This window comes from Toxotes jaculatrix, chromosome 21 (genome assembly GCF_017976425.1).
Source record: "Toxotes jaculatrix isolate fToxJac2 chromosome 21, fToxJac2.pri, whole genome shotgun sequence".
In the NCBI taxonomy this organism is placed as follows: Eukaryota; Metazoa; Chordata; class Actinopteri; family Toxotidae; genus Toxotes; species Toxotes jaculatrix.
The window spans coordinates 13,716,476-13,787,979 of record NC_054414.1 but is presented as its reverse complement, the minus strand read 5'-3'; the positions used below and the strand labels follow the sequence as shown (position 1 = coordinate 13,787,979).

The following is a 71,504-nucleotide window of genomic DNA, read 5'->3' as shown; positions in this document are numbered from 1 at the left end:
TTTTTTTGACTTTTTTTGGCCGATTTTGACGCCTTACTATACTATGACGTTTTTTATGACATTTTGAGGTCAAAAATTTTTTTGACTTTTTATGGCCGAAAAAAACGCCTTACTATACTATGACGTTTTTTATGACATTTTGAGGTCAAAAAAAATGTTGACTTTTTTTGGCCGAAAAAAACGCCTTACTATACTATGACGTTTTTTATGACATTTTGAGGTCAAAAAAAATTTTGACTTTTTTTGGCCGAAAAAAACGCCTTACTATACTATGACATTTTTTATGACATTTTGAGGTCAAAAATTTTTTTGACTTTTTTTGGCCGAAAAAAACGCCTTACTATACTATGACGTTTTTTATGACATTTTGAGGTCAAAAAAAATTTGCCTTTTTTTGCCCGAAAAAAACGCCTTACTATACTATGACGTTTTTTATGACATTCTGAGGTCAAAAATTTTTTTGACTTTTTTTGGCCGATTTTGACGCCTTACTATACTATGACGTTTTTTATGACATTTTGAGGTCAAAAATTTTTTTGACTTTTTTTGGCCGAAAAAAACGCCTTACTATACTATGACGTTTTTTATGACATTTTGAGGTCAAAATTTTTTTTGACTTTTTATGGCCGAAAAAAACGCCTTACTATACTATGACGTTTTTTATGACATTTTGAGGTCAAAAAAAATTTTGACTTTTTTTGTCCGATTTTGACGCCTTACTATACTATGACGTTTTTTATGACATTTTGAGGTCAAAAAAAATTTTGACTTTTTTTGTCCGATTTTGACGCCTTACTATACTATGACGTTTTTTATGACATTTTGAGGTAAAAAAAAATTTGCCTTTTTTTTGCCGATTTTGACGCCTTACTATAATATGACGTTTTTTATGACATTTTGAGGTCAAAAAAAATTTTGACTTTTTTTGGCCGAAAAAAACGCCTTACTATACTATGACGTTTTTTATGACATTTTGAGGTCAAAAAAATTTTTGACTTTTTTTGGCCGAAAAAAACGCCTTACTATACTGTTACGTTTTTTTATGACATTTTGAGGTCAAAAAAAATTTTGACTTTTTTTGGCCGAAAAAATCGCCTTACTATACTATGACGTTTTTTATGACACTTTGAGGTCAAAAATTTTTTTGACTTTTTTTGGCCGATTTTGACGCCTGACTATATTATGACGTTTTTTATGACATTTTGAGGTCAAAAATTTTTTTGACTTTTTTTGGCCGAAAAAAACGCCTTACTATACTATGACGTTTTTTATGACATTTTGAGGTCAAAAAACTTTTTGACTTTTTTTGGCCGAAAAAAACGCCTTACTATACTGTTACGTTTTTTATGACATTTTGAGGTCAAAAAAAAATTTGACTTTTTTTGGCCGAAAAAAACGCCTTACTATACTATGACGTTTTTTATGACATTTTGAGGTCAAAAAAAATTTTGACTTTTTTTGGCCGAAAAAAACGCCTTACTATACTATGACATTTTTTATGACATTTTGAGGTCAAAAAAAATTTTGACTTTTTTTGGCCGATTTTGACGCCTTACTATACTATGACGTTTTTTATGACATTTTGAGGTCAAAAAACTTTTTGACTTTTTTTGGCCGAAAAAAACGCCTTACTATACTATGACGTTTTTTATGACATTTTGAGGTAAAAAAAATTTTTGACTTTTTTTGGCCGATTTTGACGCCTTACTATACTATGACGTTTTTTATGACATTTTGAGGTCAAAAATTTTTTTGACTTTTTTTGGCTGAAAAAAACGCCTTACTATACTATGACGTTTTTTATGACATTTTGAGGTCAAAAAAAATTTTGACTTTTTTTGCCCGAAAAAAACGCCTTACTATACTGTTACGTTTTTTATGACATTTTGAGGTCAAAAAAATGTTTGACTTTTTTTGGCCGATTTTGACGCCTTACTATACTATGACGTTTTTTTATGACATTTTGAGGTCAAAAAAAAATTTTGACTTTTTTTGGCCGAAAAAAACGCCTTACTATACTATGACATTTTTTATGACATTTTGAGGTCAAAAATTTTTTTGACTTTTTTTGGCCGAAAAAAACGCCTTACTATACTATGACGTTTTTTATGACATTCTGAGGTCAAAAATTTTTTTGACTTTTTTTGGCCGATTTTGACGCCTTACTATACTATGATGTTTTTTATGACATTTTGAGGTCAAAAATTTTTTTGACTTTTTTTGGCCGAAAAAAACGCCTTACTATACTATGACGTTTTTTATGACATTTTGAGGTCAAAAATTTTTTTGACTTTTTATGGCCGAAAAAAACGCCTTACTATACTATGACGTTTTTTATGACATTTTGAGGTCAAAAAAAATTTGACTTTTTTTGGCCGAAAAAAACGCCTTACTATACTATGACGTTTTTTATGACATTTTGAGGTCAAAAATTTTTTGACTTTTTTTGGCCGAAAAAAACGCCTTACTATACTATGACGTTTTTTATGACATTTTGAGGTCAAAATTTTTTTTGACTTTTTTTGGCCGATTTTGACGCCTTACTAAACTATGACGTTTTTTATGACATTTTGAGGTCAAAAAAAAATTTGACTTTTTTTGGCCGAAAAAAACGCCTTACTATACTATGACGTTTTTTATGACATTTTGAGGTCAAAAAAATTTTTGACTTTTTTTGGCCGAAAAAAACGCCTTACTATACTGTTACGTTTTTTATGACATTTTGAGGTCAAAAAAATGTTTGACTTTTTTTGGCCGAAAAAAACGCCTTACTATACTATGACGTTTTTTATGACATTTTGAGGTCAAAAAAAATTTTGACTTTTTTTGGCCGAAAAAAACGCCTTACTATACTATGACGTTTTTTATGACATTTTGAGGTCAAAAAAAATTTTGACTTTTTTTGGCCGATTTTGACGCCTTACTATACTATGACGTTTTTTATGACATTTTGAGGTCAAAAAACTTTTTGACTTTTTTTGGCCGAAAAAAACGCCTTACTATACTATGACGTTTTTTATGACATTTTGAGGTAAAAAAAATTTTTGACTTTTTTTGGCCGATTTTGACGCCTTACTATACTATGACGTTTTTTATGACATTTTGAGGTCAAAAATTTTTTTGACTTTTTTTGGCTGTAAAAAACGCCTTACTATACTATGACGTTTTTTATGACATTTTGAGGTCAAAAAAAATTTTGACTTTTTTTGCCCGAAAAAAACGCCTTACTATACTGTTACGTTTTTTATGACATTTTGAGGTCAAAAAAATGTTTGACTTTTTTTGGCCGATTTTGACGCCTTACTATACTATGACGTTTTTTTATGACATTTTGAGGTCAAAAAAAATTTTGACTTTTTTTGGCCGAAAAAAACGCCTTACTATACTATGACGTTTTTTATGACATTCTGAGGTCAAAAATTTTTTTGACTTTTTTTGGCCGATTTTGACGCCTTACTATACTATGATGTTTTTTATGACATTTTGAGGTCAAAAATTTTTTTGACTTTTTTTGGCCGATTTTGACGCCTTACTATACTATGACGTTTTTTATGACATTTTGAGGTCAAAAATTTTTTTGACTTTTTATGGCCGAAAAAAACGCCTTACTATACTATGACGTTTTTTATGACATTTTGAGGTCAAAAAAAATTTTGACTTTTTTTGGCCGAAAAAAACGCCTTACTATACTATGACGTTTTTTATGACATTTTGAGGTCAAAAAAAATTTTGACTTTTTTTGGCCGAAAAAAACGCCTTACTATACTATGACATTTTTTATGACATTTTGAGGTCAAAAATTTTTTTGACTTTTTTTGGCCGAAAAAAACGCCTTACTATACTATGACGTTTTTTATGACATTTTGAGGTCAAAAAAAATTTGCCTTTTTTTGCCCGAAAAAAACGCCTTACTATACTATGACGTTTTTTATGACATTCTGAGGTCAAAAATTTTTTTGACTTTTTTTGGCCGATTTTGACGCCTTACTATACTATGACGTTTTTTATGACATTTTGAGGTCAAAAATTTTTTTGACTTTTTTTGGCCGAAAAAAACGCCTTACTATACTATGACGTTTTTTATGACATTTTGAGGTCAAAATTTTTTTTGACTTTTTATGGCCGAAAAAAACGCCTTACTATACTATGACGTTTTTTATGACATTTTGAGGTCAAAAAAAATGTTGACTTTTTTTGTCCGATTTTGACGCCTTACTATACTATGACGTTTTTTATGACATTTTGAGGTCAAAAAAAATTTTGACTTTTTTTGTCCGATTTTGACGCCTTACTATACTATGACGTTTTTTATGACATTTTGAGGTAAAAAAAAATTTGCCTTTTTTTTGCCGATTTTGACGCCTTACTATAATATGACGTTTTTTATGACATTTTGAGGTCAAAAAAAATTTTGACTTTTTTTGGCCGAAAAAAACGCCTTACTATACTATGACGTTTTTTATGACATTTTGAGGTCAAAAAAATTTTTGACTTTTTTTGGCCGAAAAAAACGCCTTACTATACTATGACGTTTTTTATGACATTCTGAGGTCAAAAATTTTTTTGACTTTTTTTGCCCGAAAAAAACGCCATACTATACTGTTACGTTTTCTATGACATTTTGAGGTCAAAAATTTTTTTGACTTTTTTTGCCCGAAAAAAACGCCATACTATACTATGACGTTTTTTATGACATTTTGAGGTCAAAAAAATTTTTGACTTTTTTTGGCCGATTTTGACGCCTTACTATACTATGACGTTTTTTATGACATTCTGAGGTCAAAATTTTTTTTGACTTTTTTTGCCCGAAAAAAACGCCATACTATACTATGACGTTTTTTATGACATTTTGAGGTCAAAAAAATTTTGACTTTTTTTGGCCAATTTTGACGGCTTACTATACTATGACGTTTTTTATGACATTTTGAGGTCAAAAAAAAATTTGACTTTTTTTGGCCGAAAAAAACGCCTTACTATACTATGACGTTTTTTATGACATTTTAAGTTAAAAAAACTTTTTTACTTTTTTTGGCCGAAAAAAACGCCTTACTATACTATGACGTTTTTTATGACATTTTGAGGTCAAAATTTTTTTTGACTTTTTTTGTCCGATTTTGACGCCTTACTAAACTATGACGTTTTTTATGACATTTTGAGGTCAAAAAAAAATTTGACTTTTTTTGGCCGAAAAAAACGCCTTACTATACTGTTACGTTTTTTATGACATTTGGAGGTCAAAAAAATTTTTTGACTTTTTTTGGCCGAAAAAAACGCCTTACTATACTATGACGTTTTTTATGACATTTTTAGGTCAAAAAAAATTTTGACTTTTTTTGGCCGAAAAAAACGCCTTACTATACTATGATGTTTTTTATGACATTTTGAGGTCAAAAAAAAATTTGACTTTTTTTGGCAGATTTTGATGCCTTACTATACTATGACGTTTTTTATGACATTTTGAGGTCAAAAAATTTTTTGACTTTTTTTGGCCGATTTTGACGCCTTACTATACTATGACGTTTTTTATGACATTTTGAGGTCAAAAAATTTTTTGACTTTTTTTGGCCGAAAAAAACGTCTTACTATACTATGACGTTTTTTATGACATTTTGAGGTCAAAATTTTTTTTGACTTTTTTTGGCCGATTTTGACGCCTTATTATACTATGACGTTTTTTATGACATTTTGAGGTCAAAAAAAAAATTTGACTTTTTTTGGCCGATTTTGACGCCTTACTATACTATGACGTTTTTTATGACATTTTGAGGTCAAAATTTTTTTTGACTTTTTTTGGCCGATTTTGACGCCTTACTATACTATGACGTTTTTTATGACATTTTGAGGTCAAAAAAAAATTTGCCTTTTTTTGGCCGAAAAAAACGCCTACTATACTATGACGTTTTTTATGACATTTTGAGGTCAAAAATTTTTTTGACTTTTTTTGGCCGAAAAAAACGCCTTACTATACTATGACGTTTTTTATGACATTTTGAGGTCAAAAATTTTTTTTGACTTTTTATGGCCGAAAAAAACGGCTTACTATACTATGACGTTTTTTATGACATTTTGAGGTCAAAAAAATTTTTGACTTTTTATGGCCGAAAAAAACACCTTACTATACTATGACGTTTTTTATGACATTTTGAAGTCAAAAAAATTTTGACTTTTTTTGGCCGAAAAAAACGCTTTACTATACTATGACGTTTTTTATGACATTTTGAGGTCAAAAAAATTTTTGACTTTTTTTGGCCGAAAAAAACGCCTTACTATACTGTTACGTTTTTTATGACATTTTGAGGTCAAAAAAAATTTTGACTTTTTTTGGCCGAAAAAATCGCCTTACTATACTATGACGTTTTTTATGACACTTTGAGGTCAAAAATTTTTTTGACTTTTTTTGGCCGATTTTGACGCCTGACTATATTATGACGTTTTTATGACATTTTGAGGTCAAAAATTTTTTTGACTTTTTTTGGCCGAAAAAAACGCCTTACTATACTATGACGTTTTTTATGACATTTTGAGGTCAAAAAAAAATTAGACTTTTTTTGGCCGATTTTGACGCCTTACTATACTATGACGTTTTTCATGACATTTTGAGGTCAAAAATTTTTTTGACTTTTTATGGCCGAAAAAAACGCCTTACTATACTATGATGTTTTTTATGACATTTTGAGGTCAAAAAAAAATTTGACTTTTTTTGGCCGAAAAAACGCCTTACTATACTATGACGTTTTTTATGACATTTTGAGGTCAAAAAAAATTTTGACTTTTTTTGGCCGAAAAAAACGTCTTACTATACTATGACGTTTTTTATGACATTTTGAGGTCAAAATTTTTTTTGACTTTTTTTGGCCGATTTTGACGCCTTACTATACTATGATGTTTTTTATGACATTTTGAGGTCAAAAAAAATTTTGACTTTTTTTGGCCGAAAAAAAAACGCCTTACTATACTATGACGTTTTTTATGACATTTTGAGGTCAAAAAAAAATTTGCCTTTTTTTGGCCGAAAAAAACGCCTTACTATACTATGACGTTTTTTATGACATTTTGAGGTCAAAAAAAGATTTGACTTTTTTTGGCCGAAAAAAACGCCTTACTATACTATGACGTTTTTTATGACATTTTGAGGTCAAAAAAAAATTTGACTTTTTTTGGCCGAAAAAACGCCTTACTATACTATGACGTTTTTTATGACATTTTGAGGTCAAAAAAAATTTTGACTTTTTTTGGCCGAAAAAAACGTCTTACTATACTATGACGTTTTTTATGACATTTTGAGGTCAAAATTTTTTTTGACTTTTTTTGGCCGATTTTGACGCCTTACTATACTATGATGTTTTTTATGACATTTTGAGGTCAAAAAAAATTTTGACTTTTTTTGGCCGAAAAAAAACGCCTTACTATACTATGACGTTTTTTATGACATTTTGAGGTCAAAAAAAAATTTGCCTTTTTTTGGCCGAAAAAAACGCCTTACTATACTATGACGTTTTTTATGACATTTTGAGGTCAAAAAAAGATTTGACTTTTTTTGGCCGAAAAAAACGCCTTACTATACTATGACGTTTTTTATGACATTTTGAGGTCAAAAAAATTTGACTTTTTTTGGCCGAAAAAAACGTCTTACTATACTATGACGTTTTTTATGACATTTTGAGGTCAAAAAAAAATTTGACTTTTTTTGGCCGAAAAAAACGCCTTACTATACTATGACGTTTTTTATGACATTTTGAGGTCAAAAAAAATTTTGACTTTTTTTGGCCGAAAAAAACGTCTTACTATACTATGACGTTTTTTATGACATTTTGAGGTCAAAATTTTTTTTGACTTTTTTTGGCCGATTTTGACGCCTTACTATACTATGACGTTTTTTATGACATTTTGAGGTCAAAAAAAATTTTGACTTTTTTTGGCCGATTTTGACGCCTTACTATACTATGACGTTTTTTATGACATTTTGAGGTCAAAAAAAATTTTGACTTTTTTTGGCCGAAAAAATCGCCTGACTATACTATGACGTTTTTTATGACATTTTGAGGTCAAAAAAAATTTTGACTTTTTTTGGCCGAAAAAAACGCCTTACTATACTATGACGTTTTTTATGACATTCTGAGGTCAAAAATTTTTTTGACTTTTTTTGCCCGAAAAAAACGCCATACTATACTGTTACTTTTTCTATGACATTTTGAGGTCAAAATTTTTTTTGACTTTTTTTGTCCGAAAAAAACGCCATACTATACTGTTACGTTTTTTATGACATTTTGAGGTCAAAAAAAATTTTGACTTTTTTTGGCCGATTTTGACGCCTTACTATACTATGACATTTTTTATGACATTTTGAGGTCAAAAAAATTTTTGACTTTTTTTGGCCGATTTTGACGCCTTACTATACTATGACGTTTTTTATGACATTTTGAGGTCAAAATTTTTTTTGACTTTTTTTGGCCGATTTTGACGCCTTACTATACTATGACGTTTTTTATGACATTTTGAGGTCAAAAAAAATTTTGACTTTTTTTGGCCAAAAAAAACGCCTTACTATACTATGACGTTTTTTATGACATTTTGAGGTCAAAAAAATTTTGACTTTTTTTGGCCGATTTTGACGGCTTACTATACTATGACGTTTTTTATGACATTTTGAGGTCAAACAAAATTTTGACTTTTTTTGGCCGAAAAAAACGGCTTACTATACTATGACGTTTTTTATGACATTTTGAGGTCAAAAAAATTTTTGACTTTTTTTGTCCGATTTTGACGCCTTACTATACTATGACGTTTTTTATGACATTTTGAGGTAAAAAAAATTTGCCTTTTTTTGGCCGATTTTGACGCCTTACTATACTATGACGTTTTTTATGACATTTTGAGGTCAAAAATTTTTTTGACTTTTTTTGGCCGAAAAAAACGCCTTACTATACTATGACGTTTTTTATGACATTTTGAGGTCAAAAAAAAATTTGCCTTTTTTTGGCCGAAAAAAACGCCTTACTATACTATGACGTTTTTTATGACATTTTGAGGTAAAATTTTTTTTTGACTTTTTATGGCCGAAAAAAAAACGCCTTACTATACTATGACGTTTTTTATGACATTTTGAGGTCAAAAAAATTTTTGACTTTTTTTGGCCGAAAAAAACGCCTTACTATACTGTTACGTTTTTTTATGACATTTTGAGGTCAAAAAAAATTTTGACTTTTTTTGGCCGAAAAAATCGCCTTACTATACTATGACGTTTTTTATGACACTTTGAGGTCAAAAATTTTTTTGACTTTTTTTGGCCGATTTTGACGCCTGACTATATTATGACGTTTTTTATGACATTTTGAGGTCAAAAATTTTTTTGACTTTTTTTGGCCGAAAAAAACGCCTTACTATACTATGACGTTTTTTATGACATTTTGAGGTCAAAAAAATTTTTGACTTTTTTTGGCCGAAAAAAACGCCTTACTATACTGTTACGTTTTTTTATGACATTTTGAGGTCAAAAAAAATTTTGACTTTTTTTGGCCGAAAAAATCGCCTTACTATACTATGACGTTTTTTATGACACTTTGAGGTCAAAAATTTTTTTGACTTTTTTTGGCCGATTTTGACGCCTGACTATATTATGACGTTTTTTATGACATTTTGAGGTCAAAAATTTTTTTGACTTTTTTTGGCCGAAAAAAACGCCTTACTATACTATGACGTTTTTTATGACATTTTGAGGTCAAAAAACTTTTTGACTTTTTTTGGCCGAAAAAAACGCCTTACTATACTGTTACGTTTTTTATGACATTTTGAGGTCAAAAAAAAATTTGACTTTTTTTGGCCGAAAAAAACGCCTTACTATACTATGACGTTTTTTATGACATTTTGAGGTCAAAAAAAATTTTGACTTTTTTTGGCCGAAAAAAACGCCTTACTATACTATGACATTTTTTATGACATTTTGAGGTCAAAAAAAATTTTGACTTTTTTTGGCCGATTTTGACGCCTTACTATACTATGACGTTTTTTATGACATTTTGAGGTCAAAAAACTTTTTGACTTTTTTTGGCCGAAAAAAACGCCTTACTATACTATGACGTTTTTTATGACATTTTGAGGTAAAAAAATTTTTTGACTTTTTTTGGCCGATTTTGACGCCTTACTATACTATGACGTTTTTTATGACATTTTGAGGTCAAAAATTTTTTTGACTTTTTTTGGCTGAAAAAAACGCCTTACTATACTATGACGTTTTTTATGACATTTTGAGGTCAAAAAAAATTTTGACTTTTTTTGCCCGAAAAAAACGCCTTACTATACTGTTACGTTTTTTATGACATTTTGAGGTCAAAAAAATGTTTGACTTTTTTTGGCCGATTTTGACGCCTTACTATACTATGACGTTTTTTTATGACATTTTGAGGTCAAAAAAAATTTTGACTTTTTTTGGCCGAAAAAAACGCCTTACTATACTATGACATTTTTTATGACATTTTGAGGTCAAAAATTTTTTTGACTTTTTTTGGCCGAAAAAAACGCCTTACTATACTATGACGTTTTTTATGACATTCTGAGGTCAAAAATTTTTTTGACTTTTTTTGGCCGATTTTGACGCCTTACTATACTATGATGTTTTTTATGACATTTTGAGGTCAAAAATTTTTTTGACTTTTTTTGGCCGAAAAAAACGCCTTACTATACTATGACGTTTTTTATGACATTTTGAGGTCAAAAATTTTTTTGACTTTTTATGGCCGAAAAAAACGCCTTACTATACTATGACGTTTTTTATGACATTTTGAGGTCAAAAAAAATTTGACTTTTTTTGGCCGAAAAAAACGCCTTACTATACTATGACGTTTTTTATGACATTTTGAGGTCAAAAATTTTTTGACTTTTTTTGGCCGAAAAAAACGCCTTACTATACTATGACGTTTTTTATGACATTTTGAGGTCAAAATTTTTTTTGACTTTTTTTGGCCGATTTTGACGCCTTACTAAACTATGACGTTTTTTATGACATTTTGAGGTCAAAAAAAAATTTGACTTTTTTTGGCCGAAAAAAACGCCTTACTATACTATGACGTTTTTTATGACATTTTGAGGTCAAAAAAATTTTTGACTTTTTTTGGCCGAAAAAAACGCCTTACTATACTGTTACGTTTTTTATGACATTTTGAGGTCAAAAAAATGTTTGACTTTTTTTGGCCGAAAAAAACGCCTTACTATACTATGACGTTTTTTATGACATTTTGAGGTCAAAAAAAATTTTGACTTTTTTTGCCCGAAAAAAACGCCTTACTATACTGTTACGTTTTTTATGACATTTTGAGGTCAAAAAAATGTTTGACTTTTTTTGGCCGATTTTGACGCCTTACTATACTATGACGTTTTTTTATGACATTTTGAGGTCAAAAAAAATTTTGACTTTTTTTGGCCGAAAAAAACGCCTTACTATACTATGACGTTTTTTATGACATTCTGAGGTCAAAAATTTTTTTGACTTTTTTTGGCCGATTTTGACGCCTTACTATACTATGATGTTTTTTATGACATTTTGAGGTCAAAAATTTTTTTGACTTTTTTTGGCCGATTTTGACGCCTTACTATACTATGACGTTTTTTATGACATTTTGAGGTCAAAAATTTTTTTGACTTTTTATGGCCGAAAAAAACGCCTTACTATACTATGACGTTTTTTATGACATTTTGAGGTCAAAAAAAATTTTGACTTTTTTTGGCCGAAAAAAACGCCTTACTATACTATGACGTTTTTTATGACATTTTGAGGTCAAAAAAAATTTTGACTTTTTTTGGCCGAAAAAAACGCCTTACTATACTATGACATTTTTTATGACATTTTGAGGTCAAAAATTTTTTTGACTTTTTTTGGCCGAAAAAAACGCCTTACTATACTATGACGTTTTTTATGACATTTTGAGGTCAAAAAAAATTTGCCTTTTTTTGCCCGAAAAAAACGCCTTACTATACTATGACGTTTTTTATGACATTCTGAGGTCAAAAATTTTTTTGACTTTTTTTGGCCGATTTTGACGCCTTACTATACTATGACGTTTTTTATGACATTTTGAGGTCAAAAATTTTTTTGACTTTTTTTGGCCGAAAAAAACGCCTTACTATACTATGACGTTTTTTATGACATTTTGAGGTCAAAATTTTTTTTGACTTTTTATGGCCGAAAAAAACGCCTTACTATACTATGACGTTTTTTATGACATTTTGAGGTCAAAAAAAATTTTGACTTTTTTTGGCCGAAAAAAACGCCTTACTATACTATGACGTTTTTTATGACATTTTGAGGTCAAAAAAAATTTTGACTTTTTTTGGCCGAAAAAAACGCCTTACTATACTATGACGTTTTTTATGACATTCTGAGGTCAAAAATTTTTTTGACTTTTTTTGCCCGAAAAAAACGCCATACTATACTATGACGTTTTTTATGACATTTTGAGGTCAAAAAATATTTTGACTTTTTTTGGCCGATTTTGACGCCTTACTATACTATGACGTTTTTTATGACATTTTGAGGTCAAAAAACTTTTTGACTTTTTTTGGCCGAAAAAAACGCCTTACTATACTATGACGTTTTTTATGACATTTTGAGGTAAAAAAAAATTTTGACTTTTTTTGGCCGATTTTGACGCCTTACTATACTATGACGTTTTTTATGACATTTTGAGGTCAAAAAAAATTTTGACTTTTTTTGGCCGATTTTGACGCCTTACTATACTATGACGTTTTTTTATGACATTTTGAGGTCAAAAAAATTTTTGACTTTTTTTGGCCGAAAAAAACGCCTTACTATACTATGACGTTTTTTATGACATTTTGAGGTCAAAATTTTTTTTGACTTTTTATGGCTGAAAAAAACGCCTTACTATACTATGACGTTTTTTATGACATTTTGAGGTCAAAAAAAATTTTGACTTTTTTTGGCCGAAAAAAACGCCTTACTATACTATGACGTTTTTTATGACATTTTGAGGTCAAAAAAAATTTGACTTTTTTTGCCCGAAAAAAACGCCTTACTATACTATGACGTTTTTTATGACATTTTGAGGTCAAAAATTTCTTTGACTTTTTTTGGCCGATTTTGATGCCTTACTATACTATGACGTTTTTTATGACATTTTGAGGTCAAAAATTTCTTTGACTTTTTTTGGCCGATTTTGATGCCTTACTATACTATGACGTTTTTTATGACATTTTGAGGTCAAAAAAAATTTTGACTTTTTTTGCCCGAAAAAAACGCCTTACTATACTATGACGTTTTTTATGACATTTTGAGGTCAAAATTTTTTTTGACTTTTTTTGGCCGATTTTGACGCCTTACTATACTATGACGTTTTTTATGACATTTTGAGGTCAAAAAAATTTTTGACTTTTTTTGGCCGAAAAAAAACGCCTTACTATACTGTTATGTTTTTATGACATTTTGAGGTCAAAAAATTTTTTGCCTTTTTTTGGCCGAAAAAAACGCCTTACTATACTATGACGTTTTTTATGACATTTTGAGGTCAAAAAAAATTTTGACTTTTTTTGCCCGAAAAAAACGCCTTACTATACTGTTACGTTTTTTATGACATTTTGAGGTCAAAAAAAATTTTGACTTTTTTTGGCCGATTTTTACGCCTTACTATACTATGACGTTTTTTATGACATTTTGAGGTCAAAAAATTTTTTAACTATTTTTGGCCGATTTTGACACCTTACTATACTATGACCTTTTTTATGACATTTTGAGGTCAAAAAAATTTTTGACTTTTTTTGGCCGATTTTGACGCCTTACTATACCATGACCATTTTTGTGACATTTTGTGGCTAAAATGTTTTGACTTTTTTTGGCAAATAGGAAATATGTGTATTTTTCATGTAGTTCACACAAGCAGACCAGATGATTACGGAGAAACTGATCAGCATACAAAAGAGAACACAGTGACATGCTCATATTATGCTACACATATTATTGGAGGCATTGGTGCAGTTGAGGTCCTTTTACTTGGAGCCATAAATGTCTGTGTATGTCAGTGTGCCATGTGAGCTATATAATGGAAATACATACATTCTACATAGATGTGTTAACATGGAGTTGTCATGACAAGCTGTGTAGATTTAGGATTTTGTTTAGATCTTACATCATCAATCTATTAGCAGGGCACTGCAGGGAATTGAACCCCACCCTAGTGTACTAGGTGTACCATAACCAGTGCCTTTTGCTTTTTGATGTGATGTAAAGGTAAAGCAAAACCTATATTTCAACAGCACTTCTTAAATATTGTGTTATCAACATATCTAGTTAGAATAAGATATGACATTCGTGGAAATGCTGTTGTAATGTAGGAAAGAAAACCTTACTATGAATGATGTATATGACATATATGTAGGTATTACTGCTATAGAATCAAAGCATGGATTTATGACATATAATCTATAATGTGTTATGTATTTTTGCGTTACATCTGTGGGTAAGTGGTGATGTGCATGATTGTATATGATTTGAAATAGTTCTTAATTAATTAATAAAAGTGTCTTTGAATCTATTTTTTACAGAGAGATCAAAACCTTCTTTTCACACATTTGTTGAGTCTATATCAAGTTGTTGATTTACTGCTGATGTGGTATTCAAAATATTTTACAATGATGAAAGGATGAAAATGAGTCTGGCAAAATATGCAAATTTAAGCACTTTATTAGTTTTTTCCAGTCATATGCAGAGTGCTGTTAGTCATGTGTCAACAGACGAGTGATAACTCCTAATCAGGAAATCTTAATGAGGTTCGAGTGGCACACTTGACATTAATTCCTATCATGAGCCAGCTTCTTTCTTACAGTATGGCCCAGGCAGCTGACACTGGTCTCTGCCAGCTCTGCTCTGCAGAGCACTAGAGCGGAGCTTCTCCTTCAGGCAGTGTTTCTGCTCTCACTGAAAGGGCAGCGTTCTCCAGTGCAGCCAGCCTGTCACTGTTCCTCCATCTCCTGGTCTGGTCCCTTGTGAGTGATGACAGGGTGCCGCTGCCATTTGGGTGTCACTCAGACACCCAGGGTGGCGCTCGCTGTGAGACGTCTGCGGAGGTGTCTGGTGAAATCCAGCTGTGCTCTGGGTAAAGCCTGATTGACAATGGACTTTGGAAGCCAGCCCTGAGAACAAAGTTATCTTTGTTAGAACCTTGAATTGTAATTTGGTCAGTCTTGGTAATCAAAGGAGTTTGAATACTGACTGGCCTCCTACTGTACAAGAAATATGTACTGTTCATGTACCAACAGTTCCCTACAGACAGCATTTCAGTCTTCAGCAAATTAGGATGAACTACATTAGCAGTAATGTTGTACTGAGAACTGAAACAGTTATAATAAAATAAGAAAGATGGACTACCCACTAGATTTTCCCAATCTTGCAGCCATGTCAAACAGTCTTCATCTGTGGATGGAGTTTGCTTTGAGTTGTCACTCACTAGTTTGTCAACTATGAAAAATGAGCAAACTCTATCAGCTGATGAAGACCGTAAGAGCTGATTGACAGCTCTGGCTGTTGAGCAAGTTGAACTTTGTGGAGTGCCACTTTGAGACTATTTTGTCAAACCATTGTTTTGCGGTTTGAACTTTCATGCTCAGGAATAGTAGCAGTTGTAGTGGTGGGAGAAACAGAAAAAGATCAAAATAAAAAATCTGTACACTGCAGAAAATGCCACTTAGGACTTACAAAATACATTAGAACATGCTGTCAAATTAAGTTTTAAGTCAGGTATTTCCTGTCAGTCATATGAAACGCCTAAACACTAGCTGCATTTAGTTCCACAAACCCTGCAGTTTATTTCCTGTAAACCACCAGTTTCTCATTCATCACTTGCCTTGCTGTTGCAGACTGATTGTGCTGTTTACTCCCTCACCACCTCAGCCTGTTCAGCTCTGGTTCCTTATCTCAGTCACCAGGATACTTACATTCTTTTTCTGTAGCTCCCCCCTTATCTCAGAATTGTGCACTCCATATCACAGTGATTTGTGTCTGCTGGGTTCTGTTAATCCTGGGAGGATATGGTGGAAGGTGTTCACTGAGAGCACCTTAAAGAGTGGATCCAGACCTGATCTCTCTACAGATCGGCTAACATATTACTTTACTGAAAATAATGATTTATGTGTGGTATTGTTTTGTTTTTGACTTATTTGATTATTGCACACAGTGGAAAACGGCTAATCTAAGACCCTCACCACTAACCAGATAAAAACCTGGTAGAAGAGGTGGAAAAACCATAAAACAATGTACAGTAATAGGAAAACCAAGAATATTAATTTATTACATAAATACATAAATATTTATTTCAATAAATGAATATGCATACTCTGGAGTCTGCAGATGCTTTTCCTTTTCTTATTTCCTATGTACATTAATTTACCTTAACATCCATATTAAGAAGCCATGTGAAGCGGCTTTTTCTTGTGTCCCCGTCCAGAGCTTGTATGATGATGCAGGTTGGTCCATCCTCAGCTCTGTAAACATGCAAACAAACTCATTAGCTTTTAGTATTCAACCAAGGATTGATTAGATCAGTTTCCGTACTGTATATTTCTAAACTAGAATATCTATCATATTTCTCGTGTTTATCACTGTATAGAAATTAAGTCAAATTTACTGGGCTCTGATGTTATACACATCATTGCTCAAAACACGAGTCTTGTTGACATGTTAGCAGGCTCATGTTAGCATTTAACTCCAAGCACCACTGTGTCTAATAGCCTCAAATAGCTGCTACCATGGCTACAGACTATTGGCCTTGTTTATTGGTAAAACTGCAAAAATGTACTTTGAGCCTCTTGTCAAATGTGACCACTATAAAAACGTGCTTTTCTTTTTCTCTGTCTTCACACCCTTCAAAATCCTCTGACGTCCCTCCAAAAAACAGTTTTATATAATGCGTAAGATATGACTGCAGACGTTTATGGCCATTGATATTCGCTGGTGCTGTGCATGTTACCACAGACTGTCATGACAAATTAAAATGTCTGAGCAAACAATAACTCAGTTTGTTTCTGCAAAGTCAAAGGTGTTTTTCCATTTTGTTCTGACATCTCAGTACCTGGAAGACTGAGATTACCTGACTCAGACATTGTATACGGTGACAGAAAGTTTAATGAAGCTGCTGAATATATTTTAGCACATTATGATTAATGCCCAGCTGAGAAAGAGTTGTTGCCTGGTGTGCAGATGATCCTCCTACCTCACAAAGCCTGCCTGGGGTGGGAACGACTCCAGCTGAATTGCTGCTCCTCCAAGATAAACGCTGGACTTTTGTTTGCAACTATGTCTGACACTCAGGAAATCCCTTTGGCCAATAAGATTTCCTGCTGTCTCGGATGAAACCTCGTGAGTGACAATCGTTTCAGGTCCAACACGCTTCAGAACCTACAATGAGAGACAGGAATATCAAATTCAGTTTTCATAACACCTCTTGCACTGCAGGACTGAATTTCAAGAGACATCCAGCACTGTGAGAATACATTTCTTTCTATACAAATATATAACATGATACCAATGAATTGTGGCTTTAAACAGAAATGTGCAGACAACTAGACTGATCACTAACTTATCATTCTCTAAACCTGAGCCTCTTAAATAGTTTTGGTTTGTGGTATTTTTAAAGGTTATAGTTTCACAGTTGATGAAATATCCAATTATTTATAGCAGCCTCTTGTGAATTGTTGAAAGGTCAGCAGCTCACTTTAATATGCTGTATGCTCGGGTTCCACTGGTGCATCTCCTCCACTCTGACAAACAGGAGGTCATAGAGCTCGTCCACACTGGCCTCCAGGACCGCCTCCAGCCTGAAGACCTTCCTGGCTCCCAGCATCACTTTGCTACAGATCACATCCCCATTGTTCTAGAAAAGAGCAACAAACAAGCAGACGTATATAATTATAACCAAATGCTCCCTTTGAGTCAGCTTATTTCAGAGTGCAGAAACTGAGGACACATGAGCTTTGTAGAAGGCACTTAAATCAATCAGGATAGCACTTTAATCAATTACCTCTGTGATCTCGACCTTCCATCCTTCTTTGTCCTCCAACATACTGAGAGCCTTCCTCATTGCTTCTTGGCCCTGTTGTACATAGAACAGCTGATCTTCTTTCACTGGCAGAGGCTTCACATCTTCTTTTTTGGGTACTGCAAAATGTTCTTCTTGGTTATCTTTAAATAAATACATTCTAAAAAATAATTTAATGAAACCACCAAAATGAATTTTACCATTATAATCAAAACCATGCGTTCTCATGTGGTGTTGGATTTGCCCCCATCGCTGCAGGTGCGTGATCTCCTGGCCTATCACTGCCACAGCTGTGCGCTGAAGTCCTGCATGATTGAGCAATTAAGAGATGCTGCATTTGAATGAAAAGGAATAAAGAGAAAAGTCCTCCTTCAGAGTATTGAGAGTGTTTACCTGCCATACTCCTCAGATGTGGGTAGGAGATTCCACAGCAGAGCTTTACAACTGCAGGCATCATATTGGCTGTCTTGGGCAGTGACAGCAAAGAAACAGAGTGTGACTCTGGTCTTTATATGGCCTGTGAAGGACGCTCCAGTGAGATAAGGGCCAGAGAAGATGATAGGAACTGTTCTGAATTCTGGTTTTGAAGGCCACACTTGACAAGAGGTTCAGTGACTAAAACATTAAACTGGATGCAAGGTAAAGAGCTCTGACTATTTAGTGCATTTGTGTGAATTTTAAATTAGATAGAAGACTAAAATTTCCAAGTTAGTTAGTTACCACATCTATGTAAATAATAATGATCATGGACATAAAGGTTTTGATTTAATTTCTCTCTCTTCTTTATTTGAATAATTGATACCGATTTGTTCACCCATCAGTGAACTGAGCTCCTATTCAGGGATTTAGTGTCTCTTCAACCTGACTTGAATGTGTTTGTGATGGGGAACGAAAAAACGTTATCTACTTTCAGCTGCAGGCTCTCACTTTGGAAGAGATCCATCTTTCTCTCCTCGTATAATATGAGTTGCATTGGTGAGGTCTCTGTGTTGTGTGTGTACATTTCTGTGTGAGAGAAGGAGGGTTACTGTTGTATCTGGAAAATATTTGGAAAAGGGCCCAGTGCCTCCCTCTCCTCTCAATGCTGCCTTGTAGAAGCATTGCTGATAGAGCACCAGAAAACAGCTGCCTCTTATCGCCTGGAGCCAACAGGTGTCCTTGTGAGAAGGATTCATGACGTGAATGCTGAACTTCACCTGCTGACCAGGCCAGCTGACCTCAAACTGCGGTCACGCCACCAGGGATGAGGCATGGCAAGGACTTACTTGCAAATAGCAAGGAGGTGTATATGGCCTCTGGAACCACTAGCATGCACAGCATGAACCCGCTAATTACACGTTTGTAATTAGCTAATTGCACATTGCAAGCACAAAATCTTGGCTCTGGCACCAAATACTGAAATGCATTCGGTCCAAGAGATGCTGGTCAGGTGTCACAGTAATGCATTTCATGGCTTAAAAGATTCACGTCACAGTGAATAAGAGTAAGAGTCTCACTGTGTATCTTGTGACATAACAAATTACTTGCCAGGCAAATCCATTTCATGGCCAAGACAGCTTTTTCATATTGCACTTGTCATACATGTTACATAACAAAAGATTAAAGGAAAGGAAATGAATAAAGTGAAGAAAAGGGACAGAAACATCAAGAAAATAAAATTGTATAACAAGTGACAGCAAAATAATGTAAAGCAGATGTGAAAACAGCATTATGGTTAATTGAAAGCACTGCCAAACAGCTGCGTTTGTAGCATTGATTTTAAAGACCAGTATGTATGATTTAGCAGAATCTGTTGTCACAAAGGGAATATGATATTCACTATTATGTTTTCATTAGTCTATAATCATCTGAAATTAAGAATCATTGTGTTTTCATTAGCTTGGAATGAGTCCTTTGTATCTACATACGAAGTGTGTTTCCTTCTATGTAGACCGCCATGTTTCTACAGTAGAGGAACCCAAACCAAACACTGGCTCAGGGGAGGGGGTATTCAGGTGGATGCAATCTGCAGCCTCACCACTAGATGCCACTAAATCCGACACCCCGATCGTTTAAAGTAACAAGAGCTAAAGCACATCCCAGATCTTTCGGAAAATTCGGTGCAGAAGTGTACAGCATTTTAGCTAAACACATCTTCTCATTGTTTGGAATGCTGAGTAATCCATCATTGTGCATTCTGCTTTAGATATAAACGGGTGAGGATAAATGCCAGGAGCCACACTGCAGTTTCCCTTCAGTTTTCTGTTAGCTTCAAACAAGACACTGAGCTTGACCTTTTTCCATGTTTCTCTAGTTGCACTCTGTTTTTATACGCACATACCATTGGCAGTTATGGTAGTTATGCCTAAATCATCACATAAGCTGAACGTTTTTTTCAGTGATCCTCATTAACATTAATAAGCAAGACACACCTGCCCAAGCATTTTGGGAGAGCAAAGCATAAGTAAGCCACAATGGAACTTAACCATTAATGAGAACACAACATAAGTGGAAAGGTTTAAAGATCACAGTTGGTGCTGCTGTATGTTGAGGCCAAGGACAAGGCAAATGCATGTGAGTAAAACCAATAGGGTGCGGGTTCCTCAGAGATCACCACCATTTAAAAACAGTCTGCTAACTGAATTTCCGTTACTCGTTACTAAAAGTCTGTCTCTCTCATCTTTGTATCTTTAGCACTATTTATTCTTGTGTTTTACTGAAGTATTTTTTTGCCTCAGAAAAATTCAGGAATAAACAGCACTATAGACCCTTCTAAGTGAACACTGCCTCCCTGGGCAGAGGATCTGTCTGTTGACTCCTTCATAATGACACAATGCGTTCACTCAGTCTGGATCTTGCCAAGGTTTTTCTCAGTGTGGGCTCTGTCACAATAGGCAGCCATGAGAAAAGAATGTCTTTACAAAATGTTCTGCCCATCCATAAGGTTGACATACAGGTCAAGTCACCAGCATTCATCCTCTGCGGACCTTGAATGTCATGAATGAATTTAATGGTTATCCATCAAATAGTCGCTCAGATATTTTAGTCTGAGCCTAAGAGGTGGACTGGCCAACACTGCAATTTCTACAGCTTAAAAATACAAAACTTTATTGGCAGAATTCTATATTTAGAACTCAACTGGAAGATATTTACATAATTGTGTTGTTTAAATGCTCCCTAAACCTCATTACCACATATCACAAGCAGTTTAATGAGTGATTTGAAAATTCAGAGCTTGACCTGGTCTTTAGTTTCATGATAAAAGCCCAAGTCCAGGAATTTTTAGGGAACTGATTTCCTCTCATCTGTGTAGAGTTAATGCTTTCGTTTCACCTCTCATGAAAAGAACCTGTGATGAGGATCAAGCTAAACAGTTTTTAAATGGCTCACTGACATTTCTTTCAGCTGTATATAACCTTTGTTCTTAATATGCTGTCAGAACCACATGTTTTTTTTCTCCTTTGAGGATCTCAAGCTTTACCTTTTGTTCTTATTATGTGATGGAAAAATCTAATGGGCTGTGATTATTGCTGACTATTTTTACAAGCTCCCGTTGTTTGTGCTGTGTTCTTGGTCATCATTGTCATTGTTTCAAGATGTTCAAACTGCGCTTTGAAGTGATTAATTCATATCTCTCCATCTCGAATCCTTAGCTGCTCTGAACATGTTTTGCATAGTGAGTCAGAGTGATCCCAGAAGGATTTGGTCCTCAAACGCTGTTCACAGATAAAGAGTTATTTCTTGTTTTTTCTTGTCTTGATGGAGGCATATTAACTCTTCTGCTGGGTGTCTGGGTTTCTTATTTTTAATAAAATATCTTGGGTTCAGTGTTTTTGACAGATCAAACTACACAATTTAAACACTGAACATCATGTGGTTCTCTGATAAATGTAATAGCATTTACCTGTTCTGGAGTGTCCCTCCTGTTAGTTTTATGTGTAGCTTTAATCGCACTGCTGCAGCTGTCTGGCTACAGCAGAATAAATCTTTTTTTGTTGAAGCTTCAAAATGCAGTTTTGCAGTTCTTTTTAATGTGTGCTACATTCTGGCTCCAAAACATTCAACAGTAAAACATCTCAACTTATTAAATATTTAAGTTATTCATTTTCAGTAGAGGATTTAACTTCCTATCTTTGAGGTAACTTGAAAATTGCTGGTCCATCAAGGTGTACAGTACAAAGCTGAAAGTGTTTTTTCCAGGTTTGGGCAGGTTTTTCCAGACTATCACACGTGCACGCAAAATCAGCTCACTTTAGGCCTCGTCCTTTTGCCTGGTGTTTGGTTTTCCATGCCAGTTAAAGAACTTCCCATAGACACCACACCTGTCTTAGTTTTTCCAGGTTCTGCGTTCCTTAAGTAAAAAAAAAAAAAAAAGAAACACAGCTTTGTCAGTTATTTCATATGTGCTAACACATATAAAAGACAGGTGTATTTATATCCCAATCATGCCTCTCCATAGAGGCGTCACAGTTTAGTTATAATATTATCACCAAATTGAACTGATTTCACTGTCTCTCTCACACAGTCACTCAGGAAGCAGCTGTGCACCCAGTCTGACGCAGGTTACTTTGACATCCTCTGTCCTCCATCTCTTCTCTCCATTACCTGCACAGAAATGTTTTTCACACTAGAGGCCCACACGTCTCCTATACAGCACATTCCATATGATGCTTTAAGTGAGCCCTACTCAGTAAGACTGACATCAGTAATGCTGGGAATGTCAAGAATGTTTTGACTTCTGTTTTTGAATTCTATATTATTTGGTCTCCTTAAGGTTTAGTTTTCATGGCCACCCTGCCTGGTTGGCATGTCTGACCTTCCATTAGCACAACTAGGTTCCCACAGCCAGCACTGATATTGCATAACCCCCGTTGCCATTAGAGGTTATGCAGTATTATGTAATTCTCAATGCTTGAATGTGATGAAAGAAAGTGACAGCATTAAACTTATACAAGTCAATAAAAGCATAATAACACACACTGCAGCAGTCCTGAGGGTGGTGCGAGCCTTGGCCACCTGCTGTCTGCCCATGACTAATAGTCTGGTATGAATTGGCAAAGGCAACTTTCAAATTTGTTCCAGACACAAGATTTATGTGTGAAAGAGGGATGAATGTCAGCATCCCAAACTGACTATCACCATCTTCAAAATCTTGTTTTCTCAAGTCATTCGTATCAGAACATCCATTATTGTTTCATGTCAAGGCAGTTCGGGGTATTAATGTATTTCTGTGGCATTTACATTGTTTACAGAGAGCACCCATGTATTCGCACGACAGTCAGAGTCAGCTTTTAAATAACATCGGATACTGTGACATTTAATTCTGTCCACTGCTACATGATTAGGTCAGCCTACTCTTTACCTTGCCTAATTCAATCTGATTTGAAATGTGACACTCTCGTACTATAGGTGAGTTACTGAACTCTTAAATATTTTATCCACAATGGAAGGGCAGGAGAGAGAAGGAGGAATAGTACTGTATTCATACAGAAAGATGCTAATATGGCCATGAATTATTTATGAGTTCCAGCTCAAATAATCAATTTTCTCAGGCCAACCCTATATCTAAGTGATATAAGTACACCCTTGGGCGCCGGAGTCATCAACTCTTTCCAAAGGAAAGACGCTAATCTGGTCTGCCGGAGATGCATGTGCAGTCAGTGGGGGTCACTGACAATAGCACTAGCTGACATCAGAAGTCCCATTCTCTTACTAATCATTGCAAATCCATACATTCCCATTATTTCATCCTTGTTGGATAACGCAACGTCTTTTTTCTTTTTTTTTTATTTGAGATGTAAAATCACATAATGGGGTCAAAGCATGTAACTCTGGAAATAAGTCACTGTGCAATATGTTAAAGAGACATATGGATGAAACATTGGTGTGAGAGGAAAAAATTATGATCTTCAGCTGATATACAATTATGTAATGTCATCAACAGTATCATGTGATGCTATCACATCTACAGTTTATTATGTTAGTGAAATGAAAATGCAAACTAATCTGGTAAACTCGTCTCATTAAACTGGCTTGCGTTTATAAGAATCATCTACAAAGCAAATGCACTGAAGAAAACCTGAGATATACGTACTGTATACCATGGGGGCAATAAACCGGGGATCCAACAATTTCTCATAATAAGGAAACCATACTAGAGTCATCGCCATGATGAAAATCAGGGAGCTCTATACAGTGTCTGTGGGCTGAAGTGGATGATCTTGAAGATGATTCTGAGCTCCTGCGTGGACAGCAAGGACCTCTGCATCTCCAATCCTCTCTGCAAAACAACACTCATGTCAACAAAAGTGTTCTGGTGCAATAATAAATAGCAAACTTAAACACAGAGAATGGAAAAAGCAGTACACCATTCAATTACCTGGTTTGTCATCGCTCAAAGTTCGGGCCACTCTGTTTGAGCTATGGAGGAAAATAAAAATGTCAAACACATTAAGCTTGAAAATTTTCTGAACAGAAGAAGGAGAAGAAAATTTCACCCTGACCACGTTCTCTGTGGTTTTCTCCACGTCTGGTCGAGTGATGGACCATACACTGGCGGAGATGCACCAGGATGAAAAGCCTGGAGCTGCTGGAAGTTTTTCTGATGATGACCTGAGAGGTCGACGCCATCCAGAGCTTGTTTGATCATCCCCATCACCAGGTCTTTCTCTGAGGGTTTATCACATCATGTAATACAAGGAGAAGAGTTCAGTGATTCCTCTCAGCAGTGCCATGTTCCACCACAGCAATTACACTCTTTTGGTGGTTAACCTGGATAATGGTAACTGATTAAATTAAAAGGCAATTTATAAAGTAACTCAACGTATAATGGGGGAATGATATTCTACCAAACAGAAGTAAGACAAAGGGTATTGTTTGTGTCAAAGTGTTGGTTGAAGAGATTAGTAACCACTGTATCATCACAGAAGCTGACAGTTTTCTGCTGACTTTCTGAATAATTTTTTATTTGTGTAATTACAAGAAAAATGCACTGATTCCTCGAAATGAATTTTGTTAACAAGATAGCATTTGGCACTGAAATGTTTTTCAGCATTTTGGAAGGAGTGGTAGCATACATGACCTCTCTACCTCTGTGGAGCGAAGCATTTTACCTCTTTGGCCTGCAAGCAGAAGCCACTGTTGGACTGTGGACAGGGAATCAGTCTGCAGGATCTGACAAAGTAGCTCCAACACCTGACATGAGAGCATTAGGTCATAATAACATCATAACATCACATAAATTTATATTATTACTGATTTTCTCAAGACACCTGGTGACAGAGCTAGGCTTTCCCAACAACAAAGCAAATACAGGGCTCTGAAGAATTTTTATGATGTTCTCTGGAACAAAATATTACATGGCTTTGCCTCGTTTCATCCCCAAACTACGTGGAGTGACACGTTTTTCAAAATGGAAAAAAATGGTCTGAAAACCAGCAGATGAGTATTTTACCATGAATTCTTGGTCATGGAAAGGCTGAGGATAAATCAGGCGCTGGGAATGGGATCTGCGCTGGTAAGACTTGCTGGATGGAGGGATGATTCTCCCGGTTTCAGCTGAATATTGGGTCTTTCGACGAACAAATTCGTCCTCTGGTTGGTCCTGGAATACAATGACAAAGACATGGTCTTCATTGCAGAATCTATAGAAACTGCATTTTCTTCACTTTATTGTTGGACACTGAACAGCCATAATCCAACCTGTTATTGGTCCTAATACATCTGTATGTCACAACCACAACTGATGGACCAGAAGTTGAGATATATAGTTAAATATTCAGTTGCAGGCAAGCTCTGCTGATATATATGTGATATATCCTAATTACTGATTAGCCATGGTTGAAGTGTACAGTGCTATTAAATAACCCTGGACGGATTCCAGCAATTACTGCAGCAATTACAGTAAAACATGCACCTCTTTCTTGTCCTTTTGTGCTTGAGAAGAAAAACTGATTTTTGCAGCGAATTCTTTAAGTTCGTCCCTCCAGGCTTCTGAAAATAGTGCTGTGAAATGAGGAAAAATTACTCCCATTATTCTGTAACTCAGTGAGATTCCTTGAAGGCAGAGCTTTAGAAAAGTAATAAGATGTAAGAGCTAGGCACAGTGCGTGCATGTAAACATACCTGATTTGTTTTTGTTTCTACTGAATCCATCAAGATTCTGAGCAAGCGGAAAAACAAAAGATGGATCAGCTGCTTTCCTGAGGACGTGGCTCCTGAGAAGCGGATGAGGAAATAACGATGAGGTGACAAACCAATCATCTCTCACCATGCAAACGGGTCTACCATTGAGCCCTGTGTAAAAGAGAAAGACACAATATTCACAGTTCACACACATGAAGTAAAGTGCTTCAGAAGTGTGGGACAATCAAAGGAATGCCCTGAAGAAACAAAGCTAGTAAAATCCCTGCTGAGACTAAAGGTGACAATTTCATGAGAACATCGCTTTCATGTGCCATATTACCATTCCAGGTTCCCATACAGCTGCTCATGAAATATGTAGGTAACTCATGAATTATCAAGTCATCTCAGAAATGGATCGTTCCACAGCAACTTCAGTACAAGGACCATGTTAATGTCTTTATTTGTAATAATGAATTGTGATAACTTTGATTCCCCTGTTCATTTATCTAGCACCACCAACAGGTCACATTTTCAGTCTATTCAGTATTTTGTTTTATGATAATCTATACGCAAAACTGATCAAACTCCTGTGAGCCTCAGCTTTACATTGTGTTTAGTGCCAGTTAACAAATGTTGGCATGCTAAAATGCTAGACTAAGTTGGCATTAGCACAAAGTGGCACTGTGCCACTGAAATGAGACCAACCTGAATGCTCACACTGAGTGTTAACATTTAAACACGGCTCCTATAAAATGTCATCTATCTTGCATATCATTATTTGAAAAAAACAAATTGAAAACCTAGATTGGAACCAGGGTGATCTGCTGACTTCATTTCTTCAGGCTGCTCCTTGTTTACTGAGGCCAAATACTCAGGGAAATCATAAATAAGTTCAAAACACCTACTGATGTCTGTACTGCAACACATTAATTTATTGTAATTTAGGGAAACATACAGCAAGGCTTGATTCAACTAAAAAAAAAAAAAAAAAATTATTTCATAAAGCACATGAATTTCTTCTGGTGCCCAGAGGGCTATGCTCACCTTGAATATGTCTCACCCTGTGTGGATGAGGGTTATGCCGGGAGAAGAATGAGTGATGACTCAAGGCACCAAAGCGTGGACTGCTCTTCGGCAGCATCTTGTTGAATTCAGTGGTGAATAGCGCCTGAGTAGTTTGACTGCGACTCCTCTCTCTTGTCGTTCCCCGGGAGTCTGGACTTTGTGCTATCGACATGTCTTCAAATGATAGCTGGAGGTTTTTAAATCTGAAGAAATAGAGAAAAAACTAAAGTTAGAAATACAGAAAGTTTAAAAATCAACCCTCTTGTGATTGCAAAGTTGCCATCACACATCCTAAAAAACACTTGAAAACTAAAACCTAACAAGAGGCAAGACAGAGACCACTCAAACTTGATTTACCCCAAGAGTCCCAAGATAAATTTGCATTTCAAATTTGACTAAAAAAAAAAAAAAATTATGTTTTGTGTTATACAAGGAATAAATCTACAAGAAAATAATTTCAGTTTGGAAAAAAATCACTTTGAAGAACCACTTTACCTCTGAAAACAGCCTCCAGCTCAGAACCTTTGGTACTTAATGCTTTGTGTTTCCTTTGTTGCTAAGAAACCTGAACTAAACAAAAAACAATGGCATCTGTGCACAATGAGTGACTGGCATTCTGAACCGGTTCATTGAGACAGGATTTTCATATGCAAAGTAGCTCGAATATAACTGTTTTATGATGTTTAATTAAAGAACTCGGAACGGTGGTAATTACAGTAGTTATCTGCTGAAAAGCTTAAGACAAGGGAGATGGAAGTAAGCAGAAAGTGAACATGAATGTTATGAGTGTGGCTCATAATACTAGTTTATGAGTTCGCTGCAGTTTCTAATGTGGCATCTGGGTGTAAATGTTAATGTAAATGTGCTCTGAATCTGGTGATTAACCTGGTGAATCTTCTAGAACTAGACCAGGCACAGGAAACCAAAGCAAGAATTCTCCAAAGGTCCATCAATCAATCAATTTTAAGGACTTGTTTTGGAAAATATGTTCAAAAAGTCAGTTAATGCAAAGAAACATTTCAGACTCTGTTATTAATGCCTACAAAGGCAGTTTGTTGATGCATTTGTTGTTTTCATGTGAATCACTCTAAAGCACCCAAAAGCTAACTGGGCTACCGCCATTGGTCAGGTGACCCTCGCCTTAGAGGTCGTAGCACTCCATCAAGAGTCTCCCCTCACCAGTAAGTCAAATTACCCTGTATGTAGTCTGAGAGACAGAACCCATGGCAAACAAAAGTCCAGTAAGTGCATGGTTGATTTGAACTCAGTCAAGCATGACAACATCTTGCTTCTCTTATCAGGTCCACGGATGCTGAGAATGGTCCATTAAGAAAGTGGTCAGAATGCAAATCCATTCTCTGATGGGAGATCCAATAACCCATTGGGGAAACATGATAAAATAGCATCCACTACACCATTTGACAGCGCAAACTTCATTTAGATAAGCTCCGCTGAACACACATAATGAGGAGCAAATGCATTCAAAAGCAGATTATTATTCATTTATTCAATCACTTTAAGAAAAATGATTTCTGACACACACAGCACTTTAAACTTCAGTAGACCAGATTTTTACTCTTGGCCTGTTATCCATGACATTAACAGTATTTCAGTAGAGTCAATTGATTATTTCACTGAAGCGTTTTTGTCTCTGTGATCAGGATCAATCTCTGCAACAAGAAAGGTGCAGCACTGGCATTTCTTGACAACGGCCAGTGCAAGGTTCTCTGCTTTTACTTTCAAGAGTGAGGGGGAAACAAAACAAAACAAAACAAAAAAACAATAACCCAAAGCAAAGCAGAATTTTAAGAAAAAAGGAATTTGGTACAGTTATACATATTCTTTGGGTGGTGCAATACAAAGGCTGCCAAGGTTAGGTTGTTGGCTGATTTGCAGAACGTGCAAAGTTTTTTTTCCCCCTCAGACCTGGTACATAGCCAGGGGTAATTTAGACTATATTTCAGCAAAAATCTGACAGCGTGGTTGTCATGATTGAATAACCTTTGCAATGGCTTCCAGTAGAGACTTATTTACATTTGCTGGAATCATCAGTAGCTCTGTAAAAAGTCCAGTCAGTGGTGCTTAACAAGGAAGGTGCATTTTCCCCAGGCTGTAATTTTATCAGTGTTTATTTGTTCTCTGTCTTGTTTGAATCTAGAAGCGTTCAAAAATCATTCTGTGACTTGTTTGTCATCTTCTCCCCTGGGTATGAGACAGACTAGACTAACTAAGAAATATTTTCCCTTCATTCTTATTTCTTTATTTCCTCAGTTGAAAGTGAAAGTTGGTGAAGTCTACTGAAGGGAACTGTTCTGTCTTCCTCACTTCAGTTGAATAATTTATGCCTTGGCAGAGTTTTGTCTCACTTGTTCATGCACTGGTGTGTATCCTCAGGTTTTTTTGTCCTGAGATGGCCTTCAACCTTATAATTCTGAGAACATTATTTGTTCCAATAATACAGTTCATACACTTTTAGTAGCAGTGCAATTGGGAATAATGGAAACTACACGCTAATAAATTTCCTTCTCATGTGCTTATGTTTTCTTTGCTTGTTGTATATCTTTTCTATTTACAGCTGTCCCTTTGTATGCTGGTCATCTTTTCTGTACTGATTTGGTCTCTTTTGTGTTCTCAAATTAGCTCCTAGTTTCTTTTTTTGGTCTAGATAAGCTGTAAGGTCATTGACGTCAGTGTCTGATAAACTATTATCATAATGTGTCTGCAGCAGTGAACACATCATAAACAGAAGCAAACCCAGTAAGGACTGTGGTAGAGTTAGCTTCAGTTAAAGAAAAATCATCAGCAATTAGCAAACCTGAAGAATCCTAAACTTATCTCAGATTCCTACATAATAAAATTGAGGCTTTCATTGTTGCTGAAAACAGTAATAAAAACAGTAAATCTTTTTAACGCACAGTAATGAGCTCTGTAAATAACATGAGCGAGCCGTCTAGAATTGTAGCTGAGCAAGATTTAAAAAAAATGTTTCTGAACTTCGCTGGCATTAGTGTTAGTTACCATATCTACCACATAAAATCATCAACTTTGAGATTTCAAAACTTAAGACTGAGCAACATTTTACGACCTTTCAGCTACAGAGCAGTTGGATGACACAGTAGAGAGGCAGAAACTGACTGGTCCTCCTGTGTATGCCAGTGAATATTGACACGGACCAGTTAAAGAGGTCACAGTTCTCCTCCTCCTCACCTACCAGACCCTAAATGGTGAGGAGCCATCATTTCTTAAACTCGGTCTTGCCTGAATAATCCCCTAGCTATGCTGCTATAGGCCTAGACTGCCTGAGCACTTTCCACGCCGGTGGTGCTCATTGATTACTATGCTGGGCATAAACTGTTTGGGAAAGAAGTTGACAGCTAGATGTATTTACAACAACCCCAACCTCATCACACACAGCCTTTTGGACCAAATCCGCAGTCACATCAGCTCTTTAGCATTGGGCATGGGCCATATATTCTCTCATGAGAGAATGTCAGTCTGGGATTTCACAGACTATTTGGCAGTCTTAGACAGAACTTGGACCCCAAACCAGACCCTGAAGGCAGAACCGGTGTAGTAAAACTACTAAATTGGCCAAGAGGGAGGCTTGCCAGCAAGGGAGAGGCAGTCAGAGCAGAAAAGAAATCCAGAGGGCTGAAATAGACAGGAAACAGGTCACAAAGTCTGGAACACTGTGGCGACATGTACAGTCTGGCAGAAAATAACTGTGATCTGTCCTCTACATTTAAATTGATGCTAAATGAGGAGTGCTTAGTGGGGCAGGTGACCGGTTCAAGTGACGAGCAGGGGCAGGAAAACTCAGCAGTGGCGGCCGGTGGGCAGGTGATGAATGCTGCCAGGCATTTATTCTCAAGTGACAGGAGACGCTATTATGCAGATTAATCAGATAAAACCAGAGGCGGAGGCTATGACACACCACTTTGAAGGAGATGACCCATCACTTCACAGTTAATATGTTTATACAGCTTGGTGTACAGCCAGCTGACATGAAATCAGAAACAGCATAAACATGTCTTTTGGGGAAAAAAAAAAAATAATAATAATAATAATAATATATATATATATATATATATATATATATATATATATATATATATATATATATATATATATATTATATATATATATATTTATATATATATATGAACACCAGACTGATGTAGCCCATGTCGAACAACTTCGCAGCAGACCTGTCATTGGTCTGTCACCCTGTGCTCTACGGTCCACACACACAGACACACACAGACACGCACAGCTGCAGCAGCCACAGCAGCAGGTTTTGCTGAGTGGAGGAGGCAGCGCAACATCCAGACGCACTTGTGGGTTAAAGAGGTTTCCGCTCTGAATCTTTTCTGATTTTTTTTTCTCTCTTCTGCTTGCGAGCAAGTTTGTCTCGGGACTGAAGACAGGTTTCAGGATGGCAGCAGCTTCGACAGATTCGGGGCAGGGGTCCACCAAAATAACTCCCGAAGTGCTGCAGGAGATGCTCCAGTACTACAACCTGAGCCGCCAGGAGTTTATCAACACTTACAACATCCAGCCGCTCGTCTACATCCCCGAGCTACCGTACAGCGCTAAGACCACCTTCGTGATCATGTACGTGGTCATCTTCGTCCTGGCTCTGGCTGGAAATAGTTTGGTCATCTACATAGTTGTGAAGAAACGGGCGATACAGACAGCGACAGATATTTTCATCTGCTCTCTGGCAGTCAGCGACCTGCTCATCACTTTCTTCTGCATACCTTTTACTTTGCTGCAGAACATCTCTTCTGAATGGTTCGGGGGTGAGTTTTAAACATTTTATATTTCCCCACTTTTAAAAACCATCTCATGAATAAGAATCATTGTCTGGACTGGAATAAAAACCTCTGTCCGCTTATTTGAAATCCCAGTTCAACTTCATAAAAACTATGTTCATTATGGAAAATGAGAACGGGATATGAAATATATAAATCTACGTAAAGCCCAATTGTTGCATTAATTGCAAAAAGCATCAGTTAATAAGGTAAATAATAATGATGCAGGCTATAAAATCAGAGAAGCCTGTCATTTAGTTGTAACATGCAATGGAAGACAGTAACTGTGATTCAGAGCAGCTGAATAATGAATGAAAACACAGCAGCAGACCTCTGCTTACACATGTAATCACACCAAACAAACAGAGCAGTAAAACCAAAGTAAACTCAGCTAATTATGTTGGCCAGCAAGCAAACAACACATTGATCCCTTCAAGAAATGAACTTTGAAGGAGAACACAGACAGCAGCAGCAGGAGGTAATACCTCTAAATAACAGATGGAGCACAGGGGGTTCAGTATAAAAAAATAAATAAATACAGGGTGTTTATTGTGAGTCACAAACCTGAAGGGACTGACAGCAGGAGGGAACAAAGTGAGCTGCCACTGGCTCTAACATGCTGTACTGTACTGTAACCTGAGGAATCAGAGGTGAGGAAAGGAAGTGTTGTGGAGTATATTCTGCAAAGATCAGTAAACAGCATTGAATTGCACCACATGTGCAATGTAACTCTTAAGTATTGGAATATTACAGGCTGTTGTTTTCCCCTACCTTTTACATTAGCCGGAATAAACTTCACATAATGAAGAAGAGCTGTTGCTGAGTTTGTGATGCTTATGTCAAACTTTGCAGAGGATGGACACAATATAATGAACACTCATGCAATTATAACCTAATGCAATTCTATACAATACTCCTGCAAAAACACTAAGTCAGAGGTGTTGATTCAACTTGCAATTTATTACATTTGAAGAGGTCTATGTCCACCAGGACTATAACCTCTGAAAAGCACCAAAGACCTGAATTACCACATCTTTGACTCAGTGTCAACAGAAACTGAGCAGATGGAATATTATTGTATTGCTGGTAAAGTGCATTTCATTATATTTATGGGTTCATAATATTGTGATCACAACTGATGAACAATGACTCTTCATAGAAGTGTAGCTGACAGCTGACATTCAGCGTATCGTAGCAATAGAAGGCCAGCTCAAAGCATGTGCTCCCATTAAAATATGGTCATAATTAGTTCAGGGTGAATCAGAGTGAATCAGAGTAGACTTAACACGTGGGTCTTACCTATAGGGCACGTTTTCACCTGGGTTTCAGCTCTGTGCTTCATTAGCTGTTAAATATGTGTGATCACTGTGTTCAAGTGTAATCAGAGATGGTGGTTTTGTCATTTCAATTAAACCGGGAAGGTAGATGAAAAGGATGAGGAAGAGCTTGCCTCCCTTTCCAGTCTCCGGTCAAACAATAGGAGTGATCTGAACTTAAATAGAAATGCATTTTCTTCTGCTGTTTCTCAGTGCCTCACCGTTTCGTCCCTCTGTTTGTCCCACAGGGGTTCTGGTTTGCAAGACAGTTCCCTTTGTACAGACTACAGCCATCGTGACAGGCATCCTCACAATGACCTGCATTGCTATTGAGAGATACCAGGGCATTGTTTTCCCACTGAAAATGAGGAGACAGTATTCGTCCAAAAGAGCATACAAGATGCTAGGTATTCTATGTTTGCATGAGTGGCTAATTATGCTTCTGGGAGTGGATGTGTTTGTGTGTTGAAGGAAACACTCTGTTCTGTAAACAAATTAAAGGCTGAGTCATAAAAAAAGTAATACATCTGAGGTGGTGAGTTAAAACTTTTATGTACGTGTCTTATGTGCGTAAGTGAAGAGGTTAATTCATGCTGATATTTCAGGTTAGAAATGACGAAAGCACTGAAATGATCTCTAATCACTGGAATAAACTGTAGGTTGTGTGGCGTGCTGTGGTAAATCAGAGCATTGTGGTCTCACGCTGTCAGAGTTGAAAACAAAGAAATGTGGATGAACCTTGCAGAGACTCAACATGATTGGCAGCTTGTTATTACATGAGAGAGGAATTTAATTGTGAAGCTGCTGTGACTACTGTTTGGTATCAGTCACTAGTTATTACTGACTCTCCTTGTGTTGCCTTGGCAGCTGCTATATTTATCAGATTGTATGTCCTGTACTATTGGAACCAAGAGTTTTATCTGTTGATTGTATCTGTTTGTATTACATCTCTCTCTGCATCCTGCAGGACTTGTATGGATTGCCTCAGTCATAGTGGGTTCACCAATGCTGTTTGTTCAACAGCTAGAGGTAAGTGGTGCCCTTTAAAGAAACCCATCACAAAGTTCCTTTCATTAGCTTCGTTCTGGCATGACTGCAAAGTCAGATCACACTTCTCTTGTACAAGTGAATATCAAAAAACTGAGAAAATTCTCTGACAGAAGACCTGATAACCATAAATAACTGTATCTTACAGCGCTTAAGATAAATATAACTTTAACCTGACATATAGTATTTACGAACCCAAAGGAATTGAAGGATGGGGTGAAGCAGAGTGGCTCAGAGGGTAATGCTCCCATTCATCAGCAGAGATACCTTAGATTCCTGGTTGCAGTCCCTGTGAACACAGTGGTAGAGAAGACTCAGAAAGGTAGTTCAGTATCATCCTGTCATCTTGTCCTTCAAACCTGTCCTAAAATGCACCCTTAGTTCAGCCTCAGGCTTTGTAAAAAAGACACTTTTTCACTGTGACTTGCTTTTTAAGCTAAACTTCCACAGTTTGTAGATGTCATGTGGACTAGACCAGGTGAAAATGAGAGAATCTCACAAAACATTGGTATTATCAGTGACATTCCTTTAGGACTGACATCAGTGCACTGCACTAAGGCTCGTTTTTTTTTTTTTTTTTTTTAATCTGTATAATTTTTAAACGAGCAGTCAAAGACTTTGTCTGTCATATACTGCAGTAACTGGAATTGCATCATATGCCGCACTGTTAGTCAGAGCTGCTTTGATTGGTCTTTGAGGACTAAAAGTTTTTCTTCTCCCCCCTCTCCCAGGTGAAATACGACTTCTTGTATGATCATTACCATGTGTGCTGTCAGGAAAGTTGGCGCTCGCTGACTCACAGGCAGGTGTACACCACTTTCATCATGGTGGCCCTTTTCCTGCTCCCTTTGGCAGCCATGCTGTTCCTCTACACGCGCATCGGCATTGAGCTGTGGATCCGCAAGAGGGTGGGCGACTCCTCAGTCCTCAACACCATGAACCACAGGGAGATCAGCAAAATCTCAAGGTAAGTTGGACAGCAGAGGTGTTTCCTGGAAAGTTAAGGTTTGTGCAATTTCACAACATTAAAACATGTTTCTAGCATCACATCAACTGGTGGCTTGGTTGCCTTACAAAGAGCTGTTGTGTTTGCATAAATAGACTTAAACTGCACAGGCCTCATTACAGCTCTTAACCTAGCTAAACCTGTTCCTTTCTTGCTGTAATAAGTCAACATGTCTGCAGTAAGACTCTTTCGCCATCTTTTTGTTTTTACCTTCCATAGGAAAAAGAAAAGAGCCGTTAAAATGATGATCACCATCGTTCTGTTATTCACCATTTGCTGGGCACCATTCCACACAGTCCACATGCTGTTTGAGTACTGTAAGTGTTGCTGGAGTCATTATGAATTTTAACGTGAAATGGAGATAGCTTACGTGCATTTTGCCATTTATTTAAAGCCTCGGTGTAGCTCATCAGCTTGAGTATGACCTTCTGTGTTTAACTGTCCAGATGACCTGGAAAAGAAATATGACGGAGTCACCCTTAACATGATCATCGCCATTGTTCAGGCCATTGGGTTCTTCAACAGCTTCAACAATCCCATCGTGTATGCCTTCATGAACGAGAACTTCAAGAAGAGCTGCGTCTCCACCCTCTCCCAGTGCATCAGAAAACCTAACCAGCAGGGCGGCGCTGTGGTGGCGCCCAAACTGAGCATGCAGTTCATCAAACCCCAAAGCAGAGAAGCCTTTTTGGAATCAGATGAAGTAAACAGCTCGAAGCAGCACTCAGCAGAGAAAGGCCCTTCAAGTTCGTCGCATGGAGAGAGCTCCCTGGAAATAATGGGAGAAAAAATCTCCACCATCCAAACAGAGCTCCCTGCAAACAGCTCCTCTCAAGTCAAATGAGGAGGAAGTGGCTCAAAGTTCAGGTGTTTAGCTGTTGAACTCGACCCTCCTGTTTTCTGTCACATGTCACCGGCACATGACATCAGCAGCTGCAGGAGTGACAGATGTGAGTTCAAGTCTCACAGTTCTGATTCAAACACTCAATCTCAACAACTTGAAAACATATCTCTGAAGTGCCAGAGAGAGTGTTTTTTTTTTTCCATTCTGGTCAGGAGTACAGCAGGGAAGGAAATGAAGAAATTCCAAAAAGAGGCAGTTTTACTATAAAAACTGGCCTGTGACCAGCAGTCAGACACTGATACATCAATTTGTTATCTGCCTCAAGAAATCATTTCTGTTGAGACGCTCTGACATCTGCAGGATATTCAGCCTCTCTCAGTGTCATTCCAAATGAGCAGAATTTGTAACCACTGTGGTATCATGGTACACTGGGAACTGGTTTGGAAATCACAACAAAGAAGACATTTGGCTTTACACAGCCACACTTTTAGAAGCAAAGGACCACTGAGGGTGACCTCTCGACTTTGACTGCACTGCTAAATTTGCATCAGTTCAAGTCAGATCTTCAGCATGAAACTCAATTCAGTTCAGGTTACTTCAATTGCAAACCTTTATTTTGGTAAAGTGGCACAAACAGTTTTGCTGTTTAGTGTCTTATACTTTTGTATTGTTTTTGAAATCCTTTGGAGATGTCAACTCTTCATCTTATTATTTAATGTAATAGAAAACTATTTATTTTGACTTTTTACTGCCAAGCTGAACAGACAGCCATATGCAAACACAGCCCTCGTACTGTTTTTTTTTTAAAGGTAAAGGATAAAATTAGAGGACTGGATGTCTCCATGTTTGAAGCAGAGTTAAATGGCCAGACTTTTAGGACAAACCCAATGATATACAAAACATGTCATTCTCAACATGTTAGAGGGAACAACTGACTAAAAGCAAAAATAAATAAATACATTTTAAAATTTTGTCACATACAGTATATTGGCTATCTTTGATACCAGAGGCCACAAGTGACACACAGGCCCTTATATGTGTACACACACAAACACACACGTATACACACTTACAAGTGACAAAATTGATCTCACTATTAATGTCTTTGCTTAATGGTGCTGTGGAATATTTTTGTAATGTTGTTGTCTAAATGCAACTTAAGTGAATGTATATGTGTATTTATGTAATTATATACTTTGTGTTAGGTACACGTTCTGTAATGATATGTTTGGTAATGACAGCTTGGCGTTTATTCACAGTTCTGTGCAGATTTTGTAGATGTTTCATTGAAAATCAAATCATCATTCATTTAAAATACTTTTCTTTCTTCGTTTCTTTTTTTTCCTTTGTTAAACGCAGATCAGCGTATGAGAATGCCTGTAGACTCTTTTCTCGGATAGCAGTGTTGTCCCTGACGACTGCGTCAGTGGCATTTCTTAGAAAATGTGCTCTTTCTCACATGCAAGAACAGGATTTTGCCACAGAGGATGTCAAAATGCTGATATATTAAATTTTACATCAAATAAAAAGATCTATTACAACTTGTCTCTTTACTTTAAGATTTGGGTTATGGAGCATTTTAGAAATTAGTCAAAAGTGCTAAGAGGGAAACTCATTTAGAGTTAGGGACGAACTCTAGGATGGTTGGAACTGTTGTACAGAATGTGTTTTAGTTTAGTTAAAAAAAAAAAAAATGTTTTGAGGCCGAAAGTGATCAAATGTTTGCTTGTACTATTTTCCAACATCTGGCTACCACATGAGCTATGGGGCATGACGCCTTTTTAGCAACAGATAACTGTGGTTTGACAAAACTGCTAAAGCACAATTACTCAGACAATCAAAGGTCTGCAGCCATTAAACATCCAGGCATTAGCACATACTTTCTCTTCAGTATCAAACACCCACTGCAGACGTGAAATGTGGCCCTGAAATGTTTATAACTTGCTTTGTGGTAGACAGCACTTACAACGTATTCCAGTGGTGACCCAAAAAGAAAATAACATCGATACACTCTTTTCACACCACTGCTATAATTGGCCATAGGGGATGCTGCAATAAAGGTGTTTACATTTACGTTTGTGACCATCTGGGAGCATCTGAATGATGATAAATGATCAGGGAATATGACCCATATAACCTGCCACCGACAACACACGCCAGCCACGCTGTCATCGTTCAAACTGAATGCTGCCTGGTCAGGCTGAAAAATGAAAAACAAGATTGCCAGACTACATACTTCTTCTAAGCAGGATTTTAGTATGTTCTGTGTTTTGTGGATAAACGGAGCAGAAGCAGACAGCTGAAAAAAATAAAAATAACCTGTAAGTGGTTGGCAGCTTCAAAAACACACACTCATTACACACAAAAAAGTCTTAAATCTTAGGAAAAACATTCTGACTTATGTTTGTGAAGCTTAATTGGCAGCAGCTTTCTAAAGTTGCATTCTGATTAACATCTGATGTCACATGCATCATTCCAGTTAGCATAAACTGGTAAAGTATGTTGATTTTGTTGTAGACTAACTGCTAACCCAGTGTGCTTCACTGATTAGTATGTAGAGCCATACTCCCAGCATAGCCAAAAAATATCAAGAGGTCAAACGATTTGTCCGACATGCTAAAATCTGGAATTCTGTCTCCAGCCAGTGTTGTGATGATATGTAAGGTCAGGTTGACCCATGAAAAAAACAAAAAAACACAATGTTATTCCCTTCAGAAACTGATTGGCCAACGGGGTGCACTACAGTAAACCATTGTGGCCTTACATTCTTTGATTGCTGTATGTACCGTAGAATAATAATTATTATCCCATGGCTTCCTTGGTCATTTATTTATTACATTATATACATTATTACATTCCTATATGAACAGGCTTCATAGAGGATGAAAAATTTCTATGTCTCATGACGAACTGAATAACATTTCTAAAGTGGGTTTTTCAGTGTGACTGAAAAGTATTTTTGCCAAATAGAAGCTGCAATGCTAAAGGAATTCACATTATAATGCAAAACTAAGTGCCAAATCATAAGAGGCCAGGTCGACTTCATGACTAGAAGGTAATCTTTCTTGAGGCTGCTGCACATATAATTGGATTGTGCCATATCTACAAAACACTGTCAAAACACTGTCATTCACACACAGTGTTCAGTGCCAATCAATTGAGGGGTCATAAGATTATGTAACATCCTGATAATAGAGTTAACACTGTTTTAGAAACAAGTAAAAAGCCAGAAAAGCAGTAAAGAACAAGATCACGCAATTAAAGTTTTCTGCATTTTCCTCACAGTTAACCAGATTTAAACTGAAACAATAAGCAATTCTACTATGTCTTGCGTGCTAACAAATCTGCTTTGTATAATGAAATGCAGCGTTCTCACAGAGTGTGGCATCAATAAAAATGTCTCGCCACAAAAGATCTCACAATCTCATTTTCTCTAGATCCCCAAAAAAGGAATTTATCTGACACTTTGGCAGGCACTTCAGTATTTGATGAAGATAATTTTATGATATCTGTCAGCAGGCCCTGGGGGGGAAACAAAAAAACAAACACGTTCCAAACCTCCCTGCTGTTTCTTTCCTCAGTGCTATGTGATCAGAGGTATATGGAAGTCTGCATTGTCAAAGAGAAGAGGCCTTTTGACTGGAGAGGGATCCTTGTCAGCCTTGTGTAGGAGTTTAAACAGTCCTGTTCCAATATTCATTGGAATCCCCATGATGATGCACTCAGACACACCTGAAACAGTAACACAAGAAATGTTAAGACCCAAGTAAGACATAAAGAGTGAAGTCCAATTCCATTACAGAAATGGAGCATCAATGTACCGCAGACGGAGTCCTTCTGTCCGAAGTAGGCGGCATCAAAGAGATGATCGGCGGTTTTCTCGAAGGAGGCCAGCATGAGGACACTCTCCTTCATTTTGGCTAAACCGAACCTGGTGATTCCCAGTATCTCCCCCTTTATGCACAAAAGACAGTGTACACGCAGGTGAAAAACTTCTAAATGCGCAAACATGTGCACCACATTGACATTTTAATACCTTATAGGACATGAGATCTGCGAGGAGCATGACATGTCGTCGATCAATGCTCATTCCATGGTTCACCATGGTGTACTGAATCTCATTGATGATTGTGGATCTAGCGGCCTCAATACCCAAGGTCCTCTCAACCTGCAAAAAAAATTTAAAAGACCATTTTTTCCCCATGTATACTGAGCCACCAACTTCCATCCATGAAAATCAAGTTCATTTATTAATACTCAGGAGTGGATAATATTTGAAAATGCATGTCTTTCTTTGCAGTAATAAAAATAAAACTGACTTTCAACCTTCACTGACACGAGTGAATACTCACTGCATTAGCAACAACAACTTTCTGCTGCCATGTTTATCACAACTGACTCATTTTTTACAAGGCGATGACAATTAGGACTAATTTTGTTGTTTGAAAATAAAAAAAGGCATGTAGAAAAAAGCATGATACACATGCATGACTAGCAAATGCATGTATGCAATTATTTAAAATATAACACAATAAAAGTAGGCTACAGCTTGAATGAAAAATTCACTCAAATTGCCTCAATTAAATTGCCCTGGCCTGCATTTCATTTATTGGTTTATGTGTCAGCGTGTTCCACAGAGAGGAGGTAAGTCTGCAGAACACAATCCATCATGGATATCCATTCAGTCTCTGAATTCACGTGACACATGTAGGGCAGATGTGGAACCAAAATAAGCCGATACCTCGTACGTATTGTTCGAAGTGGTCCTACTTCCATTCACTCCATGCGTTGCCATGACAGCCCTCAGGTTGTCCCCCTCCACCAGGAGTTTGTACTTGTTCTTGCCGCTCTGTTCATCGATGTGAATGACAGCTCGGGCAACCTCTGGTATTCCTTGTACCACCACCTTCCAGGAGAGAAATGAAAACAATGTCAACAGTTAAAAAAAAAAAAAAAAAAAAAGAACAACAATCATTTTAATTAACAGTTAAACTGTTGACTATTTTTTTTCCCAATTAACCCATTAATCATTTTTGCCTTTAAGGCGCACAACTTTTCAGCTGCACTGGGAAAAAAAATGGCAGACAGAGGGAGGGACAAATTTTAATTATTTTTCATTTTCATTTTAATTTTACGAGAGGAACTCAGTGTTTTCACAGACACTTTTTTTCTGAAGTATCACACACCAGATTCTCACCTTAGGAAGCTCCTCTTTTAACGACTGTAGCACGTAGTACATGGAGCTTTTGCTGTTCTCTCGTGGAGACACACATACCACTGCCTCGCCATGTACGGTGATGTCTCCTGGTTTTACTCGCAGCTTAGACATGCAGATAGAGTAACGCACCGTTTCTGCATTTACCTGAAATTAATCAAAAGCAAAGCTCCCATTGTTATTCTTACCACACAAGACAAAAGCACAACATCTATAATTCAGCACTTCATAATCTATGGACAATTAAAGTGAGGGCATGCTTCTGTAGCTGCTGCTGTTAAAGCAATGGAGCACAACCTTCAAGTGTGGCATTATGTAGAGGAACAAAGACTTCAGGGCTTTATCAGTGGCAGGTCATTTCTACTCCGTAATCCAGGATCAGGGGTAGGGTGTTTCTGCTTTGAGGATTTGTAACCATGGCAACCAAATAAAACAAATCACTACGCAAATGTGTTTTTTCGTCTCCTCAGGATATTTCTTTTTAATCCTACACTTAAGTGAGACTATGTAACTTTAGCTGAACAGGTGGTAAATACAGGATAATTTCCCTTCATTTCCAAGATTTTCTGGAATTGCTTTAAAACTAATATATTTTTTGAAATGTATTTGTTTGCCCTCTCACTCAGGGGCAACAGTTCTCCAAAGAGCCAGACTAGCTGTTGTTAGCCAGGCTAACTCTCCTGCTAACCTGGCTCTCCAAAGGTAACAAATCTGCCTGTCTAACAGCATCTCAAAGGCCCTGAAGCTCACATGAACCACAACACGTTGGTCTTATTCTTTTCTTTTTGTTTTTTTCCCCCTACAGAGTGTAAGCAAAAAAAAAAAGAAAAAAACAAAACAAATAGAAAGTGAGTAAGTTGTGATACCTCGAGTCGCAGTAGCCTTATTCTCTCCAGTGACAATTTCACCAGGATGAAACAGTCATCTGGTAGAAAAACCTCTTCAATGTACTCAGAAATCTGTGAGGACAGCAAGAAACCATGGCTTTATTACAGCTCCACACTTTAAAAAAAACATCTCTACAATATGCTGTACGTTGAAATACCTCTCCTAGAAGAGTTTTCTCGATCCTCCCCTTCACCAGTCTGGCAAAGTCAGCGTCGTCTTCCACATCCAAATGAGCCGTGATTATAGGGGTGCTGAGTGGTGAGGAGAGGACTTTCAATTGCTTATTCAAAACAAATTAGGGATGTATTCATTACTGTGACACAGAAAGACCATTTCTGTGGCCCCAGCAGAGCTCATTCTGCTAAAAGCACTAATTCAATGTCTAAGTCATGTGATGGACTAGTGATCAACATTATACTTCAATGAAAGTGCCTTGGGTCCTGTAGAGCTGCAAAACTGTAATTAAAAAAAAAAATAAAAAAAACAACACACACACAGCAATGACGTGACCAATATTATACTGAAGATTGGCTTCCATTGAACTGAGGAGGGAGTGGTTACGAGTAAGTTCTTGTTCCATCTGGCAGCAGTAATTTCCAATGAATGAGATAAAGCCTGTGCCTACCTTTGAAGCATGAAACAGCTTCTTATTTTTCTCCTCTGCTGAAATGACAGAGGGAACTAAAGAAAAATGTCTGTAATTACATATCATACCTGATGTTCTTGGAAGCATTGATGATCTCTTTGATGCGAGGCACCCCCAGAGTGATATTCATGGATGCTACGCCAGCGAAGTGGAAGGTTTTCAGGGTCATCTGAGTACCAGGCTCTCCGATGCTCTGAGCACACAGCGCTCCTACTGCTGAGCCTGGCTCCATCTGAGCTCTGTTTGAGTAAACACGTCTCTGAGGTGAGTCAAAAACTGACATCATCTATGGCCTTCAGTAGCGTTCATGTGAGAACACAATAAGTCAATCCTAACATAAAAATCTGGCCATCTTATGACAATAATATGAAAAAATAAACATCCTTTCCGGCTTTAACACAGTTTAACTTATATTTTTTAGCCCATCTCTCCCTTCAAAAAGCTACTGTTTTCCTGAAAATAAATGGGTAACAAACAAAATCAATGAGTCTCAGAACAGCACTACGCCATGAGCCTTGTACCTCATGTACTTGTCTCGGCAGGTTTCAAGGAACTTCTCCAGCTGGGTGGGGGTAATGCGGTCCAGCTGATAGAGAACTTTTGGCTGCAAAACAAAGTCCAGAGACAGTTTGTTTCAGATAGAGCTGAGCGTGAAGATATTGCTGAATTCAGCCCTTTCGCAATCAGTGGTGTCTACCTCGCTGGTGCCATTGTCATTGATGCCGTACTTGTCTCTCGTCTTCTTGATCCTTTCTGAGAAGCTCTTGATAAATTTCTTTATCTCCTACAGTTGAGGGGAAAGAATTGTTTTCAGGTCAAGTCCAAAGGCTCATTGACATTTTTCAGAACAAACAATGAAATGCTGTTTGACACATGATATACTGTCATGCACTTGTTAGATACCACAGTAAAACAGGTAAGATGTGGACAATGCAACCTCCCATAACACTTATTGAGCATCTTTTAAACAGTGCAGTAAAATATCAGAGTGTGAATCTAAGCACACTGGCGAAGGATGTTTTATTGTAAAACAGCAACAATAGGATTATTTTATAAATCTCGCTGACACACCATTCTGGATTCAGTTAAAACACAGTCCAGCATGCTTGATCACTATACCTCCAGGTACTTCTCTGAGCCTGTGTCAGTTAACTCCTTCACAAAAGGGGGGAAAGGTTCACATGTATTACTGCCAGCATACCAATTAACCGCTTGTAATTGGCTTTGAGTTCACATAATGACAGTGTTCCTCTGTACTCAAATAATTATATCCAAAACAGCTGTCTTTATTCAAGGAAGCTTAATTACCTTTTCACATTAAATGCCATGTTATTCTCCGTTATCGCATACTGTCAAAAGCCAATAAAGACACACTGAGTCAAAGGATATGCTTTAAATCATGTTTTCTTGTGGACTTGGTATGTGGTGGTGGTTTACCACAACACTGATGTTCTCTCTGCATAATTAACTTGACTGTTGCTAAATCAGTCCACAAGGAAATACAAAGAAAAAGAAACTTATAAATATATCTGGACACTGAAAAAAAAACTTAAACAGCTTAGTAGTTAACAGCAGCAGGACTAAAAAGACAGCTATCTAAACCTTAGTAAAAAATGTTGTTTCCTTCCCTTGTATGAATTTATTCTGAAATACAGGACATGTGGGTGCTTTGCCACAACAATGATTTTTCAGCTTATTACTCAATGCCACTGACATCCACTTGCTTTTCTCATCCTTGATGGATTACTCTTCTCTGTGGATGATTTAAAAGTCAACAAAAACACATTTTGCTTCCTTGTAACTACTGCATTTCCACAATGGAAATAAATGGAACAAAATTCTTTCACAGACAGAACTGTGCTGTGATGACGTTACCTCCAAGAAGCTGTCTCTGCAGCACAAGAAGTCAGCTCTCTTCATGATAGCATCGGCAGTGAGGACCAGCTCGTTCTGACTGAGTGCAGGCTCATCTGGACACGCATAGACCGCCTGGGGGGGATCAAAAGGAATTGAATTACCATTGTGTGTGAAATGTGCCATTTCAGTGAAAATGCTTTGCCTTGCCAATAACAAATTAACAGGCAGAACTCGCCATTTCTGAGATCAATCTCTTCCAAACATGCTTCTGATATCAATTACCAAGCTCACAGGTGGCATTTTACACTGATGGCAGACTGCTAATCACACTGTAATAACAAGAAAATACAGAAACACCTGGAGTCTACAGTCAATCTATTCTTGATAACTGAGAAGAATGTATGGATAAAAAAAATCTGCTTTCTGTGTTTGTCAGTGGATTGACATTGATTATATAGGTTTTCTACCATGTTCACAAATATTAGGCTTAAACAAGCCTCGAAACAGCATTAGAAAACACGAATGACTAAGATGTAGTTGTTGTCTTCTGTTAATGTCAGTATTAAAAGACTTGTCAGTTAAGAGTGTTAGATGTTCTAATCCTGCAAGTCTTCGGTTTCCATTTGGATCACAGATTGTGCCTTTAAGGCAACAACAAACTGAATTATGTCAGCAATGCACATTAGATTGAGATGAGCCCTGAAGGTGAATCCAAGCCATTAAAATAACCTAGAAAATTTAGCTCCTTTATGAATCCTGTTAACCAGAAAATGAATTCTGAACTACTGATCAAATTATTCAGCCAACAAGGCCGCATTCCTGCAGAGAAAATAAATTTAAACTTCCTGTAATTTTATTTGATTACCTGGGACCTGAAATGCAGCATGATTTAATAGTCAAAAATGAATTTGCTGTTATTTCAACTATTCAGCTCCTGCATGTTTTCACACGAGGAGATCCTCAGGTAATGACGTGCCTCTCTGGCTGGCAGTAGGGTTCTCGCAGTGGGAGAATATTCACACTGGTATTTGTTCTCACTCGGAGCACTGGCATATAATAGTGTGAGACACATTTAAATGGCTACCCTTAGGCTACACTGAGCTAAGGTTACAATACAGAAAAGCTTGGCTTTTTCAGTATATAGTCATGTAATTGGTCAGGGCTGATGACACATCTGTTCTTGGTGTTTTGTTGGCTGCTTTGTGCCTGTGAAGCTGAACTTCACGAAACTGAAGACGCTACTTGAGAATAAAATAGAGAAAAATACAGTAAACTGTAATACATTCAGTGATTACATAAAGCAATACAATATTCATTGCTTACACAAAATTTTAGGCAGGACCTACTCCAGCATCAGATCAGAGTTTTCTTTTTTTCCCCCTATTATCTCCTGCTCCTCTTTCAGCCTAACCACTAGCTGGGAGGACTGAATTTTTAATCCTTATTTATACAAACTAGGTTGGCTGAGGCGGCATAAATGAAGGTAAGAGGCACTGTTTCCCTGACTATTGCCTTGAGAGGGGCTAAGTAAAGGTTATGAGAGCCACGTTGGAATAAATGAACTATTCTCTTGGTTTGCACGTGTGTTGGCCCGGTGAGTAGGTATCTGTGCAGGGAGGAGGGGACATGTCTGTGTTAATGTGTCAAAGGGTGAATAAGAAAACTCCAAAAATAAATACATAAATAAAAATAAATAAATAACACCTGGCAAAATAAAGAAAATATCAAGCCAAGCTGATCCATACATGGTCTACTTTAACTAACCCGGATATTGTCCAGGACCCTCTTAAACTCCAGTGGCTCATCCTTTCCCTCCATTGCAGCGGGGTCCAGACCATCACCGCCATAAATAAACTGAATGATGTCGCCGGTGGAGCTGCGTACTGTCAGGTCGTACTGCGAGCACAAGTCCTCCAGGGACTTCACCAGTCGCCTCTGTCCAAACACAGGCAGGAACACAACAAATATCACAAAGACAGCCACAAAAAGGTTTCCACGTAGTGCTAAAGTGACTGGTTGAGTAAGTGAATTACAAAAAAAATGATTCACTTCTGATAATAAACCTCATTTGAGTAATTTCTCATGTAAAAATTTCAAAAATTTCAGATGTCATGGTTTGCTGCTTTTCAGTGCTTTGTTTTGTTTTGTTTTTTTTAATTTATTTTAAATTCAATGTCTTTGGGTTTTGGACTGGAAGTAGAAGATAGAAACTTATAAGATGGAACTTAGGCCTTGGCAACTCGTGATGATCATCTTCCACATTTTTTTTTTGAGGAATTAATGGATTAATCAAAAATCAAACAAACTGATAGATGACAGAAGCAAACAGGTGCGACTGCATTTCTCATTTTATTTGACATGGTCACTTTTTGTTTTCCGCCTTTTCCTTTAGGCATTACCTGCATGTATCCAGTCTCTGCAGTTTTCACAGCAGTGTCTACCAGACCCTCGCGACCAGCCATGGTGTGGAAGAAGAACTCTGTAGGTGTCAGGCCAGAATAGAAGCTGTCGGCCACAAAGCCTTTTGCAGCAGGCAGCTGTAGAAAAAAAAACATCACTGAGCCATTAAGGAGGCTTCTAGAAACGCGTGGAACATGCCTACTCTTGTTACTATTGTTTTCTCGTTCCAGTGTTATTATCCCATTGATTGTTATTCTTTCCTTGAGGAAACAGAAATATAAACTGCGACAAAACAGTAATGCACAATGCACTGATGCGTTTTGATTTAGCCAATCAGAGGCTAAGGCAAGATAATGAGGAACTGCTGAAAATAATCAGTCAGTGCACTTCAGACCTTACCTGGATATGACACATGGTTACAATCAAAATTCAAATAATTCAATAAAAAACAGGAGACAGTGGCTTTGTAGTATGTTTTTGCCATTTGCAAGAGTACAAATAACCATTGTATATCCCCACAAACAAATCCAGACGACACTGTGTATGTATCCCTTTGAAGAATATATACCTAAATAATTAAACCAATAAATTGGATCTTACTTTTGAGTGTTTTTCAAAGTGAGGCAGGGAGCGATTCTCAAAACCATCAGGCACTCGAGAGCCACTTATGGCCTGCTGGCCCACACAGGCAATCATCTGAGAGATATTAATGAAGGATCCTGTATGTATGCAGAGGAAACGGATGAAAAGGTGAGAGAGAACACAAACAAAAAGTGAATAATAATGAAAATAGAACAAATAGAACACACATAAAGATTCCCAATATGGAATCTGTGAAGAGCTGAGAGTATTTTCTGAGATGACAACTACCTCTTCCTTGTGTTTGGAGGTTACTGTAAAAGCACAAAAATCTTTCAAGGTTAAGAGGATAATCCTAAAATGACAATCTTTGAATCTGCAGCTGTGGTCTTCACAGCTACATTCATTGCCTATGCATTCAAAATTCCTTTCCAGTCAGCTTACCTTTGGAGCCACAAAGAGCCATGATGAGGGGGCTGTTGCTCTTGTCGAGCTCCCTGAGGCAGGCACTGCCAGCTCGGTCTCTGATGACAGACAGTTCTCTCAGGATGAGAGCCTATTGACAAACACACATAAAATAAAACAACCTTGGCTGATGACACAAGAGCATAAAGCAAAGGTCAAACCACACAGACAAATGCAGTGTTTGTAAAAGTGTGGAACCTTTTGAAACAGCACAGAACACAAACTAAGATATAAAGAAGATATAAAGCTGACATTCTCTTCGGTTTTGGTGAAGAAACAACTACTCAGAGTGTCTGGATTAAGATGGAGCATAAGGATATGTACTGACTAGGACATTGTACAATTGACAAACCAACTTGTCAGTGCTTTTTTGGTGGGGAAACCATGTAACCCATACTAAAGACCCACTGACTTGCTGGCATTTGTAATATCAGCCTCTTCCTTTAACACCACAGTTCTGCTCAGTTGTTGCTCACCAGCTAATTCAACTAATCACTGACTAATTTAAATTCACTTTCAAGATCATTTACCTGCTCCTGTGCCACTGGCTTACTTCTTACTAACAGCAGTTGGCCTGTTTTAAATTTTCAATGAAAGTGAGTCAGTCACACCACTGATGAATCAGCACTAGTGTGAAGTGTTAGGGTGTGGGATGTGTCAATTGCATATAAAAATATTCACTGAAAGTCTACATGTGATGTAGTGTGCAAATGGCTGATTAAATGAGAGGTGGCAGTGAGGATCCAGATGGCACCTGGATGTCTAATAGTTTCCATGTATGAGTGTGTGCTGTCACGCCTACCTCCAGGGTTTCCTCAGCCGTGCAGCCTGGCTGCTGCTGCAACTTGCCCGTCTCCAAAGCTTCGATGTATTCGTCACACTTCTTGTAGCCGTCATCCAGCAGGTCCTGCTTGGCCTTCAGCAGACCCTGACCAGGTGTCACATCACCAATTCCAATAGAAAAGCCCCGGTTGGCTGGAAGTTGGGGGTTAAAAAAGTTCATTTACATTCAACATTTCTATATATTACCCAGTTTGTAGAATTGTTCATTGTTGATCAAGGATTTAAAAGTACTACTACTCAAGTACCAAATTACTGCAGTGTCACTGATTTGATTTAGGTTTCTTTCAATAGAGACTGACAGATCTCTCAATTTTCAGAGATATATAAAATATATGATGTTAAGGTCCTGGAGACGACCTACAGAGATACACCGGAGCAAGTCTCGCCAGGCGGGACATGGCATTGGCAGCCTCTAGCTGTCCCCAGTCTCTCAGCAGGATGTAAAAGATGTTGTTCTTGGAGCCGGATCCCAAGGTGCCCTTGTCCATGCTGCCACACATCAGCTCACTGTTGTGGATCACCACGACTGGGAACGTGACAAAGGAATGTGACAGGAATTGACACCATTAGGTCCCAGAATAGAAACATGACCGAAGTGAACAAAACACAGCGTGGTACATACCTTGTAACACCTAAGGCACCTGGTGCTGTTTGAGAGGAGTGGTAAAGGATCAAAAACACTCAACTAATAATCACTGGAGGGAATGCTGGGAGAGTTTTTTGGGGTGAGGAACAATTACAATTTCATTAGTACATTCATTCATTAGTGATAAAGTTAATGAAAAAGTAGGCTGATCCTCTTAAGCAAGAAGAAAATTACAGATAGTCCTCCAAGATATGGAAAATAATTTTATCATTTGCTGACTTCCACTGGAATCATATAGTGCTGACGTGAGCATATTAAATGTTTGTGTTTTACAAAATTATATCATCCAAATCGATGATTCCAAGAAACCTTATCAATTCTGTTTTTGTTTTATACATGTGAAGGGTATTTGTCGGTTGTAACCCATTACTTGTAAAATGCTATTGATCTCATGTTGATTGTATCACCCTACTCTGATGTCTCATCCATCTCATTTTGATTATGTGAATAAGCATTAACTGTGTTTCTGCAGCCATACTCAGGCTTCTAATGCAAAAAAAGACCTCAATCACAATGAGATTACCTGAAAATAAACAACGAACTTGACAACTTAGTACAACAAAACATTTTCATTTGTACACTTTTACTAAAGAGACTCACACGAGTCGTTGTGACAGAGATCCTCGGACTTGCCACAGTACTGTTTGCCCTTGGTCCGCAGGTTGGCCTTGACTGGACATTCCTTACTTGGCTTCAGAATAAGGCTGAAGATCTGTTTGCCCGTCCACAGAGCCATGGGCTGATGGACACACCGAAAAAACATCAGTGGGAGGTCACAAATATGGAGTTATGTAACAGGCTCACCAGTGTGAATTACCTTCATTATAGCCGGACGGGGGAGAGAGATCCTGATTTTTTCATCTTTGCCCACCAGGATTGATGCCACTATCTGACAGGCTTTTGATCTGTCAAAGAAAGTGTCCTTCAGTGTCAAGAGGTAGGCCCCTAGGAGGTAGAAATATGAAATTACTGGAAATGGAATATAGTTGAATTTCAAATACGGCTGAAGTGCTCCCCCATCAGGTAGAAAATAACTATGAATTATGCTGTTAAAGCACTTAAGGAACATTTTCTTTTTCCATTAGAGACCTCTCCTCCACATTTAACATCATACAGGATTGTCCAGGTATACGTATGTGCTAGAAATTTCAGTTTTCCCTTTCACCACTGATAATAAAGCCTTGGCCTGAAGCTCAAAGCACCAGGAGAGTCACAGCAACGACAACAGGACACTGTGATTGGCTGCCACACATCATCGCACTAACCTGTCAGAAAGTCCTGAATAGCAGCAATCAGAGGTTCGCCATTTCTTGGAGTAACAAGATTAGCTTTTGTCTGGAAGAAAAGATCATTTGTGTAAGCTGCAGTCAATTTCCTGTGAACAATACAGTTCCCGATGGCAGCTTTTCACTGCTGAACATCAACACTGACAGGTGTGTGTATACCGTATGGAACAAATGTGTTGTGGTGATGCATACCCCCATAAGGACCAGGGCCTCAGCTTTGGCTTCTTCAGTCTGAGGTAGATGGAGGTTCATTTCATCACCATCAAAGTCGGCGTTGTAGGGGGTGCACACACACTCATTAAACCTAAACGTTCTGTGAGGTTTTACTCTGGCCTGTGATTTGGGAAAAACAAAACTCAATGTCAATTTTGATGAAGTAAATAAACAAAGATGTACTACAAGACCAGACTGAAAATGGAATTAAAACTATGTTAAAATTGGCAAACGTTACACTACATTCAGAAGGGTTGATTAAAACACTAACTTATTTAGTTTGTTTTACTGAGACTGGTGAAAGCAGTTTTAGGTGGAAAAAATAACTTTAATTATCTGTTTTGTTCCAGTCTGTCACAGACCACTGTCAGGCCCCTGTGTCTCATCAGTGTGCAGCAGATAATTATTTTTGTTCAGTAGATAAAGTTATTATGGGAGCATTCCAGTGTTGGTAAGCACACTGTAAAAAGAAAGCTATGGCAAAGAACAAACTTAAGTTCTTCTTCTAATCTTTAACATCAATGTCAGTTTACTAGAACACTGTCACAACCATGTGACCGTTCCTTAGACTGCCTGTTTGGAACAATTTACAAATATATCTGTAAGAGCCTTTCTCAAATCTACTTTTACCGCAGTACTAGGTCAAAAACCAAACTTACAATGTGGGCCATGATACTGAGTTTGTGCAAAGAGGGCTGTCGATTGAAGAGGACGATGTCTCCGTCTATTAGGTGCCTTTCGACCACATCGCCAAACCTCAGCTCCTGAGCAATCTTCTCACGGTTTCCGTATTTCAAAAACCTGAGACACAGGGAGGATTCATTTTTGTTGGTGAACCACATCAGATAAACAGTGGTTTTAATTTTCCCCAGAAGCAGCGAGACCTTTTCATCTGTGTGTGACGATTCTGGATAAAATTGGCTCCAGGGTGAACTTCAGGACCGTTGCGAACAAGCTTTCTCATTAGCTCCAGATTGGCCTTGTTGACCTGTAACGTAGTATGAAATTTAGACAATATTCTGGCACGGAGGCAGTTGTTCAGTGTATCTGCTTTACTCAGCAAGCAGAGCTTACCCTCTCAGGGTATGTCAGGATTTTGGCCACATGTACTGGGACGGCAACCTCATCGATCCTCAGGTTTGGGTCGGGAGAAATGACAGTTCTGCCAGAGAAGTCCACTCTTTTCCCTGAGAGGTTTCCCCTGAATCGACCTGAGTCATCAAAGTAAATAAATTAGTCCGCAATTCAGAATGTACGCCTTGTTTTTGTATTTGAGTTGTACTAGTACAAAATGTATGCCTGTTTGGCAAATGCATCAACTGATTTCACAACTCACACAGGCTGGCAATATCTGAGTTGGAGTCTCTAAGGTTTGAAATTAGTGTCTAAAAAGTTAATTATGTAGAGTGTGCACATTACAGAAAAATAAAACAAAAAAATCCATATCTGAATAATGGTAAAATTAAATATCACAGATTTTAATATATACCTTGCTTCCCCTTGAGTCTCTGCACAAAGCCTCTGGTCCATTTCTTAGGTGCCATGTTGAGGGGGATGCCAGAAAGCTCGCTGTTGATGTAAAGGGCACACTGCAGCTGGAGGAAATCCCAGTCCTCCATGATCATCTGAGTCTTAGCCCCTGTCATACGATGCTGCATGAAAAAGTAGTTTGTGAATGTTGGCTGTCTTCATGAAAAAGACATTTTACAATTGTAAGGCTGACATTTTCAAGTTTCAGCTCAAGGCTACAACAGAAGCCAGGGCAGAGTTTTAGTTGTCTGAATTTGTTCAGCAGAACACTCTAGAAACAAAGTATTCTAAATGAGGTGGTTTAAAATTGTAGGAGAGAGATTTCCTCATTACTGGACCCAGAGTTTGCCCTCTGGCTTTACTGTTAAGGAGTTGTATGCTGAGTAAAATGTGATTTATTCTGGCTGGAAGCTGCTGGAATCTGAAATAATGTTATGTCTTCTTTCAATGAAGGCTGATGATATCAGTAGCTAATGGCCAGCTGGCCCAGCGCGCCTCATTATTTTTAAATTAGATCGATTTTTTAGTCTTAAGTTTACTTTCTTCAAACTAGAACAAAGTCTTATACTTATGCTGTAAGATAAGCAGCCATTGTCAGTGCCAGACACCAACCTTTTTGATGACATCATTGAGGAAGATTATCTCTGTGAGTTTCATGGTGAGGTCATCCTCGTTGGTCCCTGACTTCAGGTCGCTGACCACAGAGGGTCGTATGCAGAGAGGAGGAACCAGGAGACGTGTGAGGATGAGGTCTGCAGGTTTTCCTGCCTCAGGATTCATCAGAAGCAGGGGAACGTCTTCTTGGGGAATCCTCTTGAACAGGTTCAGCACCACCAGAGGGTTCAGGTTTTCCTTGATAAGAAATGACAGTCAAGGCAAAATTAGGTAAAATACAGGGTTGTACAGCCTTTCTACTTGGGGCTTAATTTTGTTTTCTCTTTAATAAGAATAATATTAATACTTATTTCCAGTCATTTTGAGGAATGTAAGGATGAAATTCTAAAAAAAAAAAAAGTGACCAATAACTAAATCTGACCAATCATTCAAAGCCAACTTTAAACTGCTATTTTGACAGTAAGCCACAAGACACGCACTGTCACTTGACATACCCCGACTTGACAACACTAAATGACACCAACTACACAGTGTGACAGACAGAGTGTAAAAAGTTCACCTGCGCTCTGGTCAGCAGAGGCTCCATCACTTTGTTGTGCTGAATAGCAGTATCAAAGGACTGCAAGAAATCTGACACAAAAGGATCCACCACCTTCTTGGTTGTTTTATACTTCTCATGGATGATCTTGAGTAGGCCACACTTTTTCACTGGTCCTTCAAAACAAAAGACAGGACTCAGCTTTTCCATTTATCACACTAAGCTGACTGGCACAAAAAGTCAGAGTCAGAGAGTAAATATCAGAGCTGCAAATGTCTTTTCTAACCATTGAAAGTGGAACAGTTCAGACAGATCGTCCTTTTGCGGCATTTATCAGAGATCTTCTTCTTCAACCCTCGCTTCTGGAGATAGGCCAGATTAGGCCGTTTCAAGTAATCCATGAACTGCAGTTTCTCCTCTTTCGTCAACATTATCGTTGAACATGTCTTACAAATCATCTGGATACATGACAGGAAACATTAGAATCTAACACAAATGCTTAAATTATTAAACATGACATTATGGTTACACTTTAATTATAAAAAAATACAGAAAATAATCAGAAGGTCAGAAATATATTACATACAAAAGTGGGGTGAAACTAAAATAAAAGCTTGATTTACTTTATATTATTGCTGATTCATACACATATTTACTTGTTTAGGAGACTGGAAAGACTGAGCATCAGGGGACAAACAACTCAAAAACAGCATTTTTGCCTCTTCTAATTTTGATACTCTAGTGACACCTACAGGAAAAATTATATTTCTCCCTGCTGCAATTCAGATAGAAGTGCCTTGATCTTCTTCCAGTGTGTAACATGAGCCTGATGACTGAAATTTGACCTGCATACAAATTATGTTAACCATGTGCTAATTTCTTGCACAATGTTGACACAATGACTCTCCAAATGACTTGATTTTAAAAATATACACTATACCATCTTGCTGTTGATTGATCTACCCTTTAAATGTCATGAATTTTGCAGCATGTGTTATTTCTTAAACAACAGTAATAATACTTGCCTGTAAGATTCCTATAATGGCTTTGAAATAACCAACATGAAAACATGGCAGCTCCAGGTCCAGGTAGCCATAATGTCCCAAACAATCTGCCAGATTTTTTCCACAAGTCAGACATGGTCTGTCTTTCTCACTGGTACCCTACAGGAAACGTGGCAGAGAGTGGAGAAACTCAAAGAGTGAAGGTGGATAATGGCTGAATAACATGATTCATTATTATCCTAGTGTGTGACAGTTGTTATGGTTATCTCTCTGATTTAAACCTGCATCAGTTCGGTGTGACTGGTGACATAAACTCAGTCACTTTTAAACTACAAGTTTGAAGTACTAGTCCCATAATACTGTGTTTGGTAGACAACAACAGTCTGTGTGAACATAATAAACAAAGGGAAACATGAGAAGGTTATGGGTTGCGTGTGTCTGCGTCATACCATGCGGTGGTCTAACACTCCATAGGGCAATGGAGTGTGTTTGGTGTCTTGGCTGTACAGATTTTTACTGACCACCTGGATGTGAGCCTGCTGGCGCATCTGCTCAGCAGATTTCATCCCAAAGCAGATGTGGCTTCTGCATGCAAAGAAAATCACAGGGTTTATATCGCCAAGTGACAACAACAGGGCAATGTCTTTTCTGACCAAACCAAATGCTTACACTATACAAATATTCACGCACGCTTTCAAGTGATAAGAAGTAATGAAAAGTGCAGTAAACTGGAACTAATTCTAAAAGTCAGATTTTATTGACTCAGTTCCGAATTTCTCTTCTCACAGCACGCAAGGGAGCTAACGTTTAGATACGTGTCTGAAGGCATTAAGATCAACACCAGTGAATTATTTGGCAGTTTGATCATGCCACTATACCCTCCACTACTCCTTACTATAAACATATTTTACAACTTGGCAGTATTAGACGCACCGCGAACTGTGTGACAGAGGCTAACCAGCGAGCTAGCAGGCTAACGGTGTTCCTCAGTCTGTTATACTCACATTTTCTTGGCCACATCTGTCTCCCTGAACTGCTCTTTCACCATTCTGGCAGCTTCACCTAAACAAACAACAACACAACTAACTAAAGTGTTATTCTGTCCTAATTCCAGCAGATTACGCCGTATGTGAAACCAACACGCTATCACTTAGCTTCCCCATGTTGTGGAAATGCTAGCAGCAAGCGACATGCAGTGTGTTGATAGCGTGTGTGCCACAGCAGCGCTGCCTTCAGGGTCCGTCCGCAATCTAGGAAACGTAGTCTGTAATGAAGAAAAAGTTGACAAGATGGGGCTTTAGAGGAGCATGAAGGGAAGCTATGTGGCGTTTCCCCGCACGGGTAAGATCTTCATCTTTGACTAATAAAACGTCTAAAACGTGAACCATGTGGTATGTTAGAATTCCCCCTCTTCAGCTACAGCAATGACAAAGAGTACGTATGCTAACGTGATATTAAAGTGCTAAAGAACATTTTTTAATGGTGTCGTCTATTTGCTGTTACTTCCTTTTACAGACACTCTAGTGTATGCCGAATCTGCTGGTGAGTCCACGAGAACCCATATTCATGACCGGCTTTTCTGAATTTTCGAGCTTACGTTATACCTGAACGCAGCACGAGTCTACGCACAATAACGGCGACAAAGACAAGCCACGGGAGCACGAGCGCAATCAGTATCAGGTGTGTGCTGACACCTATAGATTAAACTTTGCAACATCTCCGAAGGAGTTTGGCAGGTAAGGTTGATTTGACTTAATGCACAACGAAAAATGACGGAAATATTTTATGGGAAAATTAATTATGTATTTAGCATTCAAATGTGAAAGTATTGTCAACCTTGTCTGGCTTAAAGTAATAGTTTGACAGTTTGGGAGATTCGCTGTATTCTCCTTTTTTGTGTATGTGCTAGCTATTTGCCGTTGCTTTCAGTCTTCATGCTAAGCTAGACTTAACGCCTCCTGGCCCTTGCTCTGTACTTCATGCACAGGCATGAGAGAAGTATCGGTCTTCTCATCTAAGTCTTGGCTTTTTTTTTTTCAGCTGTGCCTTGTAGTGGACGTCGGGTTTTGCTTGATACATAATGTAATGATGTTCATTTCATGAACATTATAGTAGATAAACTCATTTACATGAACAATACATATTTGAACACTTGAATTTTGAACTGATGCCAGCTAGCAAATCAGGGCCACAATGTAATTTAACATGTTTTGTTTTTGGTTTTTTTGTAATTAATATAACAAATTAATTCTGATTCAATTCTGATGAATTCTGAAACTTAAGTGATAAAGAAAGGAGACATATAAGTTTAATCCATTTTTAGCAGATATACAGTGGGTACGGAAAGTATTCAGACCCCCTTCAATTTTTCACTCTTTGTTATATTGCAGCCATTTGCTAAAATCATTTAAGTTTATTTTTTCCCTCATTAATGTACATACAGCACCCCATATAGACAGAGAAACATGTAATTGTTGAATTTTTTGCAGATTTATTTAAAAAGAAAAACTGAAATAACACACGACCATAAGTATTCAGACCCTTTGCTCAGTATTTAGTAGAAGCACCCTTTTGAGCTAATACAGCCATGAGTCTTTTTGAGAATCATGCAACAAGTTTTTCACAGCTGGATTTGGGGATCCTCTGCCATTTCTCCTTGCAGATCCTCTCCAATTCTGTCAGGTTGGATGGTGAACGTTGGTGGACAGCCATTTTCAGGTCTCTTTTCAGGTATGTAAATCAACAGGGTAAGTAGTTTGCCAAATCAAGCTTTTAAATGATTGTGTACTGTGCCTCTGTGTGTGTGTGTGATCGGCAGTGTGAACAGTGAGCTAAAACTGCTTTCGTTTCCCTTTCTACACAATCTCCTTCCGCAATTCTTAGCAAAATTCTCTCTGCCTCACTTAGCCCTCTGCTCCCTAATGTATTAAAAATTGGGGTTAGTAAGTCCTGATGTACACTACAAAAGACATTGAATCAAAAATGTGTTTTTAAGGGGTTAAAATTATTGTGCCTTTAAAAAAATCTTTGAAGAAATTGAAGTCAAGACTTTGATATTAAAGAAAAAAACTTGTTTCTTAGCAATAGAAACATGATATCTGCAAAAAAATTTGCTGTGATCTGCAGTCCAGCCTCTAGATGGCATCAAATGAATTTCCAGAAGCTGGAAATATAGAGACAGAGTAGGTACACAGACTAAACAAACCTGCTGTTATACCTGCGTTGTTTGATGCACTAGCATGGAAGCGCTGATGGTGACTGATGACTTCCTGATGAGGATTTCCTTCCACAACATGCTTGCGCTGATTAATTGTTCAGTCAACTTACAACCTCCAACAGTGAAAATTGCCTGGCTGAATCAGATTTTCCATTTTCTAATTCTGCTGCCACTTAGATCTATGAAGGCCTCTAATTAAACCTCTAATACAGTGTTCAACATGGTCTGGGCTCTCTAAATCTGCCTCTCAGGAGTCAACAGATCCCCAAAGAGCTGGGTCTCTCTGAGTCTTTACATCCAGGGACACATGACTCAAGGATATACAAATGTATCAGTCTGTGCAAATATATGTAAAGAGCATTAGAAGTGATGCTCAAAAACACTTGAGGGGCTGCTGCTAACAATGTTTTTCAGCATGAGAGGCAGCTCTGTGATCTTCCCTTAAAGTGCCTCTTGAGCATCTCTGTGTACAAAACTATCATATACAGTGGCCTAATCGTGCAGTCATGAGCAGACACGTGCTCTCTCTCTCTCTCTCTCTCTCTCTCTTTCTCTCTCTCTCTCTCTCTCTCTCTCATTCACACACACACACACACACACAGCACTCCCTGTGGAGGAATTTAGTATCTCAGACTGTTCAGATCGAGGAAAACTGGGTCTCTCTCAGGACTGGTGATCCACAAATTTGGTCACTGTCCCTGTTAGATACTGTATCAGATTTATATGTAGACAAATGGTCTAAGGTTAATTATGTAAAATCTAGGAGGAAAAAATACCTTTTGCTCACTTATATGTAATGAAGCCTTCAGGGTGTGTGTCTAACAGCTAATGCCTTTTTCCAGTATCCATCAAATTTGGAGAATAATCGATGATAGTAGAAGCAAAATCCAAATTACTTTTTCAATTAATTGACTAATCATTTAGCCTGTTAAACCTAAAGATGGTGAAAATGCCCATCACAAATTCCCTGACCATGATGTCTTCAGTTCACGATCTAAAAGTACGAAATTTACAATGAAATAAAACAGAATCCTCACATCTGAGAAGCTGGAACAAGGGATAATTTCGAATTTTTGCTTGATAAATGACTTGATTAATCAGTGATCATAATAATTGTTTCTGTTAATTTACTTTTTCAGCACTACACTGCAGTATAAATATAAGATTAGAAACCCCTCAGAGCTGAGAGAAGTGTTCCTCTCTTCTTTCCTCGTCTGATTGGCGTGGGCGTCCTTTTAAATACTTGCACGCAACCCAGTGTTTACTCATCATACCGTTTTACATGCAAAACGTATTTGTGGATCAATGTGACCACCATCTTTGTGTAATTAACATGAGTAATTACTGTGCTTAATTTACAGAGCCACCCAAGGTTCATAATGGGGCTGCAAAACATTGACCCATGACAACTGATTGATCCCTCCCTCTTTTAAAACCATGCCCCTGCTAATGACTTAGTAATGAGTAGATAGTGTGTAGCTAGGGTGGCTAATACAGCTTTCTCTCCATATACAGATTGGCTGATCCCACTTTGTCCCCCACCCTTCCTCCTCCTCCTCCTCCTCTTACCATGTTTTCTGCAATGGTGTCAGCTCCTTGCTTAGAGGCCCCTCTCCCTCTTGCTCCATGTGTGTGTGTCTGCACGCATGTTGTGCGCACTGCTTGGTAATCAGCCACACAGACTCGCCTTTGGTGGCTGGAGACTGATTCAATATTCCACTGGGTAATTTATGCAGAACTAATTCTCTACAGGAATGGAAGGGCTTGGAGGAAGGCAGAAAGAGAGAGGCAGAGAAATGTGGAGAGGAAGAAATCTGTGGTGAAATAATTATCCCCGGTGTCACTGTAGCTACATTCTGTGAAGTTGATGTCAATAAAATATTGAGCTACACAATCCATTTCAATTTCACCTCAAAAAGATGCTGCAGAGGGTCGGGAGGGTGCAGGAATAAGGAGGGCTGTGCATGTGGAAAAAGCATGCACGTCAACACGCATCCAAAGAGACACAAACACACACATTTCCATTAAACACATAGCGAGGTGGTGGCTGCCGACGTGTGCTGCTTACAGACTGGCAGGGAAGCACATCATTGCCTGTAGTCGTTTAACTTGTCAAAACAGCAGGGCTCTGTGTCTCAATTACGAGAAATAAAGTGAAAGAGGATGAGATGAAAAATCAAATGAGTGGAGCTTCCCAGGAGAGCCATTGGGAGCACAGTATAGATTATGGTCATTTGTGATGGAAGGGTTTGTAATAAGAGCCCTGTGTCAGAGTCCATTTACGTATATATGTATGTATGATCAGAGGACGGGGATGGAGATAGGCTTCATTGTATTGTTCCCACAACTCATATTGATCAGCACAGTGTACACGCAGTTGTATACCATTGGATTTGCAAGACAGTAATATTTGATCCGTGAGATCTGGTTGGTCATCAATCAGCACATCCTGTTTGTGGTGTTATTAATCAAGTTGTTTTAATGGATGAAAGTGTACAATTTAACCGGTCTTGGACTAACATTCGGTGCTCGAACAGAACATAGAGACCCTTAACTTAAATTTTATACATGGAAGTTTGTCACGAGGAGTTCCTTCTTAACCCATGAAAACAAATGCATAATAGATTCTAGAGGATCTTTGTAAAACCTGAGATAACAGCTCTGATGATGTTATCTGGCTCATTTTGGCCTGGAGGCACAGAATTTGGAAGAAATGGAGGGAGAATCTTATGAAACCTGCTATTGAATTGCATTATGGATTGTAGGGTCCAGTGTTTTTAGATTCAAAAAGTTTGTTGACATTTGAGGTTGACATTTTTGTTTTTTAGTGAAATATCTTGGCAGCTATTGGACAGATTGCCAGTGAACTGGGTATAAACATTCACCCTTAGTCTTGTTTCTAATGATGTCAGCAGTTAATTAATTATCCAAACTGTCATTACTTTTCTAGTACCGGATTAATCGTCTGTTTCAGTACCACACATATTAATGCAGAAGGTGTTGGTTTACAACCACCCAGACCACAAGTGACACCTGAGACAAGAGGCTCAAGAGCAAATGTAAACAGTGGAGAAAAGTTAGAGCAGTTCCTCTTTCCCCTTGACAATGAGAAGAAGGGTGGCAATAATGTTGTTGTTGTTGTTGTTGTTATTATTATTATTAAATTTTGGGTCTGCCTATAGAACTTTAATCAAAGTCCTGAAGCTGTGTCCAGAAAAATATGTCACATGTGGCAGCAAAAGATAAATATAGGTAAATATTGTTGCAGTTATTGAGTAAAAGTAAGTGAAATATGAAATCTGGTATTATCATGAAGTACATGACACACACACACACACACACACACACACACACACACACACACACACACACACACACACACACACACATATATATATATATATATATATATATATGAGTTGCAAATGTGCATCACCGGGCATTCATAAAGGTATAAAAACGAGGCAGAAATATCAGTAAAGGCCAGGAGTCCACACACCGAAGAATAATGTTTTGGTTTTTCTCTGTCTCTGTCTCTCCGTGGACACCCCTGCGCTCTCCTCCCAGACATCTCATTATTTTGCATCTTCGTCACTCTTATTAAAGCCATATATCTTAACCTGAGGCCAGTGCCCATCGATGTGGTGGAATACATACATGTCAAAACATTATCTACGTGTGTGAAACTGCGCTCTGTCCTGCACTCAGGAGAGCCATGTGCAAAATGAATAATTTATCCAAATGAATTATAATACCAGCATCTCTCCACCAAGGCTTTTGTCTCAGTGAGATTCCTGCTCACATTTCAGTTCATACAGTTGGCCTTGCATAAACCAGATACCTCTCAGGACAGATTTGCATAGAAACACCTTGCAATGTGGTGAAAAGGGAGCAATTAGGATTCATGACGGCACCTCCCCTCCGGATGCTCTGCTGCCATGTGAGACGGCAGCAGCTGATTGAAATGGAGGAGCATGGCCTTGTTCATGCGCCTCTGTCTTCCTTCTATCTCTGTCCTCCTGGAGGGGAAGCAGGGCTGACTCCAGCCCCCAGGTCTGGTCTGGTCTTCCTCCTGCTCTCTCCCTCTATCAACCTTTTCATTGTCATCCACCTCCAAAGCACAGATTAGCAGTAGTTCAGGGCTGGTTAGAACTTTGGTAAGGAGCCTGAGGGAAGGAACCTCTAAAGGAGTGGGTTAACAACATCATCAAACACGGTGTGATTAGTAGTTAACGGATGCAGCAGGTCACATTGTGCAGTTGTTTGAAACAGGTGATGGTGTCCTTGCTGTTGGTGTCTAGCTGCTCAGAGTGTGTGGGAGGTGTTTGACACAAACAAGGCTTCCAGCTTGCAGAACCAGGAACAGATGGTGCTGGAAAATGAGGCACCTCTCAGAAGCATTGAAACCCCCTCCAACGACCCTCCCCACACATCTCTCTCTCCTCCGCACACACTCTGTTTTTCCCTCCTGCTCTCTCTTTCCTCCAGAAATGAACATTGTTTTTTGCCAATATTATTTAAGAGCACTTGATATTGCTCATGCAAGTGGCATGTGTTCTTTTGAGTCATAATCAGACTACTAAAAAAAGGAGCAAAGCTGCTGAGGGATGAGAATGTCTGACATCTTTTCTTCATAGTGGGAACACAGGGTACTTTGGGTCATCTGCTGGTATGAGTTTTTGTTCACCTGGATGGAGCCAGCAGATGGCAGGGTTGGGTCTGAGCCTCTCCAGGGAGAGAGAGAGCAGACAGCCAAGGAAAAAGATACATTTCTTGAAGCACTCACTAGCTGTGCTGCTTTATTCCACCACAGATAAATGGCAGAATAATGTAATGCCATGTATGTGGCATGGCAGAATGCAGCTTTTAGGGTAATTTGTCCAGTTCTTGGTTATGCTGAAGGTTTTTGGAGTCATGGCAAAGGAGTAAACCTATTCATAGCTGGGTTGTTCGGTATTTCCTGGGCATAATCATCCTCAAATTTCAGCAGTAACAAGTGATAAGAGGTGGACACTCTGTGAGGATCCATGAGTCTGTGCCATAGGTTACTTGATAAGGATGATAAGGGAGTGGCCAAAATAATATTACTGTAAAATGAGATAAACATCACAATTGACCATTTGCTAAGCTGCGCACCCCTTAGCTACTGTTGCTTCATCTGTCAAGCGTTCAGTGATGATCACAGTAATATTTTAAACCTTGGGTCCTTGTTTTAACACAGAATAACATTTCCAGCTGATTTGTTTTAAAACAAGAAGTCTGTATAATGGTCTTAAAAATGCACATGGGGGCTTTATTCATTACATAAAAGACTGAGGCTGAAGCGGCATGTCCCAGGCAAAAAGGTCAGCCTCACCATCATGATTCATGTTGAAGACAGGAAAATTAAGGAGCACCACTGTTCTTACATTGTTTGCATAGAGCTGTATTATAAATAAAAAGCACACAAATTGAATGAAATGTTATAGTTGATAAATTTGATAGTATGAAGTCTTACTTTGAAAAAACGTGCATGGATTAGCAACACAGTGGTTGGATTTATGCTTTATTGATTGGACTGCTCATGGGTGGAGTTTAGTGAGATAGCCATAATCTGTGCTATAAACGATGATTCATAAAATTTAGTATGGCTGACTAAATAATGTCTGCAGTGAACTAAAGCTGCATCCTAATTGTGACATTGAAACCCCTACTTTTATCATTTGTAAGTTATTATATTATCTTTCTCTTGATTGTAGAAACATCAGACAATCTTCATGAAAATTTGTTGAGGTGTGTTTTGTTGTCAGCCCTTCATTCACAACATTCCCAGGTCAGATCCATAAAAGGGCTGTCACAGCCTGTAATGTGTCCTCACACAGTATCTTTTCTGTTACTACCTCTAGGTAAAAATGGAAGGAGTGGGGGGCTGAGTGACAGTCACTTAGTGTGGTGATTTTGCATTTATATTATTCAAAGAAACTGTAGTAGTAGATTAGGGAGTCACAGATGCTTATTGTATAACTGGCTGAATAATGAGTGCAGTAACCGAAGAATTATTGCATGTTTCATTTGCACCAGTGGTCATGAAACACCTTAATGTGTTTATGAGAATCAAATTTTACAGTTTTAAAATGTCCTTTCACAAATCCTGGGGCTGCTTTATGCAAAGATTTCAAAGATTTATTGAACATGTTATTTTGGTTCAGCAAAAATGTGAGATGAATATGGCTCTCTTTACGGCCTGCATTGTGGTTGACTTCACTCAGCAGACTATGGCTTGCGTTTCATTCCAGTCGTGTTTGCTCCCCTCCTGAGCTCCTGTCTCCTGCAGCAATCTGTCTGAAAAATGCATACATAACATCCTGTGAAAATAGCTTTCTGCGGGGAATCCACTAAAAAGCGGCGCTGCATCAAATGTTCCTGTCATTCTCCGCTAGGCCGAGTTGATGGCAAAACATTTGCATACTGCACAATCGGAGTGATAAGAGCTGTGTGAAAGCGTGTGTTTGTTCAGTGCATCTGTGTGTATTAATGCACACCTTTCCATCTCTCCCATCATTTTTTTTTTGTTTTTGGTTTTCTTCTGTAAATTACAAAAAAATCATATTTTTCGTCTTTGCCTTGCTGTTAAGAGCTGAACCAGTGAACTAGTTCCCAAGAAATAGTCTTTATCCGAGTAACCATGATTGCGTGAACTGACCCTTTAAAGAAGCACATTTAACACATCAGTGGGAAGGTCCTCCTGAGTTCAACATATGTTATTGGCACTAACTGGTCTTAGTGAGACCACCAGCTCATGCTCTTGACAACATCAAGCCTTCACATCTTAGGCTTAATTTAGCAGAAGCTTGATAATACACGCTCTAATTAAATCATTTTCTCTAATTCCACCAATGAAAAAAACAACAACCCAACTCCTGATTTTGTATGCCATTGGCCAAAAAGACAATTAAGGCAGAGAGGAGGGTTATTTCATTACAGACTCCTCTCCCCGGTGGAACAGGAGTGTGGTAGATTCGATTCTCTGGCTGTGATTACCCAGCCCTTGGCTATGAGATAGATGACTATGAATCAATTGTGTTCAAGGGGACTCTCACTGGGGTGCTGTAGTAGTTAAAGACGAGAGGGAGTCTACTGAAAAAGCAGCTGGCCTTGGTTAAACAGACCATCAGGTAGTCTCATTGACTACATGCAGCACCTTAAATATTCATACATACTTAAGGGAGGAATGAAACCAGCCACGGTTCTCAAACAAACGCCCCTTTGCCTTAGTATCTGCCACGGTTAAATGAGCAGTCGTCATGACTGGATGGGAAATGTTTAGTCTTGCTCTGTGTCATCCAATCAGGATTTAATATGTGCCCAAGACAATCCTAATCACGCCAGGCTGCTCCTCATTAAGGGTTTACGCAATGCCTGTGAGAGAACTCCCGGCCGTGTCTGTGCCACATTAAAGACCAGAGAACAACATATAACATCACAGTTCTACAAGTGAATGTGCAAAGTCTGCTCCAGGGTACAAAGTATGTCTGCTGCTGTGTGGCAGTGGAGTTTAAAGTTTTGTGGTGCATCATGTAAAATATCATGTAATGGAAAGTCATAATTGGATGCACTTTTTTCAACACGGTCTTATTCAGAAGCTTAAAAGATACTTTTATAAGCAAGTAGAATTTTTCAGCTTCCCTCCGCAGTACCACTCTACAGCTACCTCTTTACTCATCTATACTCTTGACAAATTCATACTCTCTCCTGCACAGCTGGTCTCAGCCTTGATTTTTTTGTGTGTGTGTGTTTGTTTCTGCAGTCTTGGAATGGATCACTCGCCTGAAGGAGACCTGGATCCCGTCAACCCAACCATCACAACCCCACCTCCCCGAGTGAAGTTCTTTTCTCTGACACATTCAATACCACCCAACACTATTGACCTGACATATTGATGTGAAGGGGCCTGGCTGCTAAGAGGTATCTGGCCGCAACATATTGAGCAAAGCAGTTAGATAGAGGAAAGGACTAGCATTGCAGTCCAGGAGAGACACTGTACAACAGAAAAACAGTGTGATAGATTCATTTCAGACTAAGACAATGTAAAATATAACACTTGCAGAGGATCATTCATTCTGTCAGTATGTGAGTATTAACAACAGGTGGCGCTAGTTCACCAGTCATCATGTTCGAATGAGCTCTTAAAGCTGACACACTGAGAGGCAGTGGTGTGTTATGATGAGACAGAGTGAATGAAAACATGGGCATCTACACTGGGTGTAGTGAGAAATGACAATGATATTTCTCCCCTGTGCTGGTGTACAGAGGCTGACACTCAAATGAGCCTTACCACCCCCAACACACACACACATATGAATACACACATTACCACCAATCCCATCATGCTCTCTCCCTCCCCCATCCCCTTGAGGAATAATAGGGGATTATGTCAAAGCAATTCAATTGTATGAGTGGAAGTAATGAAGTCTTCCTTTTATCTATTCATTTGCGTATTAAAGTATTTATTTGTGCCTGTTATCTGCAGATATTAATCAGAAATGTGAGGATATGAGGATAAAACACTTTTGATGACAAACAAATTGGCAAGAATTTCAGATCAAGAGACTTTTTCCCAAAGAAAGGTTTTTGATTGATGTAGCTGTTGCTACTTCTCTCACACTTTTATTAAAAATGCTGTCTTGGAGGTGGAGATACACTTACAGTAAAGTGTGTCAATTGTACACACACATTGCTCACATGTTTGCCTGTCTGACAATAAAACAGCCACTCCTTGTTTGGAGTTGGCCCTTTCCTATTTAGGTCAGTGGTCTTCAGTCCATTTCATGTTCTGTTGCCTCTACAGCGCCTAAATTGCCCAGCAGGCAGGTGCCATTAGAGCGGTTTGTTTGCAAGGTAAGCAGCTATGAGAAGTGACAGCAGTAGAATTACTAATGCACTTTGGCTGTCATTTCTCTCTGAAAGCCCCTGCAGGGAGGGCCTGATTAAATTGATATTCAACCTCCTGCATGTTGTGGGCCCAGGCTTCATTAGCATAGGGTTTAGATGACACAGAGAGAGGGCTGGCATTAGTGTTGTAGGAAGCTGTTAGACACTGTGCTGTAACTAATTTTCCAATTATAATGGGTGCCTACAATGTAGCGTATTAATGATTCAAATCACATTGTTAACAGAGCATGTGTGTTTGAAAATCAAGAGAGAATGTGCAAGAAAAGAGGATGCGTTTCACACAGTGGTGGCTCACAAGAGGAAGAGTCAGTACAAATTAAAAGGGATCAAAACTAAAGTAAACCCTGAGCTGCAAGTGTCATGTGATAAACAGACAAAAATAGCATCCTGTCAGTGTTGACTACATCATTATTCTGAATGGGTAAGACAAGCTGCAGAGGTTGGAGTTAAGATCCGATCACACCAAGGCAATGGTTTAGTGAAATTCTGTGCTTCAACAAGGCATTGGGTGAAATGTGGTGTACATTTCACTCATATGGTTTGTGAGCTACTGTAGCAAGAGAGATAAGAGTCCAGTATCCCATATGGTCTAGCGGTTAGGATTCCTGGTTTTCACCCAGGCGGCCCGGGTTCGACTCCCGGTATGGGAACGTTCTCTTTGTGAATTTCTCCAAGAGGATGAATGAAGTATCTATCTCAGAACTGACATGCTAGCAAACCCAGAATAGAAATGCTAGGGTGAGCCACTTAAGGAAGTTGTCAGCTTAAAAACTCTTTTCTCTGTACTTTAAATTATTCCAATCAATAAAATGTTTATTTAAAATGGGGGAAAAGGGTTCACACAGTTTATTCAAGAGGCACATTTGTACCATTGACTTCAGTCTTTAAAAAAAAGTCTGCCAGTCTGTTTTCTATTTTGGACCCACCGACTCTCCATTCCCTCAGAGGTCAGGAATGTCAAGTCAGTTTGCTATTGGTCAAATTCACATGTCATAGTTCACCAAAGTTGAACTCTAGGTAAAAAAAACTGGGTTTATTTACTTCACCCCCCACAGTCCTCTGATTGTGGCAACTCTATGGAAATAACTGATTTTGTTCCAAAATTTCACCATTTTAATACAGGTATGTAACAAGGTACCATCGCACAATATTACTGTGATACACAAATATGACTATTGTATTGTGGAGCTGAAAATTGGATTGCAATAATATTTAAATTTGATCAGGTTTGACAGAAGGTGGCAGCTTTTGCTTTATTTGCGTAAAATTAAATGTGTTTAATGCTTATACAAAAGTAAATTTAATTGTCATTAAAGAGATTTAAATTGACTTGACATTGTATTGAAAACACTTGCCTTGTACAGTGTAGCAGTGCAGTAATGCAGTAGGAAACCCATTGCTCACTGACCTCTCTTTAACCTGCGTGGATGTTTCACCAGCCACACACTGGGACAAGCTGTCTATCAAGTGTGCACTCAAAGAGGACAAATGCAGTCTGACCCATGCTGCTTTCATGGGTGGACAAAGTTCATATAAGACTGATGTTGTTTACAGAAGATTTAGTGTGCTGTTTATCCTCTTTCCCGGCAGCACGGATGTACAGATTAGAGGATTCATCAAGAAACAGACAAAAAAAAAGGTACAAATTTAGGGTGTTAATTTGCACCATGAGCTAATATTTTATGTCAGTGGGCTCATGTCATGTTTGCTTTGTTGATGTATGTTATGTTGTGTGACATGTAAATAATCTTCTTGACAGCATCCACCTTTCCAGTAAAATCCTAAAAAGAGAGCTCCCTCCAGCATTAGCTGTATGTTAATAACACAAAACTGTGGTGAAAGCTGTGGTTAGCACTGAGCAAATATTTAAAGTCGCTGCTAAAGACATCATCACTACTGCAAATAAATGAATTGAATTCTGCTTATAGCCTCCCCCTACCTCTTACCTAAATTTATATTTGATCCCTGGGGAACACCTAGTGCTTTGCAATCTGTGTTGGCTTCCTGGTGGCGTTTCCCCATTGCTGTGAGAAGCAAGCACTGACTTTGAAGTCTGTGAAGCTGATGATAAATATGCTAATGTGTCTGGAGGTGACTCGATGTAGCAGATAGCACTGTGAGGGGAAAGTGCCACCCATCGTTTAATATATGGAGAGAAGGAGGTAGAGGCAGGGATGGAGGAGGAAGCATCACGTTACTGATAAGGGGCTACAAGGATAAACAATGGGAGTAAAAGAGGTCTTAAATTGTTTTGTCTGATTCAGAGCATTGATCTGTGGATATGTAACTGTCTGCAAAACAGTCGTGTGTTTTAAAATGCTAGGACAATTTGGTCATACATGTTAATGAAGCCCTCATCATTAACTGGTGATCCTTGAAGGGTCCCAACCTCCAAGTTGGGAACCAGTTTTTTAAATCAATCTCTTAAACTATTGTGTGCAAACAAACAAAATATTTAGTTTTATCATCACTAAAGTCAAATCACACAGGTTTTGCCTGTGTGCTCTCATCTATACCATTTACAAGGAACGGGCTCCTCACTCGGGGTGAACGTCCCGTTCGCTCGTGGGTCTCCCAGGGCCACGACCCCCCCGGCCTCAGCCCTCTGCTGGTTTTTGCAAAAAAAATTTTTTTTCAAACACATTGTTTATGTTTAGGTTTTTTTCAGCTGTCCCTTGTAGTGGACATCGGGTCATTCTTGGTACATAATGTAATGATGTAATGTTATGATACTGAAATCATTTTTGCATGGATTTTCTTTAAAAATTATGTTCATTTCATGAACATTAAAGTATATAAAAACAGTTACATGAACAATATATATTTGAATACTTGTTACTTACTTGTTACACTTTTGTTAATGGAATTCTGCAATTCCTACATTTAACCCTAACCCTAACCCTACATTTGCCCTCTGAGCATTCTTTTTTTTTTTTGCTTTTCTGTACGCTCCTACCACTGTTTACTTCTCTGAGGGAGACCTTCTACTTGGCAAATATGTGAAAACTGTCTCCTTATGTCTTTAGTGCAGAGCGCGCCAAGCTGATACCCTCAAGGCGACAGCAGTAAATCTGTTGCAGGTGTCGAAGGCAACATCAGGGTTGTCAGAAAGCATCTCGCCACACGACTCTGATCTTTGAGCAGCTCAGACATATTTAGGATACAGAACAACAGGTAAACACTCAATTCTCTCCACATTTCTGTATAAATTCTTTGCTGAAGATAAAAAGTTGAAGTTTTTGGTGTAAAATCTGCTTCCTTTCATCCATTCTGCTGGGGGATCTCATCCCTTATCACCTTGTGTTTCTCAAGGCGGTCTTTGATATTAATACCTCAAGAGTAGCTTTCCACTTCAAGTGTGTGCGGACAAGCTGTAGGTGTCACTGTCGACGTGGCTTTGAGCTCCACCAGCCGTGGCTGTTGGAGTCCAGAGCGCCACCCAGCCCCCTTTGTAGGAGACGTCGTAAGTCAGATGTTCAGAATGCATGGGGCATTGTCTGCCTGGATGTTCGATGGGCTGGCAGCAAAAGGTGACATCTGGTGACTAATGTGCTCAGATGTGAGTGCTGCTCCCTCAGTTCTCTGTGCAGCAGCTGCTCCGCAAAGGCATAAATGAGACAGGGGGAGCGAGAGAGAGACAGCCAGGGAAAGATAGGGGGAAGAGGGGGTGGTCGCCGGGCCAAGGTGGGGGGTAGGGCTCCGGGTTTGAGGAGTGTGTTTGAATGTGAGATGGTTCACCACGCCAGCCGTCTGACTCTGAAAGGGGTGTGTTCTGAGGGGGGGGGGGTTGGGTATATCATGGGAAAATCAATGACTTTCTGTCTGATTTTTGAGGAGGTGAAACACGGCGGCCTCCCCCACGCTCCATGCTGCCTCTCCACGTCCGCCGCTCCACAAAGAGACCACACAGATCAACCAGAGCTTGTTTTGATCTGCTTTGTGTTTCCTGTAGCCAAGTGCCTTCCAGTCACTGTGTCAGCGGCCAGTTGAGTCACAGCAACTCCTTGAAAACTGACTGTATATGTATGAGTCATAAGCCATTTTCTACTTACCTCTGGTGGTATCTAGGCATATGGATAGTTTTATGTGTGCAGGTTTTTGAGATTCCCACTTGTCCGATTTCTAACCCAAGGTCAATGGGATTTACTTTGCTCTGTTTAAATTAATAGTTGCAGAGTTACATTAACATGTAATATCAAAACTGCAGTATCTTCATGGCCAGACACTAAGGCTGAGCAATAAAATAAAAAGCATGTTTTCTGCACTTTGGATGAACCACCTCCTATAAATGGAAGTTCTCCTACTCTGAAAAAAGTCAGAGAAATTCTTCAAAAGGCTATCACATCACAGATAAAAAAGAACAGCCTAGTAACAAGACATGACTACATCCATCACACT

At 38.1% G+C, this 71,504-nt stretch overlaps 4 protein-coding genes and 1 non-coding gene across 5 annotated transcripts; 2 read left to right on the top strand and 3 right to left on the bottom strand.

Annotated features, from left to right (window-relative positions):
• Window positions 1–14,815: 14,815 nt before the first annotated feature.
• star2 (steroidogenic acute regulatory protein 2) lies at window positions 14,816–18,495 on the bottom strand. The gene is made up of 7 exons (XM_041029173.1): window positions 18,432–18,495; window positions 18,239–18,343; window positions 18,021–18,181; window positions 17,715–17,873; window positions 17,214–17,398; window positions 16,392–16,485; window positions 14,816–15,138 (listed from the first exon to the last, which is right to left on the bottom strand). The coding sequence occupies exons 1-7, from the start codon at window positions 18,493–18,495 to the stop codon at window positions 15,031–15,033; spliced, it is 876 nt and encodes a 291-aa protein (XP_040885107.1). The 3' UTR covers window positions 14,816–15,030.
• A 5,676-nt stretch (window positions 18,496–24,171) lies between these two features.
• On the bottom strand, window positions 24,172–27,378 carry tbata (thymus, brain and testes associated). Its single transcript, XM_041029260.1, has 8 exons — window positions 27,186–27,378; window positions 26,142–26,312; window positions 25,933–26,021; window positions 25,471–25,620; window positions 25,130–25,211; window positions 24,521–24,686; window positions 24,397–24,437; window positions 24,172–24,297 (listed from the first exon to the last, which is right to left on the bottom strand). The coding sequence occupies exons 1-8, from the start codon at window positions 27,376–27,378 to the stop codon at window positions 24,206–24,208; spliced, it is 984 nt and encodes a 327-aa protein (XP_040885194.1). The 3' UTR covers window positions 24,172–24,205.
• Window positions 27,379–31,641: 4,263 nt separating this feature from the next.
• LOC121175470 (pyroglutamylated RF-amide peptide receptor) lies at window positions 31,642–36,233 on the top strand. Its single transcript, XM_041029239.1, has 6 exons — window positions 31,642–32,008; window positions 33,585–33,743; window positions 34,304–34,365; window positions 35,115–35,350; window positions 35,609–35,706; window positions 35,836–36,233. The coding sequence occupies exons 1-6, from the start codon at window positions 31,642–31,644 to the stop codon at window positions 36,231–36,233; spliced, it is 1,320 nt and encodes a 439-aa protein (XP_040885173.1).
• Window positions 36,234–38,564: 2,331 nt separating this feature from the next.
• polr3a (polymerase (RNA) III (DNA directed) polypeptide A) lies at window positions 38,565–56,148 on the bottom strand. The gene is made up of 31 exons (XM_041029388.1): window positions 55,963–56,148; window positions 55,408–55,543; window positions 54,980–55,117; window positions 54,241–54,412; window positions 53,976–54,130; window positions 53,414–53,653; window positions 52,761–52,923; window positions 52,346–52,482; window positions 52,156–52,259; window positions 51,931–52,072; window positions 51,251–51,391; window positions 51,038–51,107; window positions 50,590–50,717; window positions 50,373–50,511; window positions 49,488–49,652; window positions 49,086–49,258; window positions 48,263–48,374; window positions 47,840–47,958; window positions 47,239–47,376; window positions 46,604–46,774; window positions 44,858–44,971; window positions 43,680–43,766; window positions 43,504–43,586; window positions 43,051–43,221; window positions 42,494–42,587; window positions 42,315–42,407; window positions 41,431–41,595; window positions 40,975–41,139; window positions 40,270–40,401; window positions 40,055–40,187; window positions 38,565–39,965 (listed from the first exon to the last, which is right to left on the bottom strand). Exons 1-31 carry the CDS (start codon window positions 56,004–56,006, stop codon window positions 39,817–39,819), a joined length of 4,173 nt encoding a protein of 1,390 aa, XP_040885322.1. The 5' UTR covers window positions 56,007–56,148; the 3' UTR covers window positions 38,565–39,816.
• Window positions 56,149–67,684: 11,536 nt separating this feature from the next.
• On the top strand, window positions 67,685–67,756 carry trnae-uuc. Its single transcript has one exon. It is a non-coding gene; the product is annotated as a tRNA-Glu (tRNA).
• The last annotated feature ends 3,748 nt before the right edge of the window (window positions 67,757–71,504 follow it).

Bases quoted from the DNA above. Each gene is read 5' to 3' on its own strand.
- star2 (XM_041029173.1), bottom strand. From the start codon at position 18,495: ATGATGCCTGCAGTTGTAAAGCTCTGCTGTGGAATCTCCTACCCACAT. The intron at 18,344-18,431 runs GTAAACACTCTC...TCAATCATGCAG, and splicing joins ACATCTGAGGAGTATGGCAG to GACTTCAGCGCACAGCTGTG. The intron at 18,182-18,238 runs GTAAAATTCATT...ATTTATTTAAAG, and splicing joins GCATGGTTTTGATTATAATG to ATAACCAAGAAGAACATTTT.
- tbata (XM_041029260.1), bottom strand. From the start codon at position 27,378: ATGTCGATAGCACAAAGTCCAGACTCCCGGGGAACGACAAGAGAGAGG. The intron at 26,313-27,185 runs GTGAGCATAGCC...TCTTTTACACAG, and splicing joins CAGGGTGAGACATATTCAAG to GGCTCAATGGTAGACCCGTT. The intron at 24,298-24,396 runs GTAATTGAATGG...GTTGTTTTGCAG, and splicing joins TTTGAGCGATGACAAACCAG to AGAGGATTGGAGATGCAGAG.
- LOC121175470 (XM_041029239.1), top strand. From the start codon at position 31,642: ATGGCAGCAGCTTCGACAGATTCGGGGCAGGGGTCCACCAAAATAACT. The intron at 32,009-33,584 runs GTGAGTTTTAAA...TTTGTCCCACAG, and splicing joins CTCTTCTGAATGGTTCGGGG to GGGTTCTGGTTTGCAAGACA. The intron at 35,707-35,835 runs GTAAGTGTTGCT...TTAACTGTCCAG, and splicing joins CCACATGCTGTTTGAGTACT to ATGACCTGGAAAAGAAATAT.
- polr3a (XM_041029388.1), bottom strand. From the start codon at position 56,006: ATGGTGAAAGAGCAGTTCAGGGAGACAGATGTGGCCAAGAAAAT. The intron at 52,073-52,155 runs GTCTCGCTGCTT...CCTGTGTCTCAG, and splicing joins CGTCACACACAGATGAAAAG to GTTTTTGAAATACGGAAACC. The intron at 43,767-44,857 runs GTAACGTCATCA...CCTCAACTGTAG, and splicing joins GCAGAGACAGCTTCTTGGAG to GAGATAAAGAAATTTATCAA.